General features: G+C 42.3%; 2 protein-coding genes across 6 annotated transcripts; one reads left to right on the forward strand and one right to left on the reverse strand.

Moving 5' to 3' along the window:
• Nucleotides 1-916: 916 nt before the first annotated feature.
• Nucleotides 917-27919, forward strand: SLC22A3 (solute carrier family 22 member 3). 3 transcript variants are annotated; one of them, XM_059468259.1, is made up of 11 exons: nt 917-1619; nt 12012-12115; nt 12508-12662; nt 15109-15274; nt 16270-16387; nt 21752-21849; nt 21986-22200; nt 24626-24734; nt 24984-25096; nt 26284-26383; nt 27121-27919. In XM_059468259.1, the coding sequence occupies exons 1-11, from the start codon at nt 1215-1217 to the stop codon at nt 27176-27178; spliced, it is 1641 nt and encodes a 546-aa protein (XP_059324242.1). In that variant the 5' UTR covers nt 917-1214; the 3' UTR covers nt 27179-27919. The 3 variants fall into 3 exon arrangements, 2 of the variants coding, with proteins under 2 accessions (XP_059324242.1, XP_059324243.1); XR_009418059.1 differs by lacking the exon at nt 24626-24734; XM_059468260.1 differs by lacking the exons at nt 24984-25096; nt 26284-26383; nt 27121-27919 and having other exon boundaries at nt 21986-22282; nt 24626-24652.
• A 560-nt stretch (nt 27920-28479) lies between these two features.
• LOC132071678 (plasminogen-like) lies at nt 28480-55527 on the reverse strand. 3 transcript variants are annotated; one of them, XM_059469361.1, is made up of 20 exons: nt 55424-55527; nt 52132-52267; nt 49849-49955; nt 46897-47011; nt 45916-46055; nt 45182-45302; nt 44932-45050; nt 43435-43597; nt 42743-42873; nt 41918-42083; nt 40999-41165; nt 39940-40088; nt 38419-38512; nt 36741-36861; nt 35939-36013; nt 35453-35593; nt 34228-34334; nt 33244-33389; nt 32309-32476; nt 28480-28751 (listed from the first exon to the last, which is right to left on the reverse strand). In XM_059469361.1, exons 1-19 carry the CDS (start codon nt 55470-55472, stop codon nt 32315-32317), a joined length of 2409 nt encoding a protein of 802 aa, XP_059325344.1. In that variant the 5' UTR covers nt 55473-55527; the 3' UTR covers nt 28480-28751; nt 32309-32314. The 3 variants fall into 3 exon arrangements, with proteins under 3 accessions (XP_059325344.1, XP_059325345.1, XP_059325343.1); XM_059469362.1 differs by lacking the exon at nt 28480-28751 and adding an exon at nt 31363-31456; XM_059469360.1 differs by lacking the exon at nt 28480-28751 and having other exon boundaries at nt 31788-32476.
• Nucleotides 55528-59260: the final 3733 nt, after the last annotated feature.

Genomic DNA, 59260 nt, shown 5'->3' on the forward strand with positions numbered 1-59260 from the left:
CTTCCTTGATTTGCACCGGTTTTTAAAATTGTACTTTGTTTCAAAACTGTAGACACTCACATAGTCAAGGCTGTTGGTAACCAAGGAAAAGGGATTGCAGGAAAAATCTTTGATAGATGCTCTCTGCTCCTTCTCCCAAGAGAATGCAGTTGTTATGGACCTCATGATCCTGAGGTTCAGAAAACACCACTATTGAATCTCTGACTTGATTCATGGTGTTGTGCACAAGATATGCTCACATGCACCCTGATCCTAGCTCCCTCTTTCCTTCTCCCCCTTCCTCAAACAGCTGAGGAGAAAAGTGATGTAACTTGTTTTCCATTCATTTTTGTGAAAGAAACACCAACATTTATATTTATATATAAATTATATATATTTATATTTGAGAGATTTTGTGGAATGAAATTTTACAAGGTCATGTAAAAGCCTTGAACAGGTAGATCAAACTTTAAGGGAAATAAAACCCTTGGATTTTGGTCTGTTGCAGTTTGTGACCCTCCCTTTATTTATGCTACAGAAGGAAAAGGCCCACGTGAATTAGGTGTTTACAGATGCTTTAGTAGTGCCTTGGAGAAGTAATTAAACTTTGCCAGTACTAATTTCTATTTCTGGAAGGAAAGACGATAGGTCTTTTGAAGCCTTTCTGTCCCTTTCTTTCTGTCCCTGCCATCCTGCAGAGAGCCTGCATCACTCACTGATGCTTTTTGCAACAGCTCCTGGGCTCTTTCCCATTTAACTCTGCTTTACACATTAATTTATCGCAGGCGCTGCGGGAGCTGCCCTTCGCGGCTCGCCCGTCCCGAAGGAGTTAACGGGGTTTATTACATAATCTGTTCAACACGCGGGATGAATAGGAAACGCACGCCCCTCTCTCTTCTCCGGCAGTCCGTGAGTTCGCTCAGCCCGGTGCCAGCCCGGTGCCCGGCTGTGTGCCAGCCCGGTGCCAGCCCGGTGTGTCAGCCCGGTGCCCGTCTGTGCCCCCATGTCCGCCCGCAGCCGAGTCCCGCTCCGCCTCCGCTCATGCCCCGCCGGCACCGCACGCCCGCGGGTCTGTCTGTCTGTCTCTCCGTCCGTCTGTGCGTGCACATGAGAAGAGAGGAGCGAGGAGAGACGAGACCGTCCCGTCCGTAGGCAGCGCCGGCAGCCGGTGCGAAGTGTGAGCGAAAGCTCTGCCACCCCCGGGGCTGCTGCAAGCGGACAGACCGCCTCGCATCATGCCATCTTTCGATGAGGTTTTGAAGGAGGCCGGGGAATTTGGAAGATTTCAGAAGAGGGTCTTTTTCCTCCTCAGCCAGACAGGCATCACTTTTTCTTCCCTGTTCGCCAGCGTAGTTTTCCTCGGGCGAGCACCAGGCAACTTCTGGTGCAGGATCCCCGGGGCAGCCGAACTGAGCGAGCGATGTGGCTGGACGCTGGAAGAGGAGCGGAACTTCACGGTGCTGCCCCTGCTCCTGGGGAACGAGTCGGCCGCTGGGCAGTGCGAGAGGCTGGATGTCACCTGGGACGCCTCGGCCAGCTGCAGCAGCCCGCTCGGCCGCTATGGCAATGGCAGCCCGCCGCTCGCCCCTTGCCACGGACACTGGGTCTACGAACAGCCCAAAGCATCCATCGTCGGCGAGGTAAGGAAACACCCACCCTCTGACCGCTGGTGTCCATCCTGCTGTGGGATGGCAGCGGTAAAATGCGATTGCCAATGTAAGGGTTGTTGCTTTGCTGGCTGCTTTTCCTTTGCAGGTTTATTTAATTCTGAGTCGCAAGCAAATCAGGACTATGAGTATGATCAAGTGCCAGCACCGAGCTTTTAGGGAAAGGTGAGCTGGTATGAAAGGCGGCTGTTCAAAGCCAAGTGCCCACGCTAAATTGAATGCCCTGCAGAGATATTGCTCTGTCTATAGAGGAATGTCAGATTAAAACAAAAAGTTAACTCCTTGCAGCTGAGGCTTCAGGTGCTCAGTTTCAGGTTTGGTGGTATAAATTCGAAGTGTACTCTATGACAAGGATCAATGCAGATTATCTCTTCTCTGTATTTCCAGTATTGAACATGTAAGTTTGCAGGTAATAAAAAAACAACAGGTGGCAGACTGCCTATCTAAGATCTGGCAGGAGTCAGCAGAAGTGATTGTGCTTACTAAAGAAGAAAAACCAAAAAAAAAAAACAAACATGTTTTTGTCCAAAGCTAACATTCAGCTTTTCCTGAATATCAGTGTCAGAGAACAGCAGGCTATTATCACTAGTTGTAAGCACTGGCAAATGCAGTGATTTTTTTTAATGAGGCTGCAAAAGGCCAGTGAAGATTCTTTCCTAGGAGACCCTTTGTGTAATCTGTAATTGTGCCATGGGTGTGCTGTGGTTTGGATTCAATATACAGTCTGCACTCTGGGAGTGTGTGTTTTAGTGTAATTCTGACAGCAATCGTCACTCATGCAGTGATGAAAAATCCAAAGTGTGCTTGGAGGGATTGGCTCAGAAATAATCAAGGTGGACTGCAAAATGTGTCAGCACAGTTGAGGGCTCTGGTTCCTACCTGTCTGGTGCCTTAATTCGGTGCTTGCACTGGAGCTGTGTGCTCCAAAACAGGGAGCTGGGCACAGCAGGCAGAGCCCTGAGCAAACACTGACCGGAGATGCTTATCCCCTCCTTCCAATTCAGCATCCTTCTCCCATCCAGCTGGGGCTGCTGTATCCTCTGTCGGGCTGTCCCAAGCAGCAGCGTTGTTCCCTGAGCCCCCTGAGCAGCTTCAGGCGGGGTCTGTGCCCAGGAGAAATCAGAGCACCCGACTGGCCCTGAGCAAAGGTTCAGATCTGGCTTTTGTGGATGATCTGTGACATCAAGGCTGCTCAGAAGGCTGCAGATGGCATGCAGGGAGTTGGTGTCAAACTTTGGTCCCTAATGATGATGTGTCTCTGCCCACGTTGGCAGGGGAAGGCAGGGAGGGCACACAAGTGGTGCCTGGGAGCTGCAGCCTGGCTCTGAAACAATCCATAGGACATGGACACAGTGGGAAGTTTAGGCTGCTGCCTCCAAGGTACCTCTGCTGGGGGACTGCGAGGAGTCACACCTTAAAAATAAAAATATAGAGATTCTTTTTCTGTAGTTGTCCATTTTTCTCCTCTTCAGCCTTGCTGCAGGTGAAGGCATGTGGGCTGTGTCCACAAGATCATGCTCAGAGTCTGTTTATAGCAGCACTTTGTGTATCTAACAGAGCCACTGTGATTTTCCAACAGCAATGGGTACAGCTATGGGAAAAGGAAACAGTATTTGTCTTGCAGCAATAAATGGGAGTGAAAGGTTCAATGTTCTCAAGCAAATATCCCATCCATCTTCACTTTCTTACTACCTTCTTTGCTGAGAAGACCTTTCAGGACCAGGGAAGGGAGGAGGGATGAAGGGATGATTGGGCAAGCACTCCCACCTAAGGTCCCAAAGGTGCATATTGGGAAAACCTTGGAGTGACAGTCTGCAAAGCTGGGACTGTCTCTCCCCTCTGCCAGGGCAGCAGGTCCCACCATTGGTGTCACTGTCACTCCTAGAGACAGTGACTCTTGCTGGCTAGGTCCACCTCAGATGGAGGCTGCTGGGCTGTGACCTGTGCAACTTGGAACCTCTTCCCAGTTTTGCAACATTTTCTGGATAAATCATACCCCATGAGGCTCAATTTCTTAATCTAAAAAGGAGGCTTGTGGCATGCATGTCCTGACTCACTTGCTCTGGGATCAGCTCCTAAAAGGGGCTTGATATTTTATTAATGAGTTATATACCCAGCAAAGACAATTTATATCCCAGATTTAATTAAGTCTCTTTTCTCCCAGCTGAGTCTCTAATAAAGCATGACTCAATTTAGGCTCTGTTTAATTAGCTCACCAAAGACTTCTTTTCTTACCCATCTACTTGTAAATGCTTCATTCTGTCCATGATTGCAGAAATGTTTCTTTCAGCTAAAGATTACTGGCATGTCTTGTTGAATCAGCAGTGGAAGTGACCAGGGAGACAAAGTCAAAAGGAGGAGTTACAAAACAGTCTCAGGATTCCTTTTCAGGGAGAAAGAGAGAGGAGGGAGGGAGGGAAAAGTCAGTGTACTGAAGGAGTGCTTCCAGGCCTATGGCAAGCACAGCTCCAGTGTGGATCTGCAGTGTGGCAGGGGATTTAGAGGCCAAAAGCAGTCATGCAAAGCCTTCCCTTTGGATAGATGTCAGATCACACAGGAGGTGTGGCAGCCAAAGCACAAGCTATTGCAGTAAGCTCTGAGCACCCTTCAGGAGTGAAATCATGTGGCTGAATTTGTGAGGAGTTGTGAAATAAGTGGCTCTGTGGTACTTCACTGCTCACGCTGCCCACTGGCCATTCTCTCATCTTAGACAGCTGTCTTGTGCAAAGTTGTTCACAGTAGCACCAACAGAAAGAGGCAAAGGGAAACAGGGGAGTGTGGATTGATACAAAGCACACTTCTTTGTAAGTACTGCTTGGGGTGCTGGCTGCATCACCTACTGCTGCAGGACTCCCAGGTATCAGTGTTGGGGGTACAGTGAGGTTCTGGGAGAAGGTATGTTGTCATCCTATTGCAGGGGTTCCATGCTGTTGTCTCCCTACCACAAAAATTTCATACCTACTTGGTGTTTCTCATGGACATCTCCTCAGAGCACTGACTCTTTCTTCTTCACAAAGCAGCCAACCAACTCTATTCCCTTCTCACCCAGCCACCCCACTCTTTTATAGCACTCTGCTTCTCATTGGTTACAGCTGTGGCCTCTTAAAGCCAGGCCTGTTCCTAATCTCTGATAACTGGCCCAGCTGCAGCTCCTTAGGGGTAAGATTACTTTCTACACTATCTTTATTTTCTTATATTTTATCCCCCTACAAATGTGCAGGACTTTCTTCCTTCAGCATTTGAGAAGAGCAATTTGTATTAAGAAATCATCACAGGAAGCAACACATGGCAAAGCCAGTTACTTTGTTGTAGTGATGGGCAATGCAGTTTTGCTAAAGATTCCCTCTTAAGATCTTTTGGTGTCCAATGGGCATATATATATGAGAGTAAGTCCCAACCTCTGCAGTTGTTAGCATTCAAAAACATAATCACGGAGCGATTATATGCGGTGCTTTTTATTAAGAGCTCTGGGTGCCAGGGGTATATTCAACCTAAATCTGACTCCGACCATACATCCGAGATGATCATGTTTTATACTCTATCATTATATAACTTTCATTTTAACTATTAAACTTATATTGTTCTATTGTATACATAGATTTCAGCTAAGCTTAGCCCCCCTCTGAATTTCCAACATAGTTTCTCATTATTCTTCTTATGGTTATATAATAATTATATTTAATTACTAAACAATCATCACATCTAACAATTATATAATTTATCATACTGCTTACGCAGGTGCAGTTGATCTGGGAAAACACAAAGCTTAACATTTTAGATTCTATCTTTAACTTTTTCCAGGGCTCCACTATCACAGTGACATGGCCATGGTCTCTGTGCTCCATTGCTTTAGGTCAGGCTTTTCTGTGAGGGCAATCCAGATTTCAGAAAGTTGTCACTGGTGCTGCACACACAAACCTGCACTGTGTTTGAGGTGAGCAAACAAGACCTGGGTTGACAGAAAGGTTTCAAGATATCATTTTGAGACACAGCTGAATTGATGTGGTGGAGCTGTGCAGAAGACCTTGGTCCAGTGCAATCAGCTCTGGTTTAATTGAGTGTGCCTTGCATATCTCCCTGTGAAGCTGTGTCAGCAGCAGGATGGGAATGCAGTGGCTATTGAGATTTTTCTTGAGAGAGGGAACCTGACACGGTAAATAATCAAGGTAAATCAATTCCTGACTCATGCCAGCTGGTGCCATCTGAAATGATGCTGGTCCCAGAGGGTGGCTGGCACTGCACAGGAGGGAGGGCTGGTGACAGCAGCAGCTGCTCAGAGGGAGGAGGGAAGGGAAGGACTGTGTTGTTTCTGTGCAGCAGATGGAGATGGAGAAACAACAAATGTGCTGGGAGGGTGCAGTGGACTGGAGGGTCACAGCCTCATGCTCTGGCCCAGGGGTCTGGAGGGGAGCCAGGTCACCCCCTGACCTCTGTAGCACTTGAAACAGAAAGTGTTCTCACTGCCAAGTCCTGCTGGGTGAGCCTTGTGAAGGACCCATGTATTCAGGACATACAGAAGTCAATAAACCTAACTTTTCCAGGAAACTGTGCTGAAGATGGGGTCATTAATCCTTAAGATTTCTGGGCTTTGGCACTTTGCACTATAATCCCTGAGAGACAAATCAAGCAGTTTGTGACAGGGTGGCTGGAAATAGTGTGCCAAGGAAGAAACATTTTCTTCAGACCTTTTTGTCATTGGTAACTCTTCAAGGCATGGGCATGAGTTACAATTGTGACTGCAGCGAAATGGCCTGAGGTGGTGGAGGAAAGGAAGAGGGAGATCTGTGTGGTCAGCAGCAGCTACAGAACAGATGGGCATATTTTAGGCAGCACTGATTTCAGCCTTTGTTGGCAGGAGTTGAGCAGAAGGGACAGATTTCAATATGTCCTGTGTGCAGCAAAGCTTCACACTGTAGATGATGCCACTTTGAGCCCTAACAATACTTTGTTGCTGAAGTGTGAGGTCTGAGGTGGACAGATGATAATCTGAGCGTAGCCTACTGCACCTGCTGGAATCGATCTTCTTACTTCTCTGCTTGCCAGCCATCTCAGAAAATACCAGTCAGCATTTGCAGAGAAACCTGGAAGGAAACAAAAATAATGTTTTGTCTCATGGTTTTCAGTCCCTCAGAGTACGAGGTAATATGTCAGTCAAACTCAGGGTGGAAGAAGCACAGCTGATCCTTATGCTATCCTCCTCCAAGGGAATAAACAACTCAATTTACCCTCAAATTGTTGATCTAGTGTGACTGTTGTTATTGGCGTGGCAGTGTATCCGGTCTTATTTTCACTGTCATGGTGGGATTAATATTAATTAGGGGAGGGAGAAGGGGAAAGGTCACACAGAGAGCAGAGGAAGAAGCAACTGCTGAATTTCCAATAAAACTGTGACTAAGATTTCTCTGTATGAGAGGGGCTGGAGCAATTGCTTGCAGGGGTCATGCCAGTGGGGCTGTGTGTCTTCCACTGCCATCAAACCCTCGTAACTACTTGAGGGTTCAATTTTTTTTCTTGTTATTTTGAGGACAGTTGCTGCTTTTCTCCCATTAGGAGATGAAGACTTTCTCTACCTCTTTCTTGCTTTATCCTTGAAGAGACAAAGGAGAAGTACAGAAAAGGCCTTTTGTGCTAGGACACTCAACAGGTGATCCCAGTGGCAGGGACACAAAGTTCATGGGCTTTTGGTCATGCACAGGAGAGGAGGGAGACTTACACAGCTTTCAAAACTCACCTGTCCCTCAGGCCCTGAGCCCCAGGGCCCTGGCAGCAGGGTAGTGGCTGACTCCTCCTGTCCTGGTAAGTGCTCAGCTTGAAAAAAGACAGGGAGAAGGACAGTTGCTTGATCCCTGAGCATTCTGCCAGAAGCTTTAACAGAAAGGAAAAAAGAAGGCAATTTCTCCCTTTCCACTGCATGCACTTGCAGAGGGGTTTGATGCAGTAAGGATGTAGGAAAGACAGCAGTCTGAAAGGCCAGTTGACAAGAGGAGAGGAGAAGAACTGCGCAGCAACAACTCAGGAACATGTAGCCACAGTCAGCATCCCCCTAGGTTTCCTTAAACTTGAATATCTCACTGAACCATTTGCCACTGGCAGTGAAAGGGTAAACAAAACTCTTTCTGGTCACTTGTGTGAATGCCATTTAAAATGTGTGTCTGGGCTCTGGACATGCTGCTGCAATTGGGCTGGGGAATAACTGTAAAATTCTTTATTGGCCATAGAGTTTAATCCGTTGTTTTGTAATTTAATTGTAACAGGCAGTAAAGCTCTTCAAAACTCCTCCCCAAGGATGCTACATTTTGAGGAGCTGTTAATGGCATGTTGTGATTTAAAACGATATATTTCTACAGGGATCTGTCTGCTGAAGTGAATAAAGGTCACTCAAGTACCAGGAATTACAAGTTTGTGGTTAGTCTGCAGGTCAAACTGAAATGGAAAATGTTGGCCTTGTTCCAAAGCCATGAAGAAAGGAGAAGTTGCCACAGTTCCATATTTCCCAGTCATTAGTCATGTACAAGCTCATCCAGTTGCCACTCCTTCTTACAGTGATTGCACCACTGAGGAGCTACAGGGAGCAGAGCAAAGCCTCTTCCTTCTCACAGAGAGATCTCACCTGGGTGGTTTGCTGCTCCTGTATAGATCAGTGAAGCACCCAGCACTGTTCCACCCAGTCACAGCACTGCTCCTGTAAATCTGAGCATCTCGTTGGTGCCCAAGCCTCAGCACATGTGCAGACATTCATGACAGGGTTGTATTTCCAACCAGCAGTGGCTGGGCTGCAAGGCTGGCAGGGAGGACAGAACTGCTTTTTCCATCTGTTAAGAAGAATGTCTGGAAGGAGCTGGTTCCTGCTGCCTGTCTGTGCTGGCAGCACCTCATTTCTGCTCACAATGGCAGCTCATTGTCACAGACACATTTTATGAAAAATCCTTTCGTTAGGATTTTTTCTCCTGGGAAGCTGAGAAGCCTCAGAGGAAAAGAAAAACAATAATTCTCTGCTGCTGTGGAATGCAACAAGTGCATCTTGATTAGTCTCATGTAGTTGTTTTTAATTAATAGCCAATCACAGTCCAGCTGTCTCAGACCCTCTGGTCAGTCACAAGATTCCCTTTGCCTTTCCTTTCCTTTCCTTTCCTTTCCTTTCCTTTCCTTTCCTTTCCTTTCCTTTCCTTTCCTTTCCTTTCCTTTCCTTTCCTTTCCTTTCCTTTCCTTTCCTTTCCTTTCCTTTCCTTTCCTTTCCTTTCCTTTCCTTTCCTTTCCTTTCCTTTCCTTTCCTTTCCTTTCCTTTCCTTTCCTTTCCCTCCCCTTCCCTTTCCTTGAAATCCTTTCTTCTATTATTTTAGTGTAGTTTTAATATATTATTTTCCTTTAATATAATATATATCATAAAATAATAAATCAACCTTCTGAAACATGGAGTCAAGATTCTCATCCCTTCTGTCGTGCTGGGACCCCTGTGAACACCACCAGAGTTCATCACCAAGGCTAAGAGAGAACAGTGAGGAAGTGGATAGTTTCCCAGTTTGGGCAGTTTTTCAGTCAGCTCCCTAAATGGAAAGGGTGTGTTTGGGTGCACAGTGGTTTGTGTCCTAGAGTGGACAGAAATCCTGTAGGGGAGGCCAGGACTGAATGCAGAGGTGAGCTGCAGGGCTGTGCAGGGTGCTGCACCAGTGCACTGAGGGGCTTGGCTGAGAGCACAGCAGAGCCAGGAGGAGGATGTGCCCTTAGCTGGGGCTGGCAGGCTGAGCTAGGTCACTCGCTGGGTGATTACAGTGAAGAGCCAGCTTCTAACTCTGGTTTCTAACAGGGTCTGTTGGGGTGTAGCCAGCACTGTACAGAACAACAAATAGGCTTAAGATCAGGGGAAGAAAACCCTAAGGCTTTACATCACATTTTCATATCCTTCTCTCCCCACCCTCTGGCACTGCAATAAATGCTTTAGCATTTTCAGAAGTGTAAACACCAGCCTGTGCATGGGCAGGTGTATGAACGCTCAGAAGGAGACAGGAGGCACCACACCACTGCCTTCTGTGGAGGCTGCTAGCAAGGAACGTGGGAGGTGTTTGGGAAGGGTATCATTAGCACTAAGGACTAACTGCAGGCAGTCTGAGAACATGGGTAAACTGCTGCAGATTATTTTTGTCCAAGGGATGCACATAGGGATAACTTTCATGCACAACCAAGCCAGGTCACAGCTGAAGCACTGAAGTGGGTCTGACAGGCAGCCCGGATAAAGAAAAGGTCTCTGCGGGGTGTTCAATTCTCTTTTAAAGGTTACATTCCCCTCTAAAGGTTATGTTTGCAAATGAAAAACAAGACATTAGCAGCGTGATGACTTCAATGCTAGGTGCTACGTCAAGCAAGCAGAAGTGCTTATCTATATCAGAATTTATTTAAATACTTAGAAAGTGACAAAGTGCAGGGCTAACTTAGGAGAACAGTGTACTGTGGCTAATCTTCTCAAAGAGCCCTTAGCTCCTTAGGAAGTTTCCTGTATGGTACTATTTCCCAGAATATATACAATATTTGACTACATTGTTAGTGTAGAGGTAGTTTCAGCTGCTGCATAAATAGTAGGAAATTGATGTACAGATGAAAGAATCCTCCCCGTTAAAGATACTTTCCCCTTCCTTTCTGGTATCCATTTGTTCTCCTGCCTTCTTTCATGATAGTTTATTCCTTGCTTGTTTACAATAGAGAGAGATAAAATAATTTTTAAAAAGCATATTTTTTTCAGTTTTTGAAAAGGGGTCAAGGAGAGTCCCAACATCTGTCATCAGCACAGGCAATAGCACTGTGATTTTAAAAAATGTTCTTTTAATGGCCATTCTCATAAATCCCCACTGATTTCCAAAGATGCATCTTTTGATACCATTTGCTGGCATTGTCATAGCTTCAAAGAGCAAGAGGTTAAGCAGCCTCTGAAATCTGAAAGTGCTGCTCCATGTTCAGTCTAATTTAGGAAAGCATTGCAATTGCCCTTGAGTAAGACAGCTGAGAGCAGGTTTTATTCTTCTCAGAGGTTTATGTGGCTCTTGCTCCAGATTTACAGAAGTGGAAGCCAGGTGCTCATAGCTTGACTTGGCTGACAGGTGACCAGTCAGGCTCCCTGGAGTAATGGGGTTGACATCCAAACCATGACTTTGTTTAAAGTCAGTGGAAATGGGATATCTACCAGGTTGGAGACCTGTGAGGTGCCCCTTGTATGTCCTGTGTGATCTGAGACCCCTGATATCTCAGGCCCAGATAATACTCTGGGCATTACAGCATGCAAATGTCTGGGATGCAGCTCGGGCACATGGCACAACATTTTAGAATCTGGAGAACTGGAAATGGCCAAAGAGGCTGCTGTCTCCCTAGCCCACCCTGAGCCCACTCTGCTCAAGAAGAATGCTTGAGCCTTGGTGTTGTCATGTGCTGGTGAGCACAAATGTGGCACACTGTGTGTGCTTCAGCAACCAGCACCTTGTTGACAATAAAAAAAATTTCTTTCAGCTCACATCTGAAAGCAAAAGGGTCTCTCTAGGTACATGCTGGCAGCTGCTGTTGTCTGTGGCTTCTTTTGGTCCTGAGGTCTCATTCTTGCAAAGATTACTCCAGGTATGGATTGAAATCTCCTAAATCCCAAATGGTCTGCAGTAGTTAAATGTCTTTATTCTCCAGAAACAACTACAGTAATTTCCACTGCCATGCTGCCTATAGAATTACTTCCATTTTAGTTTCATTCTAGTTTTAGTTCACAGCCCCTTCCTTCCTCTCAACCACTTTTCCCTTCCCTTTGCCTTCTCTCATCCCCACTCCCATCCCTAGCAGTGCTAGGCAGTTACAGATGCTGCAGTATAAGGAACAGAAAAGTCTGGGAAAGCTTCAGCAAGAAAACATATATTCAGTGTGTCTGCAATTGACCTGAGATCTGTTTTCAGTTTCCTTGGAGACCACATGTTTTTGCTTTTATCTAGAAGGCACTAAGGAGAATAACTAAACGAACAGATTTCTCTAAGATGCTGTTTTCACTGGCAGTGGCTGCGGACCCTTATTCTGCACCAAACAAAGTCAGGACTCTGCCTTGGCACCATATTTAACGGTGCTGCTTGCAGAAGAGCAATTTGCTTTCCAAATCTGGACAACCAATGTATGAAAGGCAGCATCCTCTTGGCAATGTATGAAAGACAGCATCCTCTTGGCAAGGAGGAGCTCTCCCTATTCATGAGCACTTTAAGAGTGGGCCCACCAAGTGCTTGTTATTGAGCAAGCAAATCTGAGCTTCCTCTTCCCCTTCCCTGTGGACCTATGCAGTTCTGTAATGTTTTGCCCTGAGGGTGACAAATGACTCACCTGGGTGTTTATGTCTCTCCCTTGTTCCCACAGTACGACCTTGTGTGTGGCAATGCCTGGATGCTGGATCTCTCACAGGCCATCCTCAATCTGGGGTTCCTGGCTGGGGCATTCATCCTGGGCTATGCTGCTGACAGGTACAGTATGAGCTCATACTTTGGTTTGTTGGGAGGGGAAACCACTCTCAGTATCACCTGCAATAGGCTCGTGTCAACATTTTGCAGGTTTAATTCTCTTGGGATAGATATCTCCAAACTGAGTTAACAAAACCCAGCCAATGTAATCTTTGCTTTGATTTGGTCTGGAAACTTTAAGCAGTTGTAATTACTGGTCCTGTTTGGAGCTTAAAATGCCACAAAATGAGCTTTTCTTGTGGTTTCCAAACTTTACTGTGCACATCTGGATCCAGAAAGGGCAGAAAGACACAGAAACAAAAAGGAAGCAAAGAGGAGCTTTCTGGCTGATGTTTACTGAAGGATATTTAATAGGTACCACTGATGACTTCCACTTTCTTTTCCTTTTTTTACAGATATGGCAGAATCCTCATCTACCTGCTCTCCTGCCTTGGGGTTGGGATATGTGGTATCATAGTGGCATTTTCACCAAATTTTACTGTATTTTTGATCTTCCGGTTTCTCCAAGGCATGTTTGGCAAGGGAACCTGGATGACATGCTACGTGATTGGTGAGAGCTCTTACCCTCTTTCTTTCTTGTTTACGGAAAGTGAGGGATTTTTGGAGGACAAAGACTCTGGCTGTATCCGCTTGTCATTGTATTTTCTCTTGGGAGCAAAGCACTGGCCTGGAGTCAGCAGACAAAGAGTAACCCAAATCCATCCTGGTTAATGCATTTGTCCTCCAATGATTAAGAGGTGGGGGAATGGATTATTGATATATAAAGTTTTTGTTATTACATAGAAGATCACCAGGATGATAAAAACTCTACAGAGCAAACCCCAAACAAACCGGATACACAAACAGGGACATGGTTTATTTTGGCAGAGTCTGAATGTCCTACACAGATGTTCAGAGGAGTTAGCTGCTTCTCCTCACTGGGAGGACAGCTTGGATGGCTGCTTTCATTCTTTAGCTAACTGTCAAGGCTGCACACCAGGTTCCATATTAGGATTATTATTTTCCTGAAATGGGAAAAGAAAGGGAAGCTTTGTTATAAATAGCATCAAAGCAGCAGGGATACAGAATCTTTGGTAGATTATAATTCATCAGTCTGTAGTCTATAGCAATGAAGCTCCTTGCACAGCAAGCTTCCTTTTGACGAGGAAAGGATACTGTTGTGGGCTCTTGAATGCCTGCCAGGATCAGCACGGCAGTCATAAAGCAAGAAAAATCCAGACATTGAGGAAGGCATCCTGCAAGAGACAGGATGCCAGATTTACTTAAAAATAAAACCAGTCATTTGGTGATCTACTGTTATAATCCAAAACATAGTGATAACGTTATATAGGGTGTAGCACTGCTGTTGTCCATGAGGCCTGTGACAAGTGTTTAAAATTCCTGGTGGAAGTTAGATGAATGGGAGTGGAATTGTAACCAGACATAAACACTTACAGTGAGACCTGGGAGCACTGTGGTGATCTATGTGCAAACATACCAGTCTAGCCCTTTTAGTACCTAAAGCCCACAAGAACCTTGTTTTTCTGGGCTAAGTTACACTGCTGAGCAGCTCCTGTCCAAGATCCAGGGAAAGGACCAGAAGCTGCTTTTCCTCTTACTTCCATGCACATGGCTTAATTTTAAGCTGAGATCTTATCTTGAGACTTTGGCAAGTGCTCTAACCATCAATATGTTTTATGAGAGACCCAGGGCTTCCTTAAAATGGCCAAGCTTTAACAGAAAGGAATGTTTTTCAATGCTCAGATCAGGCTGCCTGACTTTAGGGAAAGATTCAGAGATCCTGAGAACCTCAGGAACACTGTATTACTGCAGGCCTAAGCAAGGTGCCTGACTCTTGGATAGAGTGATTCCTTCCAAATCCCTTCAGGGATCAACTCTTATCTCCGGGGATCACCCAGAGTATTTGCCAACCTAACATCTTTTAAGAAACATACATGTACAGATCATAGGTTTGTTTGCACCAGGAGGGAGGCTGCAATTAATACATTCCCAAAGCTCTTGATCTGTGCTTCAGCTGCCCCAATAACCTCCCTTTGTATGTATGTAAAAATACAATCCAGTTCTTTTGGGGCCAGTGCTAATCAGCTATCCTTAGGCAACAGAGCTGCCCCTGAGCTATGCAGAGGTGATGGATAATCCATAAAAATGGTCATGCTGTCATATCTCTCTGCATTGCCAGCCAAAACAAACCATTGTTACTTGTACATTTGTGTCTCCTTTAGCAAAATAAATAAATAAATAAATAAATTTAAAAGAAAATGTTTTCTGCATGTTGCAAGCCAAGGTAATACCCTCTGCTTTTACTGTGAAGGTGTTGTAGTGAAGATTGTTTTGGAAAAAACAGGAGACACTTCTTCATTCATTGCTTACCTCAGTTGTGAGCAATGCATGAAGAAGTGAGATGGGATATTGCCTGAAAAATGAGCATAGATTTCAGAGCTATTAGACACATTCACAAAATAAAAAATCCACCAAATGATTAAAAAAAAACCCAGAAAACAAAAACTAAAACTTTCCTAATAAATGAACAAACCAGACTGTATCACACCTTTCCCTCAGAGCAACCATGATATGGTTAAGCTCTCCTCCCCACAGATGCCTTGTCCATATTACCTGCTGTGAGCAGCCTCTGCCTGAAGGATCCCCTTGTCTGGGCATGTGCCAAAACTGCACCAGGGAGAGTGCTAAGGATTTCCCACCAAGCACATGATCATGATGCAGTCTCAGACCCCTGTTGTGGCCCTATGTGGTTCAGTAGCAAACACAAAGTCAGAAGCCCCTCTGGCTGGAGAAGGGTGGGTGAGCTGATGAGGAGGTGTCACTCGTGTTTGCCCTGGACAGCCTCAGTGAACGCCCACACTGCTGAAGACAAAATGCTGGGCTAGACACAGCTGTGGCCTGATACAGCATAGCCTTCCTTATATTTCACCTCTAATAATTTATTTTCGACTTGGGTTTGTTTCTGTGTTATTCATTGTGGCTTTGTCTCTGCTCAGTGACGGAGATCGTTGGTTCCGATCAGCGGATGGTTGGAATTGTGATTCAGATATTCTTTACCCTGGGAATTATAATTCTCCCTGGAATTGCATACTTGATTCCCACCTGGCAGGGGATCCAGCTGGCCATTTCACTGCCCAACTTCCTCTTCCTGCTCTACTATTGGTAATGTTGCGGTCATTGCTCTTGTCATTATTGCTATTGCTATTTGAGCACCTTGGGAGTCCTGCTGTGGCTCCAAGTCTCCAGAGTGGAAGATCTAGGTTAGGAAGAAGCTATTTGCACATTGTTGTCTATGTAATTTGTAATTCCTCTTTAGTGAATCACAGACGTACATTACTCTAATTTTTCTGCCCATAGTTTGCCTCTCTGATCAGCCACAACTGGCCCTTCACATAACCCTGCTCTGTTTTATAAGTTAACTTGACCGAAGTTGATTTTTCCCATCAGCCATGAGATCCCACTTCTGCCTCCCATTATCTACTTAGATAAAGTTTGACCTTGCTCTCAGGTCCCCTGGGCTGGGCAGTACAGCTGATGAGAAAGCAGAGCTCTGAGCCATGGCAAACACCTGTCTCAGTGCAGCGGTCCTGTGGGATGGATCCCAAGAGTTAGCACCCAAGGAGCCTCCTCCTGAACTGCCTCCTTAAACACTGCCTGCTGTGAACCTTAAAACAGTGCATCATCTTAACCCTAGGCTAGCAGAATCTGAAGCACCCATCAGTGGTATTGCTTTGTTCAGTTTATAAAAGAAGTATATGTTTGTGTGCGTGTATCTTACAGTGATACAGCCAGAAGCTTCCTGATCTGCCTGTATGTGTTACTCTATGTTTAGTGTTGGCTTTCATTGTTGCTGTTCTACAGGAACTTTCTTTGCTTTTTGGTTATACTTTTGACAACCAGTGTGCAGATACAATATTAAAATTTCTGATTTTTCAGCTTTGCAGAGTATTGATGTAGTCTCTTTTCTTCTTTCTTGCCCAATAGGATCAAATATTTTGCAGAAGGCTGTCTGGAAAAGCAGTCCTCAACAGAGTTTTTGTGTCCCAAAGACTGACAAATCTGGGTTTTGTGTTAACACAGGGTAAAAGATAAAAGACTTTGGTTTACTTATGATATTACAAGGTAAAAGCCTTATTTACACTTTTGTGTTCTTACAGGGTGGTTCCTGAATCTCCACGTTGGCTCCTGACACGCAAAAAGGGAGAGAAGGCATTGAAAATCATGCGCAGCATTGCAAAACACAATGGGAAATTTCTCTCACCCCATTACTCAGAGGTACAGTCATGTGTTTGAGCTAGAGGTTTTTCCAAAGCTTTCTTAAGCTTTGGAAAGGTTCAGTGGTGTTAAAGTGCATTCTCTCTAAGGGATGGACAGCACTCTTGAAGAGTCACACCAGAACAGTTTGTTGTCAGTCACACAACTACTTTGTTAATTGCAAGATGGGAAAAGTGAACTGGCTGGAAATATACAGGCTGAAAAAAATAAGTTTGCAAAACAAGGAATCAGGTCTTTCTTTTGTAACGCTCCCACTTTAAAAACTTGTGGGAAATATCAGAAACTACCCTGAGGGGCAGTGGTGTTTCATAGCAGTTGCCATTTGATGTGACAGAGCGAGTGGAGATAGCATGATCCACTTTCCTGGCTCTTTTTCTAGAAGTTCCTTTCACAAATCTAAGAGAAAAGGAAATTAGATTTCAAGTATAAATTTGCTTCCATCCCAACAGGGAGAAAATGAGGAAGCTCTGTCTGATAACACTATTCACAAAGTAGGATGATAAGTGTTAGAGTCACAGTCCTTTGGCCAGCGGTCATGACAGAACTTGAAAGGACTGATGCATTTAATGCAAATAATGCTGCCATGACATTGCAGCATTTGGCTTGTCCTGTGTTGGTTGCAAATGTCTGGCTCTCAGCCCATGATTACTGCAGCACTGGACTTATGGTTCAGTGAGAACAGATGTGGTTAACTGGAGTGATTAAGGTCCCTTTCAACACGAAACATTCTATGATTCCTGTGCTGGGACCCCAGAGCTGGATGCAGCACTGCAGGTGGGCTCTCAGCAGAGCAGAGGCGCAGAATCCCCTCCCTGGCCCTGCTGGCCACACTGCTTTGGATGCAGCCCAGGATACAATTGGCTCTCTGGGATCCAAGTGCACATTGCTGGGTCATGTCCAGCCTCTCACCCACCAGAGCCCCCCAAGTCCCTCTGGGCAGGGCTGCTCCCAGTCTGTTCATTCCCAGCCTGTGCTGATCCCAGGGGTTGCCCAGACCCAGGTGCAGCACCTTGTTAAACCCCTTGCTAAAGCACATGAGATTATGAAAGGACATAGAGCTGTTGAAGTCCAGAGGAGGGCTGTGAAATGATCAGAGGGCTGGAGCACCTCTCCTGTGAGGAAAGGCTGAGAGAACTGGGGGTGTTCAGCCCAGAAAAGTGAAATTTCCAGGGAGATCTTAGAGCTGCCTTCCAGTACCTAGGGGACAGTTACAAGAGAGCTGGAAAGGGACTTTTGACAAGGGCATGAAGGAACAGAACAAGGGGGAATGGCATCAAACTGAAAGAGGGCAGTTCTAGATTAGATGTTAAGAAGAAAATCTGCACTGTGAGAATGATGAGGAACTGGAACAGATTTCCCAGAGAAGCTGTATATGCCCCACCCTGGCCAGTGTTCAAGGCCAGGCTGGATGAGGCTTTGAGCAGCCTGGCCTAATAGACAGTGTCCCTGCTCATGGCAAGGGAGCTGGAACTAGATGAACTTTAGTGCTCCTTCCAACCCAAACCTTGCTATGATTCTATGAATCTATGGTCTTTTGCTGGGGCACATACACCAGTGTGATTCCCACATCCAGATCACAATTATGCAGTGCCAAGATGCCCCAAGTCATGTAGCAGAAGTTTGTGCTTCCGCAGCTTCCTCTCCATGTTCAGCCCCACATTCATACACCCACTTCCTCTCTAAACATCAGCATTTTCAAAGCATCATGTCAAGAAGATGTCTTTCCTAGTTTTTTCTTTAAAGTTGTATTTATGTTTTTGTTTTTTTTTCAAAAGTGTCCATGCTCATGGCCTTAAGCCACTCACAGCTGTAACAGATTAACCTCCACACATCCAGATTTGCACTGGCTCTGTTCCTAGGACCTTTTTAATATAGAATCTCTGTCATCCTTTTGCTGTGTCCAGGGGAAAGAGAGCATCTCCAGGAAGTGCATGGGTAATGGATCAAGGGTATTTCTCACATTAACTGATATCAGACTTCTCTTTCATGAAGCAGCTCCAGAATTTCAGGCTAAATGCTGCAGATATGGAGGCTCAGGAAGAAGTGAGAGGCATTATTCCTCAATGCACTTGGGCTCAGATTTTCCAGTATGTCTGTATCAATTTCATCAGCCAAGTCTCTTACACGGCTCTGGATGTTGCAGCTTTGGGTTTTTGCTGGCTTGCAGAAACCACAGATGACCTTTATATGAAAAAGGATAAACATTTGCTGCTTTTGCTTTGTGAGTTATGACACTGGTGTAGGTCAATGCTAACCAGAACTTATTAAACTAATTCTAAATTATAAACCCTTTTTTCCCAGTTGCTCATATTTATTCTATCATGGAGAGTTTTTCAAACTAATTTTCTAATTTTGGTCTCTGTCCAAAACCAGAATGAACTGCAACCCTCTGAGTAGAGCTGCTTCTTAAGGGAATATTGGATCAAAACCTGTCCCTTTATCTACAGATTTTTTTTGCTACCCTATAGAATATCTCTAGACATGTTTATTTCTTAAATACATTAAATTACATATGTAAATGTTATATACATACACGTACATATAAGCCTGCATGGCCCATGAAGAATTAAGCATGTGTAGAACTATGTACACAAAAATCATTGTGGGAAAACTGATATGTAATTTTGCTGGAACATGACAATGTGAGGGAAGTTATAAAGGGCTCATCTAGGGTTTTCAAATCTTTGGAAACATGGGCCCTGTCACTGAATTCCTGACTGCACTGGTGTGAATAGCAAAGCTCTCCTTGACTTCACAGAACAAAAAGAGGATTTTTTCCCCTGCAAAGTGTTGACTCTCCATAGTGCTTTTTTTCTTCATCTATAAAAAAGTGCTCAGTCACGCTGGGGGTTATTTTGACTTTATTAAGACATAAAAATACAAGCGGCAGTTGTGCTGAATTTATCTTTAGTCCTCTAGAAATCTAAAACCATATTTGCACAAAGTCACAACTGATGGCTGGCAGCCTGTTCTTATAAACAACAGACATGGCAGCTTTATAACCATATTATGGAGAGTCCAAGAGCAGTGCAGAAACCCAGCAACCTCAGCCTGCCTCACTAAGGACTCTGGCATGCAGCACAAGTGGCAGCGCTTTGAAGAAAACTTTTGGCTCTGGTTACAGAAGAAAAGTGAGAGGGAGTAGAAAGGAAGTTCAAACAAGTGTGGGCTTTCTCTGTCTTACTTACAAAGCTTTGTGTCAATCAGTTAGGAAAAAGTCATGTGTAAACACATCCAGCCAAATCTCACTGAAAAACAGCTGTGCTACCTTATGATATAATAAAACAAAGGGTGAAAGCTTTGGGCTCAGCCCTGGCTGAGCTGATGAGACCCTCAGGCAATGCCTTTGGCTTTACCTGTGTTGTCATCATGGATCTGCATGTTACCTTGAGCTTCTCTGTCTTTCCACTCCTGTCTCCCCTCTGGCCTGGGCTCCTGCCCCTCTGTGAGCAGCAGGTGCTGTGGTAATAGAGAGGGGTTTGCTCCTCTCTTAGCTCCTCCTCTCAGGAGGGGTCAATAATGGAGAATTAAAGCAGCAAGGCTGCCTAAAATCCTTCTAAAAATGGCACAGCAGGTTTAACCCCATGTTCCCCACAGCTGCTTTGAGAGCTGACAGCAATCCCAGCTGTGGCTGCCAGGTCTTGGGCAGTATCATGTTTGGTCCCTGCCTGAAATTGCCTCTGCCTTATCTTCCTGGGGTCTTCCTCACTTGCCAAATGACCATATGAATGAGGGGTTTTCACCTGGCTCGGTTAAAAACTGCTGGCCAGAGTTAAAAACTGGCCTAGATCAATGTAACTAATCCCTTTTTGGCCCTACTGGTATTCTGGCTCTGTACTATCTACAGCAATGAACTTCAAAGGATAAACACAGGACTGTTTGAAATCCTGCTCTTTTCTGTTAGTCTTAAACCCTCTAACCAGTAGTTTCATTGAGTATCTCATTGTGATTGATTGCAGGCAGCTGAGAGCAGATTTATTATACTTTGTAGGCAGTATGAGAACCATTAATTCATACTTAGCACATTATTTTTTTCAGGGTAAAAGCCATGTTCAGCACAGCGTGTGTGTATTTATATCAGGACCCTCTGAATTTCACTGGTTGAATATTTTGTAGCACTCAAGCTAGATCATAGATCATAGATGTTATAGATCTCTGCTCTTTCTCTCACTCCCCTTTTCTTCCTGCTGCCCAGCTTGCTGCCAGTGATGTTGCCAAGCCCATTGCCTGCTGCTCAGCCCTTCTCTCCCTGCTTCCCTGAGCCCATTGCTTTGCCCTGTCTGCTCCTCCCTGCCACCCCTGGCAGAAGGCAATTCTGTGCCCAGTGGCCCTGATGTGACAATGATTGCTTGTTACCTTCCAAGTAAATCCAGGTCAACAAGGAGGAAATAATTTTTCCGTTCTCAAGTTAAGATTGGTGATTTTTAAATTGATTTTTGCACAATCATCTCATTAAGGAAAGCTAACAGCCATATCCAGTTATTAGCTGTTCCAACACCTGTGCACTGCTCTGGAGTGCTATGAGCAGCAAGCTGGCTTGCCAACACCTTTGCTCACTGGACTGGAATATTGCTGATCACTGTATTTACACAGAAACTGTGTCCCAGTGTATTGCTCTTGTGCCGAGATTGAGGCAGGAACAGGCGAGAGGCAGGATCATAGAAAAGGCAAAGAAGGCTTTATTCAAAAGAACCATGCTGTCACAGACACATTTTATGAAAAATCCTTTCCTTAGGATTTTTTCTCCTGAGAAGCTGAGGCCTGAGGAACAAAATGTAAACAGTGGTTATCTGCTGCTGTGGAATGCAACAGGTCCATCTGTGATTGGTCTCGTGTGGTTGTTTTTAATTAATGGCCAATCACAGTCAGCTGGATTGGACTCTCTGTCCGAGACACAAGCTTTTGTTATCATTCCTTCCTTTTCTATTCTTAGCTAGCCTTCTGATGAAATCCTTTCTTCTAGTCTTTTAGTATAGTTTGACTATAATATATATCATAAAATAATAAATCAAGCCTTCTGAAACATGGAGTCAGATCCTCGTCTCTTCCCTCATCCTAAGACCCCTGCGAACACCGTCACACCGCGTGGTTTTTACAGAGTGGTATGATAGGTTCTATTCTTTTGGCTAACTAACAGAAACATCTTTCTCATGCACTGTCCTTGAGAGGAACAGAAAAAAAAAGTAGAAAAACACCCCCTGCAAATTTTTTATACTCAACAAGTTATCACATTTTTCCAACTCCCTAAAACTTCTCACAAGCCGCTGTGAGAAACGCTTGCCGTTTCTCTCTCTCTGTCCCATGGCATCCCCACCAGTGCCTGCCTGCCTGTGACAGCTGACTGCTGCCCACTTGTCTCCTCAGATCACTATTAGCAACGAGGAGGTCAGCAACCCCTCCTTTCTGGACCTGGTGAGGACTCCCCAGATGAGGAGGAACACGCTCATCCTGATGTACGCCTGGTGAGTGCCCATGTCACCCAGTTTGTTACCTGGGTGAGGGGTCTTGAGGAAAGATTCCCTTGTGCCTTTTAGGGTCTTTCCAGCTGCTTGCAACCATTTGTTTGCCACCCAACTCTTTTTTCCCTCTGCTGTTTAGGTTCACAAGTGCCCTTATCTACCAGGGGCTTGTCATGCGCCTGGGAATTACCGGAGGAAACCTCTATCTGGATTTCTTCATCTCAGGAGCTGTGGAGCTGCCCTCTGCTTTCCTCATCATAGTGACAATGGATCGCATCGGCCGGCGCCTGCCTTTCGCCATGGGCAACATCGTGGCGAGCGTGGCATGCCTCATCACTGCCTTCCTGCCAGAAGGTAATTCATTCCCTGCCCTGGGACAGGCTCTGCTGCTCAATGGCACCCCCTGAGCAAGGATAGTGAGCCCACAGAGCTGCAGGTAAAAGTAAAAGCATCTGGTGATACAGACAGCACCCAGTCATGGAACAGCACACCCTATCTGCATGTAGCACAGCACCTTGTTTCCCTGGCACATGGAACAGCCATCTCTTCGATGGGTTATGAACAACAGCTGGGAGCAGCCCTAGAGAAAACTTCTATCAAGGCTCTGCACGCTCTGTAAAGGCAAATGCAAGGGGAAAACATAGAAACATAATGGGAAAATACATTCCCTGACCTGGAACACACTTAGTGATGTAAGAAATCAGTGATTTTGGTGACTCATCTTGGTAAGTCTTTTCCTTTACAAACAAAACAATGCAAACCACAACACAATGTAGGGGCTGTGGTTGGCATCACAGAGATTGTTGCCTCGCCCTCACTCTCCCAGGAGTTTGGACAATGCTGAGAGGCTGGGAGAAAGATATGGCTTTTGATTAAGCCATTCTTATCTGGTTTCAAGGACAGAGAAAAGGTCTGATATTGCGCAAAGGCTTCCCAGCACTTCTCTTCTTTCTTTAAAGTGTTTTCCCTACCTTTCCCTACCTTCCCTACCCTTTTTTTGGAGGGTTTTGTTTGTTCTTGTTGGGTTTTTTTTTTTTTTTTGGTGGGTTTTTGGGTTTTTTTTTTGTTTGTTTGTTTGGGTTTTTTTGGGTTTTTTTGGGTTTTTGTATCCCTAGAGAGGCATTTGGAGGTGCTTTGGATTGTATATAACCATAGCATTATGCCTTATTGTGGCTGGGGACCAGAAGCTCAATGGACATCAAAAAGGCTTGTTCCTCCCCAGAACTGTTCCTATCAAAGTGAGGGACAGTCCTGGCCATCCTAAGAGGTTTTAGTTTCTCAAGGTATATATCATGGGGCTGCCAACAGCCTTCTCTCAGTAGGAGAGGACAGCCTTGGGATTAAGATACTTACAGTTGGACATTTGAGGTCCAAGTCCTGCTTTAAAGAAGTCTGTTTATACAGATGGAAAAAACCACAGCTCTCAGATCTGAACCCCTTCACACTGTGTTGCTCACAAAATTCCAGTCCCCTGGCAGAGGGAGGGCCCACATGGACGTCACCATCACCTTGGGAGTCTGATGGACTGAAGGGATGCCATGGAGATGATGTGGATTTGTTTTGTTCTTTCCAGCCTTTGTTTATCTTATATATTTTTGAAAACAGAACTCTTCAGGGCAAAAGCAGTGTCTTACAACATGGGGTGAAGTTTGATGGTGGTTTGTTTGGTTGTTTTGGAAGGGAAAAAACCCCAAGTGTCTCATTTTTTGGTTCAGGGAAAACGGAAATGTTTTCTTCTTCTTCCACTGAAGATTTGAAAAAACTCAATCAGTGCCAGAGCCCTCTCCAGTGGCAGAGCTCCCCTTTGTGCCAAGTTCAGGCTTGTTGTTTCACTTGCCTTTCTGTCTGCCTAGTCATGGTTAGACCACTCAGGAGACTGCCCTCTCCCAAGAGTGTGACAGAAGTGCTTGTCACATTCCTTGTCATGCACTTCCAGAGAGCACCAGATCTCCAGAGAGGGGTTGCTCACAATGAGAGGGGCAGCTCTGCCCTGCTGTGTGTGAGTGGCCACTGCATCCCTGCTGATGTCCAAGGGCTTCCTGCTGATGTATTCAGGGCAGTAGCTGCTCACCAGAGCTTGAGTGGAGCTGGGAGAGCTGGGCAGAGCCCACGGGGCAGTGCCAGGTACAGCCTGTGCCAGGTATGATGGAAGGGGAGGGGAGGATGACCAGGACTAGCATAATTAGGAGTGGCTAGAAAAATCACAAAGGGTAGATGGACTGCTCTAGGGAGAATGATTTTAATGCAGCCTTCCTGGAGGTTTCTAAGAGATGTGTAGATGTGGCACTTAGGGACATGGTTTAGTGATGCAGTAGCAGGGGTGGGTTAACAGCTGGACTCCATGGTCTTAAAAGTCTTTTCCAACCTAAGTGATTCTATGATTCCATGCAGCTTTAGAGGTATTTTCCTTGGGGTCAGAAGGTTTTGGGAGGTGACTCAACAGTGTTTCTTGCAGCATAACATCTCTCTATAGAAAAATACTCCTTTGTGGAGCACAATTTGGATGTGGAAGCTTATCATGGTTATTCTCCCACCCATGCTGTTATGCCCCACCAGTATCTTGAATCAATCAACTCTAGTGATTTCTACTCTCCATCTCACATGACATTTGAAAGCAATAAATGCCATTATAGATTGATACCTACAGCAGCGGCCTTTCAGTCTGATTGGCAGTGTTCCTGTGGTATAATTTCTGCTGACAGGCCTTGGGCTCTCAGAAATGCTCTGCTGGTGTGGCAGAGCACACTTCATGCAGAAGTGTTTCTTTTTGTATGAACAGATATCCCATGGCTCAAAACAACAGTTGCCACGCTGGGAAGACTGAGCATCACAATAGCTTTTGAAGTTGTCTATCTAGTGAACAGTGAATTGTACCCTACAACACTGAGGTATGTCACAAGCTCCCAGGAATCTTTCAACTTTTCCCTGTGCTTTTCACCATTTCCGATTTCACTGTCCTTGGTTAAACTTGGTTGTCTCCAGAGTTTCCTGCTCTGAATAGCCACTGTTTAAAAAAATGTGGAAGGCATACACTGAAGAGATAATTTTGGACCTAAGTCTACATTCTACTCCTGAAACTTCTGGCTACTCTGTTTGGTAGCCCCTCTCTAATATCTGGTACTTTTTGTCTTTTGCAGAAACTTTGGTGTTTCCCTGTGTTCAAGTCTGTGTGATCTTGGTGGGATCATAGCCCCATTCCTGCTTTTCCGATTAGCAGCCATTTGGTTGGAGCTACCTCTAGTTATTTTCAGTAAGATTTAATTTACAATATACTTTTGGTTTAAATACTCTTCTCCTAACAGAGCTTTTCTTTTGGGTCAAAAGCAGTGGCCTTATCTCCCCTGCAGAGCAGTGCTTCTCAACCTTATTGCCTAGAGCAAGAGGCTGAATGGCAAATGGGTGAAAGGTGATTGCTCTGCACAGTGTGGAAGAGCTCAGGTCTGCTTAGGTAACTCTGCTGAGGGAGCAGAAAAGAAGCTATGTCAAGTGCTTTAAGACTGAGAAAAATTTCAGCTAGGTTCTGTAATTGCATGGGAGTCTGTGGGTAAACCAGACTTCTTTCTACAAGGTAGATGTGACTGGAAAAAATCAAAACGAAAAGGATAGAATATGAGGGGAAATTTGCACCAGTGGCAACTTTAGCTGAAAACAAAATTGGAAAGACAATAGACCTTAATATTTCAAAAGATTACCATTATTTCAAGAAAATTTATAGATAGAAGTACAGTGTTCGCATTATCTAATTATTAAATTCTGCTGCCTCTGAGGGACATATGAATCCCCTCTGTCTTAAGTAAACAGCTACAAAATCAGAGAGGATCAGAGTGAACTATGCAACACTCAGGGAACATTTGATTTTTTGCTCCAGCCCTTCTATTTTTGACTTAATACATTAATATGAATTATATCTATGCAGGAAATTATTCCAAAATATCCATTCCTAATTCAGATTGTATCTGAATGCTGCTCCCCAAGGAGGAGTTTTTGTTCTGAACCACATAATTTACTTTGGCCATGGATAAAGAAGAGAGTATTCAGGAAAATCTCTGAGGTTTCAGGAAACACAGATGCATCCACATGACAGAGCCCTTTGAGAAAAGGCAGATTTGTTCTACATGAGAAATCGCACCCTGGTTCCCGTGCTGTTTTTGTACATTTGCCCATGTGCACTTACCTCAGGTTTTTGACTTCTAAGATCTCCCTCTGCAGAGATCAGGCTGCAAATGAGCTCCTAGCCCTCAAGTGATTTTGTAATAGGCTAAATTAATGTAACATAGAGGTGTTTGATTAGAATAGGTTAATCAGAAATAGCTGACGCACTTAAAACATCTCACTTCAAACTCAATCTGAATAAACTTTTCTCAGTGGATAAATGCTGAAAATAAAAGAAGTAACAATGTCCTTATTGCTTTTGTATTTCTTCAATGTTCATTGTAGGTATCCTTGCAGCTGTCTGTGGCCTCCTGGTATTGCTTTTACCAGAGACAAAGGGAATGTCATTGCCAGAGACAGTGGAGGATGTGGAGCAGCTTCCTAGGTATGAGATGGATTTTCTTACTTACACTTGGGTGAGGTTTCCAGGGGATGCTCTCCTCCAACTTTACCAACTGTCATAAAGTATTGATGTTTTCCAGTGTCAAAGTAAATTCCCTAGTTGGGTAGATGCCATGAGCAGGTGGTATTTTCCTCAACAGAAAGCTGAACTTTGCAATATCACTAAGGAAGGCTATTAAAATAATGTACGGCGATAAAACCTGTATTTTTCTCATAGAGACACAAAGTTGTCCTATGCATCTCTGGAAGCAAAAAGCAACAACACTGCACAAGAGAGGTGCTGCAAAGCATAGTCTGCAACTCTCTGCTCAAAAAACCTAGCCATTACCTCAGTCAAAGCATCCTGTGAAGAAGGGTCCCTTATAGATGCAATTCCACAATTTGTGAGATCGTTTAAAAGTCACATATGAGATGGATTTATAGCTGAAGAGTTTTAGGCACAGCTTACCCACTCCTGGCACACAGCAAGCCAGACTGCCCTGCAAATATCCAGGGACCTTGGCTAAATAATTTGAGGTCCTAGTGCTATAAGTGAGTTTCAAGGAGAGACTTTGAATATTACATTAACAACTTTTGCCTGATTCAATGTACAAACAAAAGGAAGAGGAAATTTTCTATGGAAAAAAATAATGTTTCAGTACTGCAGCTTGGACTACAACTTAAACTACATATTTGCCTATTTTTTCACATTTATACCCCTCTCCCCTTCTGTTTCAACAGTCATTTTGGAAAATGTGGCAAGAAACGGAAACACACGGACACCAACTCTTATATTTGACTTCTGAAGGACAGCACTGAGCTAAGAACTTTGTTCCCATACTGGGAATTTGTTCTCCAGCTGCCACCACTTCAGAATTTGCTGCAGAATATGGATTAAACTTCATGTTTCCCTTCTAAGCACAAGGACATTCAATACAAGTAGTGTATTTTTCTATGAATATGGAATAAATACTTTTTTTTTCTGAGTACACCATTTGCAAGAAGGGACTGTGGTTCTTCACAGAGAACAGAACAGCTTTAAAAATATGGAATGTCCAGCTCAGTGACCTTGTATTTATTTCTGTATCTATTTGAGACTTTTGTTTATTGTTTTGTTAGCATTTACATTTGTGGGGGAAGGATTTAAATGGTAGTGCTTGTTTAGATGACCTTGAGGAGGAGAGGATAGCTATTTTAACCTGTCCTCCTGTGCCCCTGAAGAATCTGGACCAATAGAAGTTATGATGGCTGAAGAAGGAGGGCACTGATCAGGGTGACACTTTCCCTGGTTGACAGGGATGGAAACCGACAGTGTGCATCAGCAGAACCTCTCTCTGGTCTGATTGTCATCCTTTTCAACAAGTGCCCTTCTCCCCTCCTCGTTCAAGGGCTTTCTGAAACGTGGAAACAGTCTCCTCCTCACCTTTCCAGGGCTTTATGGAGGTGTCAGTCCCTGCACAGGGCATTAGCTCTGCAGCACAGATTGTCCTGCTGCCCATTAGTGCCTTCCCCAGACACAGCTGGGGTTCATGACACCCCTCATCTCCCCAAGGGAAGGGCTCCTGCCTCCTCTCCTCTCCTCTCCTCTCCTCTCCTCTCCTCTCCTCTCCTCTCCTCTCCTCTCCTCTCCTCTCCTCTCCTCTCCTCTCCTCTCCTCTCCTCTCCTCTCCTCTCCTCTCCTCTCCTCTCCTCTCCTCTCCTCTCCTCTCCTCTCCTCTCCTCTCCTCTCCTCTCCTCTCCTCTCCTCTCCTCTCCTCTCCTCTCCTCTCCTCTCCTCTCCTCTCCTCTCCTCTCCTCTCCTCTCCTCTCCTCTCCTCTCCTCTCCTCTCCTCTCCTCTCCTCTCCTCTCCTCTCCTCTCCTCTCCTCTCCTCTCCTCTCCTCTCCTCTCCTCTCCTCTCCTCTCCTCTCCTCTCCTCTCCTCTCCTCTCCTCGTGCTTTTCAAACACCTCTTTCAAGAATATGCTGATTTTTTCCTTTACAAATCATGCTCTCTGCCCATCCCTACAAACCAAATTTCTTCACCCTGACCACTGCCAAGATGACCTGCAATTTCTGCATTCTGTTCATTATCACTATTTGTCATCTTTCTGTCTTGGGGATAATTTTTTTAGGTTCTTGACAGGGATGTCAAGCTGTCTTGGGCAGGGATGAGCCAGGAGCTTTGGTTATGAAGGGAGGTAAGTGTTTATTAGTCCTTTGAAGCTGACATGTAATAGAGTAATTCTCTGGCTCTGTAGCAGATACCAGGGACAGACTGCCTTTCCTTTCTTCTGTATTACCTTTCTCAAGAATTCTGTCCTGGCCACTGACTGGTGAACAATTCACTCCTTGCAGGGAAGGACTTGAGAAGATGTGGCATTCAAAAGCTATCCTGTTATAAACAGAGAAATAAATAAAAGAAAGTCAGTGAGATGTTGTAAAGGACCTTATAAGCTCACAGAAAAACATGTTTGGCACAAGCAGATACAGGACTGAGTTTGGAAGGTTCATACCACAAATCAGTAGCACTTTGGTACAGTCAGTGAAAATGAATGATCACTGCTCCAGTCTCACCATCCTAGGACTCCAGGAGGATTTCCTGTGGTGAGGAATATACTGTGCTTTTCAGCAATTCCCAACTCTCCCTGCCTTTTCCCAGCAACTGCCTTTATCACCAGCCCTTCTGGAGGAAAACAGGACCTTTAATAAAAATCCCAGCCTAGTGTTTACACTTTAGGCAGTTAGTGATAAAGGCCTGTCTTTCAAGGCTGTTTCTAACTTACTCTGAGGCACAGCAAAGGTCAAAGTTATGCTTAGCAAAAGTCAGTAATGACTTGGAGATATGAAACTAAATTAACATCTCACAATATATATGGCTAATCTAGAAGACACCACACAAAACTGGAGCTACTGCTACAAGGAGAAACCTTCTCCTAGACCAATACAATCTTCTGTAGACAGCTGATAGCCCAAGGCTGGCTGGCAGACACCAGCCCTGAACTGGAAGCTATGGGCGTGCACTGGCCAGAGGCTGTGTCTCAGTGAGAACCCCAGCCACAAAACTCAGCCCAGCCAACCTCTACTGAAGGCACCTTGGAGAACCAGGGTGAAGTGATCACATGTGATGCTGGGTGAGCTGAACCCCCCTCTTCCATTCAGCACTTCTTCTTTGTGATTTTTTAAAAAATTGGTGTTTTAAACACTAGCAGCTTGAGAAGATTGCAGAGATCTTTTAAAGCTACAGCTTTCCAAATAAATGTGAATAATATTTGACAGCTTCTTCAGTTAGTGGACAACTAAAACACATTGAGAAATGAGAGATGCAAAGACTTGTTTCCTCCTTTCAGATTATACTTTGTTTTGCATGTGTTGCTCAAAAGATAATGTGAGTGATAAATTCTGGGGGGTAAAATGGCTTGGGGCAGTGTCAGAAGTTTGAATATTTTTATTTCTTAATAATTTGTTTTGTAAAGGACAGCAGAAAAAAGCCTATGCATAATGTTTTGACTTCTAATCTAGTAGTGCTAAGCAACTTCAGGTGGAGTTTGTATTTGGTCATTGCTTTTGTGCTAACTCTTATCCCTAACAGGGATTTTGTAAGTTGAAAAGCCCTTCCATCTCTGTGAGACTTTGTGTTGCCTCCCGAAGGTGTAGTGGGTGTGTAACGTGGTGCATGACCAGCAGCCTGGTAATGGTGGGGATACCCTCTTGTGGGCGAGAGGTGACAGAGGACGTGGTGGAACCAGATGAACAGCTTCAGCAAGGGAGAACTCCAAGCAAAACCAACTGCATGGAGGTGGATGCACCTGGGCATGCAGACCACAGGACAGGCTGCTTGTTCAAAAAAAGAGTTATTCTAAATTCATATGTGCCTCCAACTGCTTAATACTTACAGGAAAGTTCTGCCAGCTTCTCAGGAGGCACAGCAGTGTTCTCCTAAGTTGCTGACACCAAAAGGGCTGTTGTGAGAGGCACCTCTTCGCTGAGGGCCTGAACTCTGTCAGCTATAATTGTCCTGCATGTGTGTCCTCCAGAGGCACAGTGAGAGATATGAGGTACACAAGAGACAAAGGGTCACTGTACCATCACCACAGGCACACAATGTGTCCTCAGAAACCCAAGTGTGTTTTTCCTGTTGGCAAAGAGGTTTCTTGGACCAACAAACAGATGGAAGTGCTATTTTGGGTCAAATGTGCCACTGCCACCACATGTGCTGGCTTACTTTATCCAGTCTGTGCAAAGGGTTACCACAAAAAATAACAATTTTTATTGTCCCTGACAGTCTTGCAGAAGGAAAGGATCATGACTGGCACTGTTTGAAGCGTTATGAGGTGGGACTTCTGTGGCCCCTCAGGCATATCCCAAAATTTCTAGCCAGTTTGGCAAGAAGAGGTTTCTCTTCTATAAGGCAGGTATTAACCATGGCTTCAGGAGTTCACATCTGAAGAGCGTAACAAATCAAAGCCCAAGCTGCAACACAGAATTTCTGTTGTCAGGGAAGAACTGTACAAATCTCTTGGCTGGCTTAATGACCAAAGTGGATATATATGGAAAATATGCAGGATGGTATTTGTGCTCAGTGAATCCCTCTGACCAGACAGGTGGGTGGTGTGTGCTTTATCAGAGCTGCTCCTGTTCAGGAAGGCAACGCCCTGAGATGATTTCATCTCCCAGAATCAGACTCCAGAAGTAGAAGCTTCAGAAATCACCCTGCCACCTAACTATGCTTAATAGCTCTCATCTCCCTTTAAGGCACTGGGAGAAAAAAACAAACCAAACCAAACTCTTAGGATGCAACACATCCCTTCTGCATGTGCAAGCTTACAAAAAAAACATAAAGACAATTTTAAAATGACATGCAGCTTGGCTTGTCCGAGAGTGCAGCAAATGGACAGGACAAATGCCACCCCAGGAAGTAGCTGTGTTACTTGGAATAGCCTCAGCATACCCTGGGGATGCCAGAAGGACCCCGTGCAGATCTGGGGGTCTCCAGATGCCTGTGGGGAGCTCCCTGGTTTATCTGCCAGAGAGCAGGATGGGAGCAGGAGTTCACAGTCAGCAACTGCTTCACTTTGGCAAGCATGAGTCAAGCTTTCCCTGGAAAGAATTTTGGAAGGTTTAAGCTTACACTCCCTATAACCACATTTGTACATTATCTTCTTATAGAGGAGAAATATGTACATCTAACTATTATGTAGTTATGTATTTATACAAAGAAATAAATGGGTACAGAATTTTATAATATGTAGAAGCATTGTCACTATTTGTGGTACCTATAGATAGCTATTTTCTTTTCTTTACTAGGGACTAACTTCAGGGTGAGGCTATTTTTTAATTCACTGTTTTATATCTTTGATGCAACATTTATACTTTTGTGACACATGTATTTCCTTGACGATAAAAAATATGAAAACACAAACCAAAGGTGTTTCCTTCCTTTTTTTTCCATCCCATGTATTTAATGCTATCAGATGTAACTAATAAAACTTCACAGGCATATAAGATATGTACTGTGAGATTCTTCTTTGGTTTGTAGCATCAAATTGGTAATAGGTTCAGACAACTCATAGAAAATAAAAAGTATTCTCATTTCTTCATATCTTAGAAGCCGAACATCTTGAAATGATGACCTTAAAAGAAAACGTCATTGTAGAGCTTAAAAAAATTAAAATACAGGTGGCCAGTTACAGTTAAGGTTGGAATTTTCAACATGTATTTCAGAGGTGGGTATGTCTATTGTCAGACATAGCAAACAAACTATCGAACATATAGAAACAGGGTAACAGACTGTCAGCTGGGCTTCTTGGCAATGACTACTAATTTATACCAATTTAAAATGGATGATCGTATTTATTTTGTTTCCTTACGAATGATTGTAGCTTTAATATTGCACTTGGAATCTTGTATTTCTGACGTGCATGCTGCTTTCCAGGAGAGGGCAGTCCGTACCCAGGATCAGTTGCTTTCCATCACACTTTTAATCCAAGGAATGTAGTTGGAGACTCGAACATAAACACCAGGTTTCATGGGCTGGGCACAGCCAAGGCCCCAAGAGGTGACTCCATGTTGGACAAATTTATCTTGGTCCAGACAGACTAGAGGTCCTCCACTGTCCCCCTAAAGAGCAAAAGAACAGGATGATTCCTTCTTGGACAGACCCTTCCCATAGGAGGCACAGAAACAGAAGTACCTCCTACACGCAAAGTACACAGGAGTTATAGGGAACACTGGAATTCCAGCAAGGCAAGAGTTTTCCATGCATTTTGTTGAACACTTTTATAATAAAAGCTCTCTTCATGTCACCCAGGCACTACATTTATTTTTCAAGTAACGGGATTTATTGAAAAAGAATCTGATTGTTAAACTGTTAATTTCTGTGCTTCCTCCCTCAGTCTCTTCTCTGAGGTCTCCGTGGGTTTCTGTTATTACTAGTTGATCCTGTGGCACTGATACTTGGAAGTTCATAGTTCCTTTGGCCCTTGTTTTGCCTGCATGGCACTGCATCCTTCCTTGACTGCTAACTGAGATGCTGTTAACTGAGCTAGCTTGGACATTGGAGGTAATCTGGTTGAGGCTAGCAAGGGGGCCTGGGGAAAGAAAATCAGACCTTTTGTCATTCTAAGTTGGCTTCCACACACCTGACTTGTGCAGCTGTGTGTTCCCACGTGCTCTGGAGTTCAGGCTTATCTGAAAAATTTCCCTACTTTGCAGCAGCAGACAAGGGAGCAAGGAAAGAGAAGAATCCATGGGCATTTCACTGCTCAGATACACGTGGTGTGGTAACACCCCAAGGATAATTCTGGGCCTCTAAAGCCCAAAAAAGCAATGCCCTATTTGATCTGAATGTGCTTACAAGTGACTCTCATGCTGACAGACTTTCTCACCTGGCAGGTATCTGTGCCTCCATGAATATTCCCAGCACAGAGCTCGTGCTTTTTAACTCTACCGTTCAAGAATTCAGGGCGGTTGCATATTTTATTCTCAATTACAGGAAAGCCAGTTTCCTTTAAGTAGCCCTCACCAGGAGTACCTTTGGAAATGAAAAAGAGATGAAAAAAGAATGAATGACAAAGGTAATTATCATAGTCACAACACACAAATATCAGGATATGGATAAGCAGTAAAATCAGCATAGTGTGCGCTGTGCATACACTTCCCAGGCCCAATATGAAGATATACCAAAATCAGCAGGCATTATCATCAATATTATGGTACTTACCACCTTCTACCACCCACCACTGACCTTCCTGCTCTCACAGTACATCCATGTGGATCAGGTACCCACAGATATTTGTGGGAGCCATTCCCAAGCCATTTTATTTCTCTATATCTGAATTTTGTGTGGAAGAAATTAGGTAGGAAGCAAACAGCAGAAAAAGGCACTGTGGGAAAGGAGGCAGAGAAGGTACCAATGCACTTCTGAACCAAGATAGAGTGAGAGGTTTTGAAAATGAGGGGTTTATTTGTGTGAGATGTGAACCAGCCTGGTTGGGAGGAAGAATCACTCAAGAGAATAAGAAAAGTCACATTTATGTGATTAAGAAATAACCTAAATCTAGAAAACTTTCCATCCAATTGGGCAAAAGCCCACTTTGGAGAAAAGCATACGGACTGAGAGAGAAGTGACTCCTTAGCTCTGCTTCTCCTCTTGTAGCATCTATTTAGAGGGTTTCAGTTTACATGGCACTGAATGAATTAGGAGAATCAGTGTCAGAGAGACAGTGGGAAGTCTGGCAGCACCTGATGAATTTTGATGAAACAAGTTTTTCATCAATAGCTTGCATGGGGCACAAGAGAGGGCACACTTTTTTACAAGTATATACCAGTCTGCAAACATGGAGCTTTTAAATGTGTCAGTGCTGTCTCACCTCTTGTGTCTCCCCAGCCCGTCACATAGCACTCCTCTCTTCCTCCTAACACAGCATTTTCTTTTGGTAAACAAACTGGGATTACATGATTATTAATGACTGCTGGTCTGGAATGAACAAAGAGGAACAATCATTAGCACAATTATACTTAATACTAGGTTCTAATTCAGGTTTCTAAAAAGATTTTATACACATTTAGCCTTTTATCATTTAAATCCTTAGTTTTGTTTGAGTTTTTTTTTCTGACATGCAAAATTGCTTTTTAGGCTCTAAATCCACAGAAAGTGATACACAAAAGAGAAAAGTCTGAAATGGATAATGATATAAAAAGAGCCAACAATAATCCAGGAGAATGCTTTGAATTAGGCTAATGCATAGCAAATAGAACCTAATTAGAAATAATTTAGTGGTATTTGTAAAAAATATATATATATTATATATATATAGGTATAATTTAGTGGCATTTGACACCTAGGTGTTAGATTGCTCTTTCTGCATCCAGTCTGATTTGAAATCACTTTCTGTCAGGACACTGAGCACACAGCAGAACCTAAGTCCATCTGACTTGCCATCTGACTTGCCTTTGGGTGCAGCAAAAGCTCATTTAGAAGACTACATTTTTAATCTGACCCTGTATCTGTTTCAGACATGCACTGCAACCACAGCACTGAAAGCCCAAGCAGCACACATTCACATCTGCTGGTAGCTGCATGGACAAATCCCTTTTGATTGCACAGTTCCACAGAGGGCATTTCCAATGAATGAAAACAGATGCAAGAAGGGCCATACTGGGCATTACATCAAACTCTTTGCCTGCCCACTGGCGAGCCCTGCTGGAAGAGGAAATCTCCTCACCATAGCATGGAAACAGCATGGACTGGCATCATGCTAATGTGGCAGGTTTCAATCATCATTACCTTATCAAGCATGTAGAAACACAGACTAAAATCTCCTCTAAGCATTACCTCCCGCTATTCTGCTGCCACTGCCTCACCTTGCAGCAGCTGACTCCCAGTGCATTTCCAGCCTGGCTAACTGTCCCCAGCCCTCCTCCCCTCCCAAAGACAGCCTTTGCCTTTCTGTAACCCCAGAGCCTCTGCAAGGAAAGAAAGAGGGGATCTCAAATCACTAATTGAACACAAAGTACGTAGAAACACTCATTTCTACAACACCAGCAACCACTTTGTCCCATCAGAACAAAGGAGTGCTTCAGGGAAGAAGGTACCTGCTCAGTTTGAGCAGAGCAATATCTGCTCTGCGTGGCTCCTTGAACAACTTCTCTACATCATGGATTTGTACTGACGGCTCAGTTGCCATTTCTCTGTGTAATCCAAGGTACACTTTATATGCAGCTGGTCGTGAGGACCTATTGGAAATGATTGCACATGGTGAGCTGATGAATACACAACCAGAACAGAGACCACTTTCAATGTTACTGAGCACCTTGCTCTGTCAAAGCCAGATAGCCAGCTTTGGAGTAAACTCAATCCCTTATAATGGCACATGAAATCAAATTGGCAGGAGTTATCACTGTCACTCTGCTTTACAGTCAAGATTCAGTTTTAATGAATGACAAATAGACTTGGCTCAATTCTTGACTGCTAGCAAGCAGTTTGCAACCAGCTTGGGTTAGTTATCAGGTCCCTTGTTTCTCCTGGTTTTTTTTATCTTGTGTAAGAAGTTGCTGGTGGAGACTATAACAGATACTTACTTTTCTAAGCAGTGGGCAGCAGTAAGAACCCATTGAGGATCTATCAGAGTTCCCCCACAGAAATGCAAGCCATAACTGTAATAGAGCAAAATGTCATGAAAAGGGCGGTGGTTTAAGATGGGGAAGTTAATCCTACTGTAATTTATCAGGTAATATTTCCAACATGTCTGCCTTTACAAACTAAAGACATTACTCCACAATTTCATTAAGAAATGTTTTGCTTTCCTAGAATAATGCTTCTTACTACGACAGTAAGAGTCTGTGGACATTTTTAGGAGGCCTTGCATGAAAACACCTAGATCTTCATTCTTAGTCAGTGTTTCTATTACTGGAAAAAACCCTGTGTGCAGTGAGGTTCACTATTTTAGAGATTTTGACTTTTTCTAGCTCTAATCACAGTCATAAAGCTCTGCAACTGGCTTGATTACCAGTTTTATTAATAATTTTGCCAGTAGGAGCAAATGTTTACATGGAAGGACTGATCAAGAAGTCTACTAGCCATACTGTTGCTTTTATTCGTTGGAAACTGATTCTGTTATAGAATATAGTGACAGATTTAGAGTCATGCTGCCTTCTACTGAAAATGTTCTTGAAATTAACAATTAACAATTGATTTGTCACAAAATAGAGTGTTCTTGGTTGTCTAAATGACCTTCTTTAAGAATAGCACACACAGTGTTTAGCCTTGAGCTATGTTTAAATTGAAATCAAGTTTAGAATGCCTGAACCACTTACTGTAAGGCTGTATGAGAGGCCAGGTTTCTTTGCATGTAGAGTCCAATATAATGGGGAATAACCATACCTGGTACGGAGGCTGATCTGCCAGGGCCAGGAGTGTGGGTGTGAAATACACCCTGCAACAATCCTTTGAGCACACAATTTTGGTCTGAACTTGGATTTCCCACATTCATACTGAGGAGGAGCTTCAGAAAAGAAAACAATATAACTGTTAGGAACTTAAGTGATTTGCTGTATATTCACTATGAACTCGGTGAACTAGAAGGTGAACCTGTTACATTTGTCACTTCAGCTTCTGATTCTCTTCAAGGAATTCTATACCATACATCACATATATTTTGTTAGGTTACCTTCATCTGGAACACCTAAAAATGCCCAGTAAATTTTTCTTTTTCATATACAGTTCTCAGTGGCCAGCAAATTACACACAAGTAGCTCTACAGTCAGACAGAAAAAAACCCAACCAAACAAACCCAAAACAAAAACAGAAGAGGAAGGAGAAGAAAAGAGAGAGAAAAAAGAAATAAAGCCTTCCATCATTTTTAAATGGTCTCTTATGGACTACAGCAGTTTAAACATCAGAAGCTGATGTTTTAAACAGATGTTTTAAACTAGTCTTGCAAAATTCTAAAGCTGTCTCTGAGGAACAAAATTTTGTCAACTCTTATTTCAGGATCATTTGGCCCTTCAGATTTCTCTGAGTTATTAAAAAAGTAGTTCTTATTTGGCCTTGGCGAACTGAGTCTTATCAACAGAGAATTTAGAATTTTGTCAGCAAAAAGAGCTAACTAAAGAAATTAAAAGCAAATGCCATATTTCCTCTGTTTTTTAGATTACCTTCTCAACAAAAAAACCAGTACTAATTTAAAGAAGAAATGGATCATCAAAATACAATACAATAGTGATGTGAAAATGTGTTGTGAAAATGTGATTTTTTTTTCCTTAAGAATCTCAGCACAACACGTTCACTGCAGTAACACTTTCACAGGTCCAGTGTGTTTACAACAATTTTCTTTTTCTTGCTTGCTCCGCTTTTGGGTTTTGATCTGAGGACATTTTCTTCTGCTCACTGCTGAGGGGATAAAGCAGCAAGAAAGTCACCCTTCTTTTGAGAGCTACCTCTCTTCCTAGCATAGCTTTTGTTGTTGATAGACATGAAAGGACTGGAAACCAAAATGTTATAAAACTTTATCATTGTACACTTTGTTGCACCACCTCATTCAGAGCTTGATTACTAGTAACAAAGACAAAGGGCATTTGGTTAAACCTTTAGGGTCAGATGCATTTTGCAGACACCAGATATGGTACAATATCAGAGGAGGGACAATCTGGTTGTCATCCAGAACAGAACCAGAGCCACGTGAGAGGGAGTGCAAAGATTTTGCTGGTATAAGAGTGTGCCTTGTTCAGCAAGGCCACGCACAGAGTTATGCCAGGAGATTGGGCTGGGGCAGGGGAAATTTCTGCTGGAACTGCCTATTTTGAAACACATGACAAAACTCCATAAGCTTCAGTGGCCTCCATATCTTGTGGTGCATTTGGAGCTTTCAAGGAAGACCAATCTTAGGTCTTCAGACAGAGACCCTAAGAACATGACTTCCCAAGAGCCTTAATTTCTTATCTATATCTGTTTCACTTAGATCAGTCTTTCACTAAACACCAAGTACTCTCCAGCTGTTATAAAAAGGTACAGGAAAGTCTTTAAGGGGAAGGAAGACACTAGTTTTTAAAGGAATAATTACGGCACTTGGGAATGTCACAGTACTCCCAGGCTTTTCTCGGGTCTGTTGTGTAGCACCAAGGTCCATTCACATCTCCATCAGGATTCCTGCAATACTGTAACATAGAATAAAGGCACCAGCTATTAACCAGGGAATAGAAAGGCCAACCAATTAAAGCTTCAAAATAAAATAAAATTGGGAAATATTTTTTAATTTTCATTCTTATAAGTGACTTCCCATTCCTTTTGTCAAATATTATTTCATTTTTCCATTTGCTCTGGAGTTTGGAAAAGGATAATAAAAATCAAACTTCCTCAATTGCCTTCAGACATTAAACTTCACTAGGGCAACCTTGGATCCCTGAGATCTCAAAAATTGGGAGATCTTGACTTTGATGAAGCTTTCTAAAGCACAGAAAATATTTACTCCTGCTTTCCCTGCAGTTAATAGGAGCAGTAGGATCAGTCCTGAGGTCTTTCTACATCCACTCTGGCTGCATGACTCTGAGACAGGAGAGTGTTGTGTAAGCTGTTCTTGCTCAACCTGTGATGATGCAGGGCTGCAGTGCTCCGCCTCATGCAGGTGCTGAATCACTCTCTGGGCTTTCCCTGGGCATACTGACTGATCCCTACCCAGCACACACACCTCACACAACTGTATGCTACCAGGTATCTTTTCCAGCTCCCTTCCCTATCCTGAAACATATCCCATGTCTTAGAGAAAATATATGCTACCAAGAGCCCCTGACAAGTGCAAGAACCAAGAATTTATGACAGGCAGCTTTTTAGAGACAGTTTCCCCAATCTGGAATTCAATACAGGGTATGTGATGCCATCAAAGAATTGACTAAAGCAAGTTCTAAAGTCATCTACCTGGTAAAAAAATAGTTCAAGCTGTCAGCATCAAACAAGCTCTTTGTATCACATGCAAAGCTTGTCACAAATCAGGCAAATACTCTAAATGGGATTTTACAAGGCTAAAGAGCTGCTGATGAGTACATTTTTTAGGACTAGGAAGATACAGGTTAGAAAGGGTGATTACCTTCCAGGGTGGTCAGGTACAGGTATCACCCTGAATAAAGGGCTGTGGCAGAGGCTGGAGGGCTGAAGGGGAATTACTGGGGCATGGGGGGCTACAATCCATCAGCTACGCATCTCAAGGAACTTGCACTGAACATTGGATCCATCACATCTCCTGTCCCTGGTACTACTGAAACCTATGAGCCCAGGTGTTCTTTCTGTCAGAGGAGACAGAGGCCCTGCCCACAGACCACCTCTGGCTGGTCCTCAGTACTGAGGAGAAGCAAGGGCCTATCTGAAGCCCCTTGGATGTACTGCAGAAGCATTCAGTGGAGCTTCTGAGCATCTCTGTGTCCCACAGTGACCACACTGGTCATGGCAGCAAGAACTATCATGATCAGGTTTTTGGATTGAACTGAGGAAAAGAAATTAACAAGGACTTGTCGCCAAATGCTTGCTGAGGGACCCTAAAAAAGATAAGCAAAGCTCAATGACAGCAAGTATTAAATGAACAGTTGTTTACATTTTTTTCCAGGCCTGCTCTTGGATGAGTTGTGGGAGTGAAATAGTCGTGGCTATGAGGTCTCTGAGAGCTCCACTCCTGACAAGTCCTGCCCCTTGCAGTTTTTGCCACTGTGCCACGGTAGTCTACACCATTTTCAATAATGCACTCTGTGAAAAATGAAGGAAAGGAAATGGTTGTTAGCTGTGAGCTATTGGGCAACATCCATACTTGATGGTGATGAAGCAGAGATAAATTTGAGGAAATACCACTACAATTTACACATCCTACATATTATATAGATGAGGAAATAAGGGCTACATAGTGTCAAGGATGACTAACAATGATATTTTAATTTCCTTGCATCTTAAAAATTTTCTTCATGATCATGAAAGTCATAAATAAGAGAAGCTAACATTTAGTCAATCCTTCAAGACTCCAGAAATCAGGTCTAAAAATACCATGCACTCATAAAGTATTTCCCTTGCAGGCACTGATATCTGTCCAATGCCACATTTTACAGTAGGTAAAACACAGTAACACGTATTCAGCCAAAATTATTAACCTTCTAACAAGTGAAACATGTCATAGCAAAAACAAATTAAAAAAAGAAAGCTGCAGAACTCTAACCATCTACTGCATAACAGAGTTGCATCTGAACTGAATCAAAAAAAGCCAGCTGTCCTCTGATGGTAAGTGGAACCCTAGAAATGTGAAAGCATGGCACAGGAAAAGACTTTTTGGAGCAGGTGCCAGCAAAATGCCATCACTGCTCCATTTTTTGTTATTACTAGTTGCCCTCCCACAGTAGAGCCATCTGCTTCCTCATGTTTCCAATATTGCCAGATGTAGCAGGTAAAAGATGTGCTATTAGCCTAAAAACTAATGCAGAACCCCTGCTATAAAATACTAACTACAAAAGTGCTCAGAAAATTAAGAGCGTGGATACAATACTGTATTAAATTCTGTATTTATTTAGAGTTTCCTGTATTTCATTTCTTATTAAATTCTTGTAAGTGTTTCCATAAAAACCAGCTTCCTGGTTATGAGCATTTCTGGGGAAGCTGAAAGTATTCTCACCAGGGTTTGTTTCCTCTGCTGTCTGAGGAGGCTTAGGTACAGTCTGTAGCCCCTGGTCGTCACACTTCTTCAGGTCACAGTACTCCCACCTCACGCTGGGGTCGGTGGTGTAGCACCATGGATGGCTGTCGGCATCTGGGTTTCTGCAGTAATTTTGGCTCAGGCCCCTGCAAATGCAAACATATTATATTCCTACCCATGCCATTGCCCTGGGGAGAGCTCACAAGAACACTTTAGAAAGCAGATCTGCTTCGGAGTTAGCATATACCATTTATCATGTACATTCTGTCATGGCCAGTTGAAATAGTTTTTACAGCAGAAAGAAATCAGGACACATACATTAAATATTTAAATATGCAAATACTTATTCAGTGATTAACACTTAAAGTAGAATATAATTCAAAAATCCAGATAAGTAAATGCATACATGTATAGCAAAGATATAATTTATTTTTTTCAAATATGGCAATAGTTTTAAAAAAGGAATAGTTTTTTGCATTTTGGAAAAAATAAGTGATAAATATTAGGAATAAGAAAACAATCTATCCCTTCTTCAAAGTTTTAATGACTTGCAGACTAGGAAGCAAAGACTTAAACTTGTGAATAAATTAATGCATAGAAACAGTTCATTTCAGCATAAGGGAAAATTTATTATAACTATTAATTACTTTAGAAGCAATGTAGAAACACACAGTTAATTAGTCTAAAGTATAATAGTGGCACCTGCGGTTTCTTTCAAGATGAAGTTAATAAAAAATGTTTCCATGATAAAAGAAGAAGAAAAGGAAGGGATTATTTTTATCTAGTACACTCCCTTCCCAGCTTTATAATCACTGTTGTGCAATGATGATGCACATCAAAACAAGTTCAATGGAACGACCACTGCCCAAGGAAAGCCGGCGATGGGAAGCACACGTACGCGTTGGGGTAGTTCTTGGCCGTTTTGTTGTGCCGGTGCGGCGACATCGAGCTCCAGGCCTGGCACTTCTTCCCCGAGCGAGTGAAAGAAGCTGTGCCACGGTAAGTGACCCCATTGCCCTGATAGCACTCCTCAGTAACTTCAGCCTGCTCAGGCACATCCACAGCTGCAGTGAATAACAGAAACCAATCTCTTGCATCTTAACTCTTTGACATTGATGCTTAAGCATAGAAAGACAACAGAAAACAAGAAGCCAGAGTATTTCACTGATCACCACAGCATGCTCTCTGTAACAGAATCCTTCCCAGACAGTAGATCAAAATGAAGATATCAAAAGATGCTTGCAAAAATTTCATGATATTCTAGATTAAAATCACTTGTACTTAATTTTACTGTCACACATGGGGATTTATTTCAGATAACAAGCCAAATAGTTAATATATGAATCAAAATTTTTTCAGGATGGGGGCTGCCTGTGTCTTTGCCATGCAATCTTAGGTTTTTGCTACACATTCAGTTTTTAAGGAGCTGGCATGTAAAGCTAACTAACTTTTCCATGGAGCATTTAAAAATACCACCACTGGGAAAATTGAAAAGACTTCTTTTACTGCAAAATTTCCTGATCTGAGGCAGCAGCTGACTTAAAACCTTCTACACTTGGCTGCCAGACTGAACACACCACTGTGGGCTCCACATCACACCCAGAGCTCAACTAGACACGGCAATGCCAACAGTGACAGCAGCAATGCAACTGAGCAGAGTTACAGGAGATTTTTCAAAATGAACCATGATGACCCTTCAATTCCACTTGTTTCCTGTTCTTACCAGGGGCCTCTGGCTTGGCACTGTCACAGGAGGGGATGTTGCAATATTCCCACCGGGCAGTTTTGTTGGTGGTGTAACACCATGGCCTCTGCTCACCATCAGGATTTCTGCAGTAGTTTTCATCTAGGCCCCTAGAACAGAAAACTTGGCTGATAAAAGTCTCTCTTGGAAATCTAAAAGTTATGAACAAATGGAGAATCTCTTGCTGCCTAGTTTAATGTTGCATTTACTAATGCCATTTGTCACATGAATAATTGCAATTCGCTGGTGTTTTGGATGTGCTAAACCAGATACCTGCACAACGGATGAATGAATTAAGAGGCTGTAATACTTTGAAGTCAAGAGTAGCACAGCAGAGAGAATCTAGGGTGAAAGAATCTAGCTCCAAGTAAATATCATAGCTGTACCCTTCTTACTCCACATGGTTTCATCTGAGCAATACAGTACAAGGATGAAATGAGGAGGGAAAAAGTCAGCCAAGAAGAGCTTGAAAGTCAGAAGAGGAGACACCTGTATTCAAGAACAAAGAAATCAATAAACAGAAATGTATGAAAAAATTGAAAATATGAGATCCAGCAGGTGATGAATGCTGGTGTAACTGAAGGACTTTGCAATACAGATGAAGAAAACTAAAGTAATTTTGAGACTTGGCATTTCTCATGGACACGGAGTGACAGAGGGGTTTCACTTACTGGCAGGGATAGTTTTCAGGAGTGCGAGCGTGTCTGTGGGGAGACTGAGAGCTCCAGTGCTGGCAGGTATTTCCTGATTCAGTAACAGATATTGTGCCTCGATAGTCTTCTCCTCTCCCTGAGAGACACTGGCGTCCTGGGACAGGAGGTGGTGGGGGTGTTGCTGTGACAAAAAAAGGAACTGAAATTAATCCGTGCCTTCTAGATATAGAAAAAACCTAAACCAACAAACCACTCTGATCTTTACAATCAAGTGGGCTTTTTAGATTTCTTGGCAGGTAAGTTCTAAATATCAAAATATTTGAAAAGTCCAAAAGGCAGATAAGAGATCTAAAGATATCTTTCTTGACTTTTCTTTCTCCCATTTTGAGTTCTTCACAAACAGTCAGGCTGCCAGAAGGGCATTTGCATCTGCCTCTTTACAGGAGCCAGGATTCAAAAGTCAGGATATGAAAATTCTAGCAGCCTCATCAGAACAGATCTGGAAAGTGAGCAAGTGGTAATACTGTGAAGAAAACTGGGGTGAAATGTCTGGCCCATCAGTGATACAGACAGGTGCATGTGTAAAATAGACGTACTCTGAGTGGTGAGAGACAGCAAGGATGAGGTCTAGTGAGAAATCCCAAGAAAAAGTATAATGGCAAGGATAGGCCTTTAGGGGAAAAGAAAACTGAAAAGGTGGAGAATTCATTTGAAGAGCAAAGCAAAAGCCAAAGTATTTTCAGGAAGAGTGAAACTCTTGGAATCAAAAGAGGAACAACAGAAGAAACAGCAGAAATGCCAGGTGTTTTGTGGAGAAAAGAAGAGAACCCCACAACTTTGTAAAAGTTGTAAAGCTGGTATGTTTATTACAGCGCTGGACACATGCGGAGATTGCTCTCCTCAAAAAAGGCATGCGTACCTCTGAGAACTTCAGGTCTCTTTTTATCTCTCTCTCAAATACATATGCATACAGTTTCACAATAGGTTCATACATATTCATTTTTATGGGTTTCGTGTGACATTTACCACTAGTTCCTTTTTATCAGAAAGAATTCCGAGGTCAGGTTGACTTGCCCTTACAGCAGTCCCTGTCTCTCTCTATCATCTTCTGTCTCCTCCCCTTTATCTCTGTCCTTCGCTGAAGTAACTTCACTGAGCTTAGGCCTTGCAGTCTGGCTAAATAACTATGGTTTCTAACCACAGACTCAACTCAAAAATGTACATTTCACCTAAATTAAAATGGATTTCTATCCTGGAAAATTTTCACTTTGCCTCATTGGTCATAGGAAAATACACCAAGGAAGGGAGATGTGCTCCAGACAAAACCATTAGAAATGCCTATGACAGAAACGTCTAATCTCAATAAAGCTATCAGAAGTTCATTTTAAACTGATTATTTTTTTTCTCTGAGATAATTCAGCTGTCTTTTATACTCTTCTTATCTTTGGGACCTCTTCTGTTTGTTTTAGATCCTCACACCACTCTGACTGGAAGAAGCCTAGAAGCCAGACTCACTGCAACGAGGAATGTCACAATATTCCCAGCGTTTAGTTGGACTGGTAGTGAAACACCAGGGCCGAGGTTCTCCATCAGGATTACGACAATAATTATTCTTCAGATCCTTCTCTGGAAAACTAAACCAGAAAAATAAGATTTTTAGGTTTTAAGATACACTACTAATGGCTGTAACAATTCTCCTGTCTGGTGCAGGGTGGTCTTCAGCCCACCACTGGTGATAAAGAGCCCATCACAGAACCTGACTCACTTTTCTGGGAGGTATCCATGGGAGTGAGGTTCCTGGGAGTCCCAGCGCTGGCACTCAAGCCCAGACGTTGTTGTTGAAACCACACCATGGTAGTTTTCTCCACTGCAGTGCATGCACTCTACTGTAGGAGCAAGGCAGAGTAAGGACAAGAGAAACAGAAAACCTCTGATCAACTGGTCCAGAAACATTCCTACTTGTCTCACACGAAGCACAAGAGCCTGATCAGAGCACAAGGCCATAATACAGTCATTTTTTGGCAAAGTAAAAGCTTAGTTTCCTTGGTAAGATTACTTTAACAATCAACTTGTTAAAGTCATTTTAGTTGTTGTATTATTCCATGAAAAAAAAAAAACCTCAAACCAACACTACAGACTACAGGCTTTAAAAGAACCAAATTGAATCTATTAATATATAATTTAAAATCTGTGCTTTGCTACTGTCACATTTTATTGAGTTCTGCACTAGCAACTGTCATTTTGTTCAATTCTAATTTTATGATATATCAATACACCCATACGCCTTTTTTATCTAGGGAAAAAAATACTTTGTGTTGATGTTTTCAGGGTCTTTTGATATCTTCCTTGTTGATGTTGAAAATGTTTTGGAAAATTTCGTGTTGAACTAAATTCAAGTTTGAAACAAATGCTCAATTGAAAATAAAAGTGTCTGAATAACTTCACATTCTTCAACACATCTTGAAAAAATTGGAAAGAAGTCAGTATGTGTGTCCTGACCTTCACATTCAGGGATGTTACAGTAGTCAAATCTGGTATCAGGATCTGTTGTGTAACACCAGGGTCCCTTTACATCCTTGTCAGGATTTCTGCAGTAGTTTTCCTCCAGTCCTGCTTTGGGATATTTTTCAGGCGTGTAACTGGAACAGAATTAAATGGGATTACAGAATAAGGAAGGCGTCCCAATTATTCAGCTCAGGGCTCTAAAAACAAAATCTTTATCTGAGGACAATTTTGTAGATGTTGGTGTTTAGAGGGCCCTTACGAGTTAGTGTGTGCAATTGCTGAAGCATGAGAAGTGCTACAATGATAGACTTAAGAAATACAGTGCCTCTATGGCCAGTTATGCCCTTAACACTTGCATTTTCTTTAGCTATTGGTTTCCTGCTCAAGCAGGGTACCATTTGGCATGTAGGGAAGTGCCTCCTCTGGGATATGTTCCCTGGGAGACACAATGACAATGTATTTGCTGAAATGTGAGAGTCCTCTGTAACCTGAATGCTACAGCATACGAATAGAAGGTTACTAAATAAACCCAGTTAGGTGTTTTCAATTAAATACAAGAAATACTGCCTTGTTAATTGTGGATTCACTGAAAAAATGATGCACCTCTATCTCATGTGCCACATGTTATACCTTTGGCCAAGAGAAGAAGTTCTTGCTCTGGTGAGACTACTAAAAAATTCTGATTTCAGCAGAACCAGATGTTTCTCTGTCTAGTGTTTTGCTCATGTAAAGCCCATAAAATTTGAATGCAACTGCCAAAACTGACAGCGTCTCTGTTGATGATGTAGCATCACTTAGAGGTCTCTGAGTAACAACTCAGATTAGAGAATTATCTTATGCTGGATAGGTACAGAAAAATGTTTTATAAGGAGATTTCTAACACCAAAAAAAAATTGCTTACAAGACAAATTAGCACCTATGTGTGGCTTAACAAAATTTCAGAAAAACATATGAACAGATACGAAAAGATCTTACTTTGGTTTATGTGGGGTATTATCAGCCCACTTCTGGCACTTCACACCTTTCTGAGTTTTGGCTTCTGTTCCTCTGTAATCCACTCCATTTCCCTCCTTGCATTCTAGAAGATATACTGAAATGATATGTGCTTAATCAGTATCACAACATATCAATTGGATTCTAACATACACAAAATCCCTTTTCATGACAGCACACTTAAATATGTTTGATCATATTTTGACTTTCTTGTGTTCTCAAAACTAGACATTTTACATTGTAAAAATCTGCTAGATAGCTGATGTCTAAGATGACTTGATTGGGACTGAAAAATGTATCTGAATGCAAAAGAATTTCTGCACCAGAATTCCAGAGAAATAAGTGTAACAAAAACCAGTTATTTTGGGAACACGCCACAGTAGATTTAAATAATAAAGTACACTTTAAATACATTTAAATAGATACTATAACAAAATAGAAAAACATTATCTTTTTCTTGCCTCCTATAAGATTATTATAGTCATGCACAGTAATTAAAATCAAATCTTTAAAGATGGTCACCTGAATTCAGCTGAAGACAAGACAGCTGCAGTTTAGGGACAGTCACTGTAAGGCAACGTGTCCTCTGGCTCAGAAAACTAAGTAGGAAACTCATTTACCATTTCCCTGGAGAAGCAATCTGTCTTTTAGGTTGTGACCTGGTTTGTCTAAGGGTCTTTAAGTAGTGTACAAATTGAATATTCAGTAGAGACCGAGTTCTGCAACAGGTTTTCCCAGCATCAAAGTTGTAACAAAGCTGACATACAAGCAGAAGATTAACAGAAATCTGGAGAAATAATGCCATTTTACACAGACCTGTCTTGCCCACAGTGAAAAGAACTAATATTTGAATCCAAAATATGGTTCAGCTTTTCTGGGGGCTGATATTTTAGACCTGAATTTATAGATGCACCCTTAGGAATGCTTTTATTTCAATGTATACATAGAGGCAAGTTTACTCTAGAAACTTTAGCTGGAAGCCATTTGGATCCCTCAAACAATTTTGCAATAAAATAACATTAAACCCCTCAATCACTGAACATTGAATCAGTCAAGTGCTGACTCTTCTTGTTTGTGTAAACTTTTGACCGTTTATATAACCTTCAGGGCTTTTCCTTTCCGATGACAAATTACTAACTTTGATCCCCAAACTCAACCCGTGTCCCTTGGGTTAACTATTTCCAAATAGATATGTAGGTAACAATTCCTGAATGCAGCTTTAATTCTTGTTACTTTTACTGTAAGTCAGAAATTATTAACTTTCTCTTTTATAGCACATGCTGTTAAAAAAATAACTTCTGAAACTGTCAGTTTTATAGTAATTGTCATCCTTTTTGTTGAACACAATGATAAATAGCAACTAGGTCTCATCAAGTAATTGCTTAGACTGAAAACATTACTGCAGGTACAAGGCTGAGCAACACAGACAGCATCTGACACAATCTGACACATACACACTAGGTTGTGTATTTGATGTTTATGATAACAAAGGTCATCTTTTGGTTTCTGCAGGCAGAGGTGCAATTTTTGGAAATTTTGGTTTTGTCAAACAAGTTTTTCACACTTTTAGTGGCGTGTTTCTGTTATTTCAAGAAACTAAAACACATGTCTATGGCCCCAAAACATGTAACAAATCCCCAATGAGTATTGCAGTAACAGGTTCTAACTTCAGTAAATCCAAGGGATGTCTCAAAAATAAACCAAAATTGCAATCCAGCTCCTGATCACAGAAAGAAAAAACAATATGATTATTTACATATAACTTACTCATACAAACTCTTAGCTTTGTTACTCATTAATTGATTCACTCAGTTTTCCTTCTAAATAAGAACTGCAGAAGACTTCTTAGTGTTACTTATTTGTGATGTATGGAAATTCCCACCTGCTTCTGTGTATAATGCAAGAACTAATGTTCTAAACATTAAATTACCTGCAGAAAAAAATGCAGCTGGCCAAAGGCTTCAGAAAATACCAGGTTGAAAAGGACCCTCAGTTGTCTTTGGTCCATAGTCCCAGAAATAGCACATTCAGGTTCCAAGGTGAGTGAGACTGCTCAGGGCTGTGGCCAGCCAATATCTGCAAGGGTGAAGGCTCCACAGCTTCTCTGGGCAATGTGGCCCAGTACTCACACACCTTTCTGTGAAAAATTACCTCCTTATCTTCCTTATCAGGCCCTTATCCACAGTGCCTGAACAAAACCTCATTTGGATGTTCGGCTGCAATCCAGCTAAAGCTGTTGAACTACTGTCTAAAATCTCCTTGCAGCTGCTATAGACACAGCATTGTCTTAGCCCACAGGGAGGGATAAGCCATCAAGGTCAACAGAGAAGTAAAGATACATTTTTCTGAAGGTCATGGGTGTTTACTATCAAGTTATTGAGATTCTTGCCTTTTGCTTAGAAACTGGCCCATCAAAACCATTCCATGATTTTCAGCAGTTGAGAACCTGGTTCATTTTCTATTACCAAAGTCAAGTATTACTGTATTATTAAAATCAGTGAACAGCACAATGAAATTTATGTTACATCAAAAATAAACCACATTCCTTCTGCCCTGTATACAGCAAGAGCTCCATGCTTGACAATGAAATTGAAAAATAGTCTTAAAACACAATTGTTTCCTTGCATCTGGTATAAGGTGATAATTTTTGAAACAGGATAAAGAATTGGATAGCTACCATTCCTCAGAGACACATTTCGTATTTTCAGAAAGAATTAGAGACCATTTCTGTCAAATAATCCTCATCTATGACAAAAATATTCATAAAATTCACCACGTCAATTAATGACATAATAAAAATAATAATGGGATAAAAATGTCACCAGTTAATTAACTGAAGAGTATGAACATCATACAACAATATACAAATACTATAAAAATAGATCATTTTTATCTGAACCACAGTTTAGTAACACAAAAAAGATATATACATACTTCTTTTTTCATAAAGAACTGCATTTGCTCTTCTGAATATCATTGCTGTTTTGGTGTTCTCACTCAATGTTAAACACTGCTGGTCTTTACTGGTAAATAAGAAGGCCCTGTCAAATTTACGAGAAGAGAGCAATGTAAGAAACAATATTGAATATATGCTTATTTTCCTGAAAACATTTTTGAGTATTCAGTTGTCATTTTATCAAACACTACAGTTCAGCGATATTTAAGACTGAGATTCAAATTTTTACATATTAAGAAAATATCAATATTTGGGACTGATATTTAAGACTGATATTTCTAATCACTGAGTATTACAGCTCACATTTTCAGTGGTGATTTTCACTTCTAAGTGTTCATATCAAACCTAAGTTGAAAGGGAGCTACAAGAAGAAATTATAACAAGGGATTTATAACTTGCCAGAGGTTCAAGAGACCATGTTGAAGGGGATATATACACAAGGCACCTTCACCGAATTTAAAAAATATAAGCAGTCATTCAAGGAGTTAGACACTCCACAGCATGCAGTAGTTACCACAAGGAGCAGGTAAAACACAATCCAGGACCTTAAGTTATCTTGTGGTAACTCTTCCGAGAGTAAGCACTCCATAAGTCATAGCCTTCTGTAAACTGCAAAACTGGAGCAGATGGTGTAGCCTCTAGAATAGCATCTAAGGAAACCTTCTGACAGGCCAAATAATTCCTACAGCTTGTTTTTGGGACCAAAAAGAAAAGAACAATAGCAGCATGGCATTCAATGGGTAACAAGAAAGCTGTTATGCCCGGTTAAGCCAATTAAGCTGTCAGTAATGTTAAATTTGTAAGTAGGAAAGTAACTAAGGAGCATGGCTCAATCCACCTCTAAGGTGGGATAATAAATCTGAAGTATTGATCTGAACACGGTCTGAAGCATTAATGTGAGGATGCTGCAGTGCTGCCCTGGTCCTAAGCTCTGACTAACATTTATCTTTCTTCCCCCAGATCCTTCCTGCCAGACAGCACCTGTTCTTGCTTGATTGTAATAGATCTCATGTAATTAATTAAGGAGGCATTACCTGATGTCATTCCAGTGCCAAGCGATGGCAGGCTTAGACCCCAGGGCAGAAGCTAAGGAATGATACTGTGTCTGAATATGCCTCAAAAGGGAACAGTAATTAACTGCCAACTGTAAATATATAATCTGAATATACAAACTTGCCCTCTCTGCCTTCCTCCCTAATATCCTGAACCACGTGCCACTGCAGCTCTGCCCTCTTTGTGGTTTTCAGAGTGAAACTGGATCCAGGGGAATTGGTGGTATTTCATACAGTCAGTAGACCCCTGTCATCCTTCAGGCTTCCACCTTTTTAGAACAAGTCTCATTTTCTCATTGGAGTTAAAGCCCAAAGTTACAAAACACAGTTAAGAAGTCAGGACCGTTGTATCCCTGCCTTGAATAAAAGCATTAATTAGAACCCAGTGCTTGAAACATCACTGCAGGCACTCTGCTGAGTTCAGAAAGGCGCGCTGCAGAAGGGCTACACTAGAAGAGACAATCCCTCTGCCCTGTATGCGCAGACTGCCTCCCACCACAGCAATGGACATCCCTCCTCACTGCCCCAGTTTCCTGCTACACTGCTGGAGCTCAGTGGGCTGCAAGGCTTTGGCACAGGAGATCCAGCAGCCTCAGGCTCAGAGCAATGGGCTCCTGTGGGGCAGAAACCTGAGCAAAGACCAACAACACAGGTTCATCAACACCTTTCACGCTTTCTAGCCCCTTGAGCCTGGTTAATGCAAGTGCAGGGAGAGGACTTGGCTGAAAGGGTTTAGAGTCATAAAGGTCTAGGTGGCCATCTCCTTGTCAAAGTAAATAGCAGTTAGCGAAGTCCAAATTCTAGTAAAATTCTGAAAAATGGATTTATCTGCAAGATAGGCAATGCAATGAAAATAAGCAATCCTATCCTAAATTTCCAAGAAATTAATTATGACTCTTTATTGCAGAAAGAGTGCAAGAGCCTTGATAAAACCATGCCAAGTTTGTTTGCAGCATGTCAAGTTGTGCATCGAGATATTGTAATGTTTTTCAATAAAAGTTCAACATAACTTTCTTAAGTTCTCTATTTTTTCTGTCTTCATCTATATGTCCCAGGCATTCTGTTTGTTTACATTTTTTGTTTTTCCAGCAAACCTCAAACCCCCACGAAGTCATAAGAAAACCCTTGAAATTTCAGACTGCAGGTAAAAAAGGCATATTGTTCCATCACTTGCAATGAAAGATGTGTGTGGGAACCAGTGGAAATTACCTGCAAGCAAACTTTTCTTCATTTTCACATTTCTCTGCACATTCTTCATCACTATTTGCTCTATAAACTTGCTTCATTGGATTGAGCAACCAAGCTCCCTCTGTTCTCACATAGCGGTCTAGAACGCTTCCTTGCACTAAAATGAAAAAGAGAGAAAGGAGTGAAAATGGGAATGATGATTAATTTCAAACTCTCACATTAAGTTCTTTGTCATCTAGTCATGTGACATCACCATTTAATTACTGGAATAGTTGGTTAATGGTGACAAAATATGGGTAAATCTAAAATGTCTTCCTGGTATGGCAAAAGGCAGCATTACTGAAAACCCAGTGTTAAGGCAGGACAGAGAAATGGCTTGAACAATAATAACACAAACCTATGGTATAAAGTAATGGCAGCACAAAAGATGACACAAGGAGAAAAAAGAGGGAAGGTGTTTCAGAAAGAAAATATTGGCCATGCATACTTTGGACAAAGCAGAGAAATGGGGCTCAATAAAGGTGTGGAACAACATTTGTCCCATGCTATCCATCTATCCTCATGGAATGACTTCAGATTTATCAGTAACCTCCTTACAAAGGCTCCTTTTAAAAGAAACAAACCATCCTCAGTCACTGAGGTTGTCAGATGTTCAGTTTGTCATTTTTGTAATAAACCTGTACTGAACTTACTTAATAATCAAGGTGGCAGTTGTTGCCCTCCATTGCAATGAATTAAGACAAGACACTAAACTGGTAAATAAATTCACCTAACAACCTCTGGGCTACAGCTGCATGTCAAATATATAGGATACTAAAAAGTACAGCTATGTTTAATGGTAAACTCAAAAATTGTTCAAGAACATTTCTTCTTGTAAAGGACTTTGGCATTTAGTATTTTCCTGTTACAGCTGTGCAATCTCAGAATTAGTGCACAGCACAGTGATTTCCATGACTTCCAGCTGCAGGGTCATGGAGTTGCATGAGTCCTATGATTTTTACAGTTTCTTTATCAGTGAGCACATGACTCTTCTGACAAACATCTGGCCCTGGGAGTTACCTGTTCTGTAGGGTTTCAACCCCAGACAGGCACCCTGGCCCCTGGTCACTGCAGGACATCTCAGTCCTGCTCTGTGCTGCTGTGCCTGGCCTTACGCAATTGCTGAACAAAAGGCAGACAGGGGATGAACCAGACCATGGCTGGAATCTCAGGAATAACAGCCATGCTGCAGAGAGGAACTTCACTTTCTCTGCCCCCTGTCTGTCTCAGCCATGGCCCAATGTCAGCAGCAGGGACAAAAAGCCTCCTTGTCCCACTCAGACCCCTGAGAGGGGGCTCCACTGGGTTGTTCAGTGATGTCTTTCCAGCTGAGAAAGGCAACAGCTCCTCCCTTTCCCGAGTAACACTCTTTACTGTGAAGTGGGCTCAGAAGTATCCTGCTACTAAATTCCTTCACTTGAGAGATAGCTCAGCCTGCAACTGGGCATTTTCTTAAAGATCATTTGGCATCTACAAGTTGAAGCTGGTAAAATAGGGATAAAAGCCAAATTATGCTTCCTCTCATACGATTGCAAGAGCATAGAAGTTACTGCAGGGTTTTTTCTGCATTTAAAAACCCCTGGGAAGAGCTCATCTCTAAGGGTTGGCAATTACCTTAAATGTATGCATGGAAAAAAAAAGGATAGCTGCTGGAAAACAAAAGAATAAGTGGAAAAGAGCCCAATGGCATTTCCACTAGTTATTTCAAAACAAAAACATTGAGAATAAATAAGTTTTGAGACAAAACATTAAACTAGGTTAAGACAATATCATAGGGATGCTGCAATGCTCTCCACAAGGAAAAGAAAAACAAGAAAAGAATTCCTATTATGGTACAGCTTCCATGAAAACTTAGTTGAGTTCTGTTTTGACATTTTGCAACAACATTACAACTATTAATACAACATTTGATTTTAGAAATATTGACAGGGTCATAATTGATTTGAGTCATAAAAGTATTTTTCCCCTTGTTATATTTACATGGCAGGGGATTACTTGTAGGGAAAATAAAAAGGAAAATATGCAATCAATAAAAAGCAGTAAATTATCATGCTACCATTTGCATTATATCTATGATGTTTTACAGTCTCAGAAAATGTATTACTATCTTATTCAGAAATGCAAATATTTACAACCATTTGTTAAAGAATTTGAAGAAAAAAGTATAATATTTCAGATAAAAGCCCAAATTGTATCTTTTTCTCCCTTATATAAAATTCCTACTTAATTGAGGAAGGTATTTGACTTTACAGAGGCTGTTCTTTTGCAAAAACAAAGCTTAGAAACTAGAATTTAAACCAAGATAAAATTTAAGTAAGAGATTTTTTTTTTATGCTGGGGCATGTCTCCAATACTTCCCGCTAAAATCTACCTATATATTTTCCTAACTGTTACTTTTTCTTATGCTTTAAAACTGCATATGTAAAATGTTTGTCTATTTTACTGTATCTTTATATAAGCATTAGCACACTCAGAACTGTATTTTTTACTACAATCACAACATATTGTGTAGTTATATAGATGCCTGCAAGAAGCTGTGTGGTCTGAATCTCACAGTTCACAGGAGTTTAAAGTTTCCAGGACAGAGAATATTCATACGTATGAAACCCATAAAAATATATCTAAGGAGCTCAATTCAGTTCTTGTGCGCTCCAAAATTTTTGTACCATCTTCCACAAAAATACCTTTTTGTACCAAAAATATTGCAGAAACTAACAGTGATCAGATTTGGTCTCCATATCATATGGAATGAAAAATTCACTGTTAAGAATGTAGTTATGAAAAAGACCAAAATTGCAGTGTGTAGAACAAGCTTTCCTTTCCTGTATCATTCTGTTTTGCACAAGCATTAACAAACTTTAGAGCATTCAGAATAAGGATCACAGTGGCTGGAAATAACAGAAAAAAAAATTCCCCAAACCTAAGACAAAAGGCTGCTGAAACCAGAGGGAGCCATGCCTTTGTGCAAGCCTTTGACAGGCTGCTCCCCAAGGGTGCCCCTGTCTCTGGCCAGGGGAACGTTTGCTGGGAGCCACCAGTGCCCATGCAGACACCAAGGCTGCTCCTCTTCTGGTGTCTGTAATGGGCACAGCCCTGGAGCAATGACAGCTCTCACTCTGCTCAGCAGCAGCTCTTGCTGCCCAGCAAGCCCCAAATCCACCATCGTCCAGGGGAGCTGTGACGCAGGGATTTGGGGACCTACCTTCATCACATGGAGCTTGCAAGGGTCTGGCCCCAGCCTCACCCAGGCAAGCAGAAGGCAAAGGACTCTTACCTGAGCTGAGAAAGAACAGGAGGAGAAAGGCAGCTTTGCTAATCCCCATTTTGGGCCAGCTTGGAGGGTGCTGGAAGTTGTGTGTGTCGGTGCTCAAAGTTTTATTGACTTGCACTGGAGTGAGGCAGCATCAAACAAACAAGGCAAGAGGATTAAGTTAATCATTCTCCCATGCTGCTCCCCCCTTGCCGTGGTGTGGCTGTTCAAACAACCTTGAATTGGATGGATTACCAAATCAGATTCAATCATTCCTACTGGATGCTATTAAATGCAAAGGCACTTTCTTGTTTTGCAGGATATATTTCATTCTCAAATGGTTAGGTCTTTCTCTACGAGAGAAAAGACAAGAATAATGTTGCTGGAAAGTATGGGAAAACATGTGTCCAGGCAGGATCTGAATTTCTCTTGACACTAGAGTCCCAATAGTAAATTCAGCCATGCATGCCTGTACTGATTTATAAGGAGCAACTTCTGTTTAATCTCATGGTAAGCATGATTATAATATTCAGATATTAACTCTGTAAAATAGTTTAATTTTACTTCTTTATTAAAGAATTCCTTTTCTGCTGTATCCTTGAATTACACTTTTCTTTTTTTTTTTCTTCTATTTGGGAGTAGGACTTTAATTTCATTTAGATTTAAGAAGATACTCTAAACCTTAAACATTAGGTTTAAGAATCATAGATAGCAATTTAGTGTTCTTCCTTACCAGACATTTACCCTCACACTGCATGCACAAATTCACCCAGCGAGGGTGTCAGACTTTGCTCATCTGTGTGTTATCCTGATTTCAACATCAGTTCACTCTGTATTTCCCAAGCAGCCTTTACCTTGGAAAAGTTGCACTGCAGCACCATTTCATGGCTTCTCTAGCATGCTAACTCTCTGGTGTTGCTTCCAAACAACTTACTGAATCAAATGTGCTAGTGACTCACCAGAGGCAGTCACTAGCATATTTGATGAATGAATGAATAGGAGAATATTGGATGGGGAGAACAGACTTGAATGCACACTGCTGGATCAATCTTCTGCAATTGGAGGCCAAAAGTTTACAGAATCATGAGTTCCTTCTAAAAATTAATGAGGCTGTCCTCTTCTACATCATCCTGCCTGCTTTAAGTAGAACTTACACTGTACTGAGGGTTTGGGATAAAGCTAGGAGTGTAGGAGTAAATATGTGAGAGAGGCATTCTAGAATGAGAACCACACTAGCTTATATTTTACTGATTATGTGAAAAATTTAAAGCTGATCCTGTTTGTGGTCCTATGCTGTTTTTCTCCTGTCAGGTAGTATAATACCATGCTGTTTGGCTGTGTTCTGTCTTGGATCTGTTTTAATGCAACTTGTGAACAAGAGCAAAGAACGGGATATCTGCAGAGGCTTGGGATACCACTGATGTTAGTGCAGGGAAACAAAGCAGATGGGCCAAGGAGAGGAGCTGATGGGAGCTGGACTCAGCTCAGGGAAACATTTGAAGGGTGACAGGGAGAATGGGTGGGATATAATGCAATCACATGTGGGATCAGGCTTATCAGGTTTTAGGACCAGTTACTCATTGGGAAAGAATGGTAAAACAAAGGTGCAGAACACCATGTAGGCTTTACTAGCAAGCAGGCTTTTGAGAGCTATCCAAGCCTGGTTTAGCTCCACATTTTTAACAATCTTAACCTTATTTTCAATTCCAGCTCTAGATCCTAGTTTTCATCTCTCCTGCTCTATATCCCCTAACTCCCTGGCTACAAACAGCATCTGCTCACCAATCCCTGGGCCTCCTTCCCATCAGCTATTATCACATAGTGGGTATTTTCCTTACTCCAATGCAAAATTGGTTTTCTGCTCAGCCCTGCCCTCTCCAGCATCTCTGGCATCTTCCCCAGTTTTCTATATCTCCCATTTCCACTGAGGTAGTCACTGGGTCACTGTGTTATGGTGCACATCTGGTGGTAAAAGTCTAACAAAAAAAACTGCATAAGTGGATGAGTGCAGCTGTTTCTGCTGCATGGGGAGGTTTGAAAGGCTGTGAGTCTTAACTGAGTTTGTAAAATTCATCAATAAACACTATGTGTTAGACATTTTAATTAGATCAGCTTTTCCTACTGGTTTTCAAAACCAAAGAAGCTAATTGTGGTAGCCAAAGGTTTGTTAACACATGTCCAGGATAGTTTGGGAAAATTTGCATGCATCAGGTCAGCAGACTCTTTTGCAAGTTTTCCTCATGTTAAAGGTCTATATACACTTCAAAATCTATACTCCTTCCTTATAGTTGTTGCTGGTTTGGCTCTGGTTCTTTTCTCAATATCATTGTCTCAAATCTGATTAAAATGCACCTACACTGGTGTGAATGCTCTGAAGAAAGCAAAGAACACTCATATTGCCATTTCATTCAAAGATGGCAATGCAGATTTGAAGAATTCTTAATCATCTCTATCTAAATGGATCTGATCTTGGTAAACGAGACTTTTTACTCCTGGTAAAAAACCCATTCTGTAAGTTTTCCACAAGAAAATGACAAAACAGAGGTGTCTTTCATCTGCCACACTGGCACTCCTCACTGTTGTCTTGTGACAAGGATGTGACTTGTCAAGGCATTATGTTTGACAGGATCCTTGTAAACTGTTGATTTATCCTTTTGTGCCTTTCCTCCTTTCCTCTTTCCCCTCACTGATGCACACAGTATCTAAATCTCTCTCCAGTTCTAATCTTGTGGTGTTTGTTCTCATTTATTTGATCACTGTGAGGATCACCCATAGGTGGAAGTTTATCAGATCTCATTTCAGAGTCAGGGTACATTGGTTAGCGCAGTGGTTAAAATATAAACAACAGTAGGAGGTTTTTTAAATAGAAGTTGACCCTTGAAATTGGATTTACTGTAAGTTCAGAAAAATACCCCCACAAAAGTAATTGCAAACAATGTCAGAACACAGAGCACAATTTTTTGAATAAATTCCCTTAAACATAAATTCTCTAAATTTCAGAATCAGGAAACATCAGAAAACAGACACTGATCTGATATCACTGATATCATTACTTGCTAAGAGGAAAGAATCAAAGGACAGATTTTGTTATCTTTAAATGTCTTCAAAGGAAGGGAAAATTTCAAAAGGCATGTCTAAGGTATTGCACATGCACAAGACTGGGATGAGCATGAAGTAAAGGAGTTCATGTAATTGCTCCAAAGAGTAATGCCATGACATAGAGCCATAAGCAGCTGGGAAATAAGGAAGGTATTTTTACTTTCTTTTCAAACACCAACAGAAAAAGTAACAAAAGTGAGAGGGAACTTTGGGCAGCAGCCCCAGATGGATAATGTGGATGGCTTCTAACAGCAGATGCTGCTGACCGTAAGGTAGCGAGGAGTTTGGGAGGGGGAAAGGTAGCCAAGTTAAAAATAAATTCTGTCCTTGCTCTGCACATGAAAGAACACAGAGGGCAGAAGATCTGATAGATAAACTCATCTCTGTGACTTCCAGCCACAGATGTTAATGGATCCAAGGTAAGGGAAATGAGAGAAGGTACAGAGAGGATGTTTCTCCAGTAGTGAAAGCTTCTGTCTCTAAAATGTTCATTTGTTCTGGCTGCTGCCAAATGTAAGAAACCAGCAGAATAAAATCAGACAAATGAGAAGCTAGAAGTGAGCAAACTAAGTGTCACCTTTAGAGCAGAAAGATCTAAAGAATTAATTAGAGAGGTTTGTGGATTGCTGAAAAAGTATCTGGAAATACAGGGATTGTGCAATTGCCTTTAACAGAGGTGTGGAGAGCATTAAAGCCATAGGGAATCTGACAGACAGCACTTAGCACACAGTGTGCTAAAAGCCTTTGCACATGAGCCACGAC

Source organism: Ammospiza nelsoni, chromosome 3 (assembly GCF_027579445.1).
Source record: "Ammospiza nelsoni isolate bAmmNel1 chromosome 3, bAmmNel1.pri, whole genome shotgun sequence".
NCBI classification, from domain to species: domain Eukaryota; kingdom Metazoa; phylum Chordata; class Aves; order Passeriformes; family Passerellidae; genus Ammospiza; species Ammospiza nelsoni.

Coding starts and splice junctions, on each gene's coding strand:
- LOC132071678 (XM_059469361.1), bottom strand. CDS start 55,472: ATGGGGATTAGCAAAGCTGCCTTTCTCCTCCTGTTCTTTCTCAGCTCA. Junction 45,051..45,181: donor CATGGATACCTCCCAGAAAA/GTGAGTCAGGTT, acceptor TTTCTGGTTTAG/TTTTCCAGAGAAGGATCTGA. Junction 36,862..38,418: donor CTGTGACATTCCCAAGTGCC/GTAATTATTCCT, acceptor TCTTTTCTGAAG/CTCCTCCTCAGTATGAATGT.
- SLC22A3 (XM_059468259.1), top strand. CDS start 1,215: ATGCCATCTTTCGATGAGGTTTTGAAGGAGGCCGGGGAATTTGGAAGA. Junction 1,620..12,011: donor AAGCATCCATCGTCGGCGAG/GTAAGGAAACAC, acceptor TTGTTCCCACAG/TACGACCTTGTGTGTGGCAA. Junction 21,850..21,985: donor CTCATCCTGATGTACGCCTG/GTGAGTGCCCAT, acceptor TCTGCTGTTTAG/GTTCACAAGTGCCCTTATCT.